Source organism: Cyprinus carpio, chromosome A2 (assembly GCF_018340385.1).
Source record: "Cyprinus carpio isolate SPL01 chromosome A2, ASM1834038v1, whole genome shotgun sequence".
Taxonomy (NCBI): Eukaryota; Metazoa; Chordata; class Actinopteri; order Cypriniformes; family Cyprinidae; genus Cyprinus; species Cyprinus carpio.
In genome coordinates, this window is record NC_056573.1 from 23,721,594 (window position 1) to 23,793,682 (window position 72,089).

Genomic DNA, 72,089 nt, shown 5'->3' on the forward strand with positions numbered 1-72,089 from the left:
TCGTGCTCTGCATTTAACCCAGCAGTGAACACACACACACCATGAACACACACCCGGAGCAGTGGGCAGCCATTTATGCTGCGGCGCCCGGGGAGCAGTTGGGGGTTTGGTGCCTTGCTTAAGGGCACCTCAGACCTGAGACTCAAGGCCATTGACTCGAACCCACAACCTTAGGGTTAGGAGTTAAACTCTCTAACCACTAGTCCACGACTTCCCCTAGTAGTACTATTTTAGTTGTATTTTTATTTTCCATACTATGGAAGTTAATCGGGACCAGCAGCTGTCTGGTTACCCACATTTCTGAAAATGTCTTCTTTTGTGTTCTTCTTCTTCAAAAAAAAAAAAAAAAAAACTCATACAGGTTTGGAACAACATGAGGGTGAGTAAATGATGACAGCTTTCATTTTCGGGTGAACTATCCCTTTGTAGGGGAATTTACAGTTAAAACCCAAGGACCAGATGTGCCGCAATGAAGACCAGGAGTCAGAGATGCGTTCAATTAAAGAAAAATTTACTGAAGAACATGGTTTGCAGTTTCATCAGCAGAAGTCAGCTTCAGTACTCTCGATGGAGTTCGTAGGCCGCTCTGCGTACAACTCAAAATCACTAACAATTATACTCTTGACAGAGAACTAATTGCGTCAATGCATAAGTCAGCAAAATTCTGATTGGTTCCAAAACCTAGATAAACTCTGTAAAGACGTATATATCTGATAAGCTGGACATTGGCAGCTGATCTTTCGTCCTAGGACTGTCTGAGCTTCTCCCTGTACAGACAGATACTAACACATACGCAGAAAACATATCAGAACTTCAAGGCCGTCTAGCCCTAGCTAGAATTTTATCAGTATGGTTTGTTACACACACACTATGAAGTCATCATCTTAGAGAGTAGAAGTACAGCATAAAGCAGGATTCTTTAATATCTCATAAGCGCACATAAGGTTACACATTTTACTCTTGCCATAACTTGATTAATAGTCAAACAAGAAATAATGTAATTATATAATTAATATCAATATGAAGGATATAGCAACTCGGCATCCACTCCTTCACCTTCAAGTGTACAGATCCCTACATACTGTATATTGCCATAATATGTGTAGTTTCCAGAGTAGTATTTGTTTTCCCCTAAATCAAATGTTATGAGGATATTCCTAATGAGGGAATATTCTATCCTAAAGGACAGAGTTTTTTTTTCATCATGTATTTTGCATATTTTTTTCACCATTGCAAAAATTAATAGCCAAAATGTGCTTTTTACTGTGAAATGCTAGTGAAATAGTAAATTCACACATACTGTGGGGTAGAAAGTGTTTTTACTGGAGTCTCAACTGACTCCATTCTGCTCATGTTTCTACCACAGACCAAGCTGAACTGAAACGGTTTCATATCATTTCAATGTTTTCAAGCAACTTGGCAGTTTCCTCTTTTTAAGGATGCACTGAAATGAATATTCTTGGTCGAAGCCAAACAAAATGAAACTGGGCTGAAGGCCGAATACCAAACACGTTTTTCCAAGGTTTTTTTCAACATGTATTTTGCCATCCAGAATCCCTAGTGACTCCACTGCCTGTAGGACATTCTTTAGCCCACAAAACCCACTTTTCCAAGTCAAACCACAAATGTTTGATTGGGTGAATTAGCATGGGGTCCCGGCTTGGTCGTTGGGTACACAGACCCATGCACAGAAGGCTGAATTAGCTGATAAAATGTATGAAACATGATGTATACATGGCATCCTACATGATGGACTGCTCCCTTTGAAGACAAGCTGACAGGTTGACAAGTGCAAAACCTTCTAGGATCTGCACATACTCACTATTGGTTAGTAAAAAAAAGTGGTTAACTCTATAGCATCTTCCTTTGCTCTGAGATCTCTTTTCAGAGTGGGACTGTGATTTCTTTTAATTTGAAAACAATCAACTTCCTCTTCTTGTAACAGTAAAATATCACCACAGCAGGACAGACTCCATCTGTCTACTGCAATGGAATTTGGTCACATTCTCATGTTCTTCATGATCTCTAGCACAGGTGACAAAACCCATTCATTTTATCTCTGATTTTTTGACTAATAGTTTTATTAATTATGTGCAATACATGACTGTAGGCCATTCAAGTGATGTTTCATTTCCATAACCATACCTGCGAAGATGTATGTTGTTTGTATACAGTATTCAAAACCTTCACTTCTGTTAATATGATTAAGAGATGACATTATGTATTTTGCTATAGAAGGCTTCATGTTATCATCAAAACAAACAACAACAAAAAAAATCTAGCTTTTTTAATGAATGTTAAAATAAATAAAAAAAATAAAAAATAAAAAATAAAATCACTATTTCAGCAGGCTACCACTGCTTGATAATAAAAGTCATTTATTGATATTTGTTAAAATGGCATATTCACAGCTGAAGTTGTTTTATGGTCTTTTTATGGTTTTCAGTATTTCACAGGACAGAAACACATTTTCAATCAATCAATCAATCAATCAATCAATCAATCAAAAGAAATAATGTGTCAAGAGAGGAATATGCTATTTGTCTAACTAAAATATCAGCTCCACTTAGAGGAAATGTTATGCATAATAAATACATACTATAAATAAAAACAGGTAAAGGTCAAAAGTGGTTGTGTGGTTAAAAGGTACCAAGTAGCAAATATGAATAAGGATAAGCAAAGGGAGCAGTCCATCATGCAGGGTGCCATGTATAATGTTTTAGTACATTCGATCAGCTTTTTTTTTCAGTTTCACATGCAATAAAACGTGGGATATACATTATAAACATGTATATACCTCGTAGAAAAGGAATTTAACTTGGGAAAAGAAAGAAATATATATGAATCTGGTGAATTCACTACTCCCACAGTACGTTTATCTTTCTCTCTCCTCAGGGTTCAGTGCTGAGATCTCTTTGTTTGTTCAGACGGGAGATTCTGTTCAACTGGATATACAGACACAAGAACTACCAGAGTTTGATGATTTATCCTGGAGAAATAATAAATCAGAGAATATGGTTAAATATTTTCATAAAACTAAAGAAGTAAGACTTCACTCTTCCTACAAGGACAGAGTGGATTTCAATAATAAAACCTTATCTCTGACACTGAAGAACATGCAGAAGACAGACAGTGGACTCTACACAGCAAGAACAAGTGGAGAATCAGACAATAATATTGTTACATACAGAGTATCTGTTATAGGTGAGGGTCATTTTGTTTGCTGTGTTCAAGTCAAAAGATTAATTTATGCTCAGTCTTTAATTCTGTGCAATGTTAGAATGCATAAGTACTAAAATAAAATGTTTATGCATTTAAAAAGGATATACAATTGTTGTCATGATGTACATTCCATAACAGTTAGAGAATGTATTATTTGGCAATTTAAACACAAGGTCACCTCTTTTATAGTTCATCAACAAATGTGTCTTTGTGTTACATTAAAAAAGAAATGTGTGTGTGTTTCAGATGCTGTGGAGGCTCCTGTGCTGACTGTGAACTCAAACTGGTCCAGCAGTGACTCCTGTACTGTGAACTTCACATGCAGAGCTCATGAGCTCATGATTGACTCTAGCTATCAGAACAACAGATGCTTTCCTGAAAAAGAAACATCACAGATCAACACTCTCATCCTGGACTGCAGTGAGGAATCCATCATCTGTAACCACAGCAACCCTGTCAGCTGGAAAAAAGACAGAATAAACATCACACAGCTTTGTTTTAATAAAGGTATCTAGCCAAACACACAGAGACACTCAATCATTCAGAATATAAACCAACATCTTTCAAATCAAACAGCTCATTTTGGTTACTAAATCTAGTCTAACTGCTAAACTGAACTGTCAGCTGTAGTTCTTAATGATATACATCTCATTTTCCAGAGAACGACTCAAAGAATATCCAGACTGGTTCATCTCTCCTGGGGCCAGTAGTTGGTTTGGTGGCAGTGTGCATTTTGATATGTCTTTCAGTCTTTCTGTACTGCAAGTATAAAAAAGGTATGTCCATGTTGCCTCACATATATTCTCTATAAAAAACTGCTTTTGTAAAGTAATTAAAAATAATGATGAAAATAGATTTATGCTATCTTTTTCTCTTTTAATCAATTAATAGTTCTTGTCTCAACTGAATATCCTCTGATCAGACTAAGTTAGTAACCAACTAGTAAAGATCTTTGAGAACAACTATTCAGTACAATACATTCTAGTTTTTCCAATTTAGAGCTTAATTTTCAGTTCCCATATTCACCTCAACACAACACAACCTGAAATGCACATAACTACAATGAGGACAGCGCTTAGCTGGTGCTAAGCAATAATTCAAGTACATTCACAAAGAAAGCAAGGAAGAACAAATGCAATACAAAGGATTACTACTTAAGACTAATGTAATCATTATCTTTGTTAAGTTTACACTACACTGGTTGTACATGAGAAAACCCTGAGATACAGAAGTTCCACATTTTAGAGCCGTTTGGAATTAACAGCCAGTATATGAGATTAAATGAATATATTATTTTTTATAATTCTTGATGTTGATACTGTATATTGTAGGGGTGGGATGGTTCGCAAAAAAAAAAAATCGAACCGTTCGGTTATCCACACACGGTTCGGCACACGGCAAGCCCAAAGGGTCAGAATTACGCTATAGATTAATCACGTTTGCAGCCAAACGCTGTTAAATACGTCGTTTTAAACCATATTTGCACCGCAAAAAACGCAGTTGTGATTGCAAACGGCATAAAAAACGTGCAAAAATACGTCAATGACCCTGTATCTGAGGGCGTTTTAGTGTACATGAAAAACGCATTTTTTTACGCAGTTCATGTTGCCATATGATGACGTAAAAAACGCAGTTTTGGTTGCACAGAGCGCGCGTCATTTACGGCGTTTTGCTAATAGTACAATGAGCCACACGCCAGGGGTCAGCAACCTGTGGCATTCGAACCAACATCACCAAACCAATGGTAAACTAAAACAGACCAGACTAATTGAGCACAGATCATTTTAGCCAAATAAATTAATAGGATATATTTACGTACAATAGCCCATAACATTTTGGATATTTTCATCTCTACTAACATTAAACATATTAATTAAAGATTGCACCTCTTCATCATAGTTTAAGGTAGGCTTATTGCTAAGATTTCATGCTCAGCAATTATCCTACCTTCCCCATTTTATGTATTCAACTTATTACACAAATACCTTTTACTACTGCGTTAGTAAATAACTGGACACAGCTTTGAGTATTGTTCGCACAACGAGAAAACGTCCCTAGTAAGCAAGATTAAAGTGTTTAAAAGTTGCGCATCATATCAGCCTGTTGATAGCCTACTTGTTAAAGTGCCCGACTCGCTCCAGTCTCTGGTTCGTGTTCGGCTCTTAGCAGGTCTAGCCGGAATTTCAACGTTGATTAACCGGTGGATCAACATCGGGTTCCATGGTCGAATCAACATTGGATTATGTTTAGATTTTGCAAATTGGATTAGCATTGATACTGTGACATTGTTTCACCATAGTACCTTTCAACATGGTTGAATACACAACTGTACGTTCAGTTAGAACCTAGTTTGCATTTAGATTAACCCTGTACATTCATAAAGGTTAAAAATCAAAGCACTGGCAGCAATGGGATTACAACCAACTTCAATAAACTACCACATGCTCAATTTTTTAAAACAAGTGTTATTTTGGAAACATTCTGTAGAAAACAAATGAATATAATCCCAAAATTTAGCTTGCAGTGTTTATGCATGGATGTTTTGTTAAAAACATGTAGAAAAACGATCCAAATACAATATTTAAAGACTAAAAAAAGGTTTTTGTAAAAAAAAAAAAAAAAAAAAAAAAGAAAAACTTGCATATTTTGCCCTGCACTTGCAAGAGAATCCCTTGTACTTAGAAACCTTTGATCTTTTTATTTTGGTGAAAAACTATAGTTTTTGTGAAAACATTTTTTACTAATGTGTCTCATTACAAGAGATTTGTACATTTGTGCAGAGAAAATGTTGAACAGTTTGAGAATGGAACCTGCAACAGAAACCGTGTCAGTGGTAAAGGGGTATAGGAGCATGTGACCCATCTTGATTTTTGTCGACAGCCAGAGGTAGCACCAAATTTGACGAGACAGTCGCCTTGAAATTCTTTACGCAAGAAAAACCCTGCCTTGAATGAAATGCATTTAATATTTTAAGTAGAAATGTTTCTTCAAATTCTGATAAAATGTTAGAACCTTGTTTATATAGCACGGTTGTGCTTCGGGTGATCCTTGAATGTGTCCCAGCTCTAGGTCCTCTCTGATGCCATCCCCTCCACTCTCTCCCACTTGTGCGCTTTCTGTATGGTCCTGTACTAAATACTCATAAAATATCAACTTTGAAATATTTTTAACTAAAAATTGAATGCAAAACAAATCACATACAACAATTTTGCTTTACAGTTCAATAACAGTGGGGTTGGAAACAAAGTGCACAACACTATTCATTAAACACTTATATTTAATGTATTCAGATGAAAGTTTGCAATATTAGCAAATTATTCACAAGCATTGTTTTCAGAGCCCCAGTTACACTGTTTTAATCAGAATCCTAACTATACAGTGTATTTGGTAAAACAAGTAAAATCAAATTAAGTACATTTTTATTAAACCAAGTAAAATCAGAACCTATCACAAAAGGTCAATGAATCTCTAACAGAAGTGACAGTGCAATGTAGCAGATGAACAATTCCTTATAGCAATTTGCCAATAATAAGCTGGATCCTTGATGACTCTACAAGGGGAAAGAAGAAATGGTTTACTGAAACGTTCTTAAAAAGCAGGAATTCATTTTATACCATTTCTTTAAACCAGTGGTTCTCCAACTTTTTACACCAACCAATTCAGAAAATATTTGGCTCTCTAAGTACCACCATAATGACCAACATTAAATTTCAGCAGCGTAGTAGGCCTAACTATTCAGCTACAGCTCTGCATAGTTTTACACGAGGCAGTTTTATTCCTAATAAGAATATTTATTGTTGTCAGCCACTTCAACATTATAAATACACAGTTTAAACATTAACACTGTATTGTGCTTACATACAGGTAAATGAAAAAAATTTATGATTGAATTAAAATGTGTTGTACCAAAAGTGAAATAAAAACTGTACTGTACTTAAATGTAAAACAACAACACCACCAAAAAAAAACTTTACTCAAATAAAGATCAAATTAAAATGTATTAACATTAATTTATATTTAATTTAGTGATTCCTCTGCATACTACTAGAGGGAGCCTGAGCACCACTAGTGCTACATGTACCACACTTTGAGAACCACTGCTTTAAACAGTCTTTAATTCATTTGAATTGTACTGACATTTACGATTATCCAGAAAACACTAACAGAGTATCTTTGAGACTATTGTACGATTAACAATATAACACACCTAATGCATGGCATTCACATCAGAAAAATGTGAAAAATCTCTAAAAGACAGACATTAACAAATTACCAACATCACACAACATCAGATGAGCATCTAACTTTAGCATCTGTGATACAGAATACAAATATACACACAAACATATTTATCTTCTGCAGGTTACATGTCCTTTACCCATTTATAAACTCTGGTAACGTTATTGTAACAATATAAAAACTCCATAATAACGGGAAGAAGGAGGCGGGAACCGGCGAACACTCAACTATAACTTTAATAATAAAATAAACATAAAATAGCGCGACAGCCCCTCACGGGCGACTGCCGCGCACAAATAAAACCCAAACCACAAAATAAAACCCAGGTTTGGTCCTCTCTCGTCCTTCACTGTCGTCGCTCCTCTTTTGTATCCTCCCAATCTCCTCCGTGGGACTCGAGACCGGTGAGTGGAGCAGGTGTCGCTCATTTCCCAATCACTCCTCCGGCCTCGCTCCGTTCCCACGGCTCTCGGCCCCACCCCACTCGTCACATACCCCCATCGCCCCTCGCAGGGTACCCACGAGAGGAGCGATGACAGAGAAGGACGAGATTTTATGTTTTTTTTATTATTAAATTTATATTTGAATTTATTTGTGCGCGGCAATCGCACAGTTATAGTTGAATGTTTGCCGGTTCCCGCCTCCTTCTTCCCGTGACTATGGAGTTTTTTTATTGTTACACTGGTGCCGAAACCCAGGAGGAAGGAGGGATGCGCTGCCGAAGATCCGCTCACGGTGGCTGCACCTACCTGTAGGAAAGACAGACAAACCAAGAGAAAAAAAAATGAAATGAAAAGAAGAGAAACAAACGAGAGAGGGGAGAGAGGAAAAAAAAATAAAAAAAAAAAAATCCGGTTCCCAGACACGCTGCCGCTCGGCCCTCCACCAGCTGGGTGAACTCTTCCGCGGTGCCTGGCGGCGGCACTGGATGGCCCTCGGTGGACGGCACGACACTCCTCCGCCGCCCGGTGGACGGCGACGGCTCCTCGCTTTCGGGCAGCCAGCAGGAGTCCCCCGTTCCCTGCTCCTCCCCATTCCGGCGGATGGCAGCAGGCTCCGGCCACCTGGCGAACGGCGGCGACTCCTCTTCTCCCTCAAGGACGGCAGCCGCCCGTCCACATCGCGGGCGGCCGGCAGCGAGTTCGTCCATCCCCGGCAACTCACTCCAGCCCACCGCCTCCAGCGTCCACGGCGCCAGACTGCTACGCCCAGCTCGATGGCACCGCGGATTCACCCCAGCGGCGAGGGATCTTCTTCAGCACCACCCTCCTTCCTCCCGGGTTTCGGCACCAGTGTAACAATAAAAAAACTCCATAGTCACGGGAAGAAGGAGGCGGGAACCGGCGAACATTCAACTATAACTTTAATAATAAAATAAAAATAAAATAGCGCGACAGCCCCTCACGGGCGACTGCCGCGCACAAATAAAACCCAAACCACAAAATAAAACCCAGGCCTGGTCCTCTCTCGTCCTTCACTGTCGTCGCTCCTCTTTTGTATCCTCCCAACCTCCTCCATGGGACTCGAGACCGGTGAGTGGAGCAGGTGTCGCTCATTTCCCAATCACTCCACAGCCCCACTCGTCACAGTTATACTTTACTATTTTTGAAAGGTAATAAAGATAGTGATTTTCTTACCTGATTTTGCCCATTTGTTTGCAGGACCTGGATCACATCTGACCCTGTGTTCACATTCCAGTTTTTGTTCTCCGTTGACATGTCACAACTCAAATTTGCTCAAAATAAAAATTTAACAGGCAAATATAAAATAATTCGGGACCAGCCGAGCGGTTTTAATGAGCAGCATTTAACGCACAGTTCAAACGTACTGGCTGCGGGAATCAGTGGGCGTGGCTCATTATACTATTAGCAAAATGCAGTAAATGATGTGCACTCTGAGCAACCAAAACGGGGTTTTTTTACGCTGTCATATGGCAACATGAACGGCGTAAAAAACAGCGTTTTTCATGCACACTAAAACGCCATCAGATACGGCGTCATTGACGTATTTTTGCACGTTTTTTTATGGCGTTTGTAATCACAACGGCGTATTTGGCAGCGCAAATACTGCTTAAAACTCTGTATTTGACAAAATATTTCTTTTTTTGTAGTTTAGAACTTAATTTAGTTATTTAAGTAATTTAACTTATTTATTTTTTGTCGAGGCAGCATCTTTATTTTCAGTTTAAGTTTTTCGTCTAATAAATTTTATTTTTATTTTTATTTTATTTTAGCCTTTAAAAAGTTTTAGCTAACAATAGCAGCACTGACATACACATGCAATTGTATTACGTCACCCACATGCACTTCTCTCTGCTGTAAAAAAATGTGTTTTTTAAATTTTATTTATTTGAGTGACGAACAACAAATCAAAATACAAACAAAAAGTAATAAAGAGACAAAAAATACAAAAAATATAGCTTAATTTTCGTTTTTCCGTTCTTCAGACAGAACGAAATAATAATAATAGTGATGATAATAATAATAATAATTAAATCAAACTGTCATTTCTCTTTATTTCTTTTTGTTCGTATTTAGATTTGTTGTTAAATCAAACTTGAGTTACTCAAATAAAGAAATATTCCTAGCCCAGAGTCGGTACTGTTAAAAAAATAACTGGTTTGATTTGATCATGAGTCATATCCTCTGGGTCTGAGTGCAGTTATTGGATAGCATATTGTAGTAAGATTGGAGATTAATCCTAATAAATATGACGTTACAGTAAAAATATTACAAAACATTTAAAACAGTGTATTTTTATCATTTCAGCAGCGTGCAGATGAAATATATATGGGTTTATAATTGTTAAATAATTAACAATTACATTAAAGTAGGATAAAGATGTGGTATCGGCCTATGTTCAATGTTTGTAGAGATGAAAATATACAAAAAGTTACTTAACATTTCCTATCAGTTCACAGGCACTTCTTCTGCTTAAACGATCTGTGGTAAAATAGTCTGGTCTGGTTCTGTTCGTCATTGATTGGGTGAGAACAGTTCAATATTACTGGCTGTGGAAATCAGCAGGCGTGGCTCATTATACTACAAGGAAAATGCTGTAAATAACATGCGCTTTTGTGCAATCAGAAAAGCGTTTTTTACAACGTCCTGTGGCAAGTCTAACGGCATTAAAAGTGGCACTTTTTACAAACACTAAAATGCCGTTTCTTACTGCATTTTTTACGGTTTACGGACATTTTTTTTTTACGGTGTCTGCTATCAGGACGGCGTATTTGACGCTGCTAACACGCAAATAATGTAAACGTAAAAAATGTAAACGCGATAAATCTATAGAGTAATTCTGAACCTTTCGGCTTGCCATAGTTCAACTTAAATCTGACAGTGCACCTGTAATAGGCTATGGTTTCTTATAAATAACACGTAAAAGAAAAACAGGGTTTGGCTAATGTATGTTTCTGTTGATGGATGCGTATTCTGGCTTCCCAGAACATTACAACAGCGATGAGAAAAAAGACAAAAAAAAAAAAAAAACACCCCGTTGACAAACCATTCACTCTTATTCAATGCGAATGCTGTGTGCTGGAACATGAGCAGTCATTTATTGCGTCATCACCCGGGTGTTGAGGCGCGCGCACAGGTGAGACCTGAACAGCACACGTTGATATCTGTCTTTAAACTAAATTCATATAAGTTTTGCCAGTTTAAACATTTAAGAGCCAGAGGACTCACTGCTCTTGATTGAATAGCATTTGTTTCTTTAATAAATATTAATCTTTAATTTATACAGTCAAATATGCAATGCTGTATAACATTTGATTACTTTATTCATTTTCTGTACATTAAAACTAATGCTAGACCTACCTAAAAAAACCCTGAAAAATCACTGTTTATTTTATTTGTATCTTTACTCTTTTGCATTATTTGTGCTGTTGCTTGTAGTTAGATAGAATATTCTTTTTTTCTTTATTTTTAATTGAAAGTATAGTTTTTCCATAAACATAGCACATACCGAACCATACCGAAACCGTGACTATCAAACCGTGATACAAACCGAACCTTGAAAGATTGAACCGTTCCATCCCTAATATATTGCTGTAAAATCTAAACCTCACAGATGCCCAAGATGACGGAGAAGGTAGTTCAGTCTATGCTCAAGTTGAGGTAAGCTTCAAATTACTGTTCATCATTAAGCTCACAGACATCACTGATATTATTTCATGCTATTTAGCTCTTTTTAATCATGTTAAACATCAAAAATATTTTGGGAAGATGTATCATGTACATCTATTTCTGCAATATTTGGTTATTTGTCTTAATGCTTCAATCGACACAAATCAGTAGTTCCCAGCCTATTCAAAACATCTACTTGCTATCTTTAATTGTATCGCAAATGTAAACATATTATCTAAACAAAAGCCATAAGCACATTAAACTTAAAGGCAATATCTGACTTGGCATATACTCTTATAAATAAGGTTCCAAAATGGGGTTACCATTGAAGAACCATAGTGTGAAGAACAACGTATGCATCTAAAGAACCTTTTTTCCCCTCACTTCAATAAACATTAAGCACAATGGAAAGGTTGTGTGGATGTTAAAGATTCTTCATGAAACCATAGATGTCAATAAAGAAAGAGTGTAGCAGAAAGCATTGAGACACATTTATTATGTCCTTGGACATACTACTATACATTTGTTGTGTGTTACATCTGTGGGTGAAACTGTTGATGTGCCTGTGTGTAACTGTGCAGTGTTTTGTACTTTTGTAGTCTCTCTTGATTTCCTTTCTCAATTTCACAAGCAATTAAAAAGAAATGGCAAGTAACACACTGAATTAAACATGAAATTGTATTTTCTTGTAAAGTGTACTCCAATAATCCTTTATCAGAACAAATATTTTTACAGTGAGGGATGCAACTAAAAAACACACACAAAAAAAAACCTTTTCCCTATGCATTTGATTAGGCTGAAGCCCAGACAGAAGAGGAAGCGGGAGGCAATGGACCCAACACAGTCTACTGCACAGTAGGACAACACCAAAAAGCCACAATCCCCCCTGCAACAGACCGTACAATTTATTCAGTGGTGTACAAACAACCAAACGAGGAACCATCCGCCATTACTTCCGATGACACTTAAAATGAAACTGTGGCTATTTGTCATGCATGGGGAAGCTGTCACAATGCCTGATCACAAAAAGGCATCCTTTGTTACATTTCTCATGTTTTGTATTCCTTGTGCTTTACTTTACTGGTGTGCTTTATATGGACTTACTTTGCATTTTGCCCTGTTCTGTTCCTGTTTCTTGTGTCATGTTTGTAGTTCCTTTGTAGAAGTCTCCATCATATTACAGATAATTGCTATTCTCTGCACTATCTTTATATATGGTTAAATGCTTTATATGCTGTTCTGATATTCAGCCAAAGTTGTTTGTCCAATTAAGTTGTATTCTCTAGCAATGGTTTAATATATTGATTTCAAACATCCACATCCAAACTGTCTTAATATTGTGTAAATTCTTAATTTGATTTTGTTATACAGAATGTATAGCTTCTAAAAAATAACCCCAAAGTGAGCAATATTAGCAGAAGTGAAAAATAGTGTGAGCACTAAATAGTGTGACAACTAACGGTCTGCCCCGCATGCAAATCAGCAGATGGGTATAATATTGACCTCACCTCTCATGATATATATATATATTTAACAAGTATGCATTTCAATTCAAACAGGTGTGAAGCCAGAGAAGCTAATGCAGTATGTAAATCCAGTACAAACATTACATTTACTAATATGATTGTATATAAACTTGCCAAATCACAAGAATCTTTTCAGTGCATTTTGATTGAAAACCACTAGATGGCGACATTAAATCTTATTTCTGCCCATATGTTTCTCAACCAGTACAAAACAAAACACAGTAAAAACATTCATTCATTTATTCATACATACATATCTTATTTAAATTGTGCTTTTGTTGATTCTTGGCTTAGTTTTGGAGATATCTTTACCAGAGAAAACACTGATGAAGCTTATGGATAGGCCTACCTGCACATCATGCAGAAAAAATATACTTATTCACAAATTAAGAATGAATTCCCACAAAGTAAGAATTTGTTACCTTGTTTTTTCAAAATTAATTTCTTATTTCAGTTAAATCGTGCCCACAAATTAAGAATATGTACCCACTAATTAATTTGTTTCCTTGTATTGATTTATTAAAAAAAAGGGAACAAATAAGTGTAATATAACCAACCATAAATCATGACTTATTGTACAAACTAAAAGACGTTTAACAACTTAAAAAACAAAGTAATAATAATAAAAAACATTGCACTAGTTCAAGTCAGGAACTGAAATCAGGAAGTCAGATATAGACTTCTGTAAGCAGCCATGTTATAGACAGCAGAGCAAACCACTGTTAAAAATAGCATCACACAACTGCACTGATGTGTCTGCCATTTCACAGAAGCTGTTAGATTGCCATCTAATGGAGACCTCTTCATCAACTCCCAGTGCAGGGATGCAACTGTTATGTGTAAGACGAAAATATTTAGGTTTGAATGAACATTGAAGTTGCCTCTTACAGTCATGATTTTTCATATGAACTGGCACTAAAGCTAAGCGGAAGCAATACAACGATTCTTCCGTGTTTATGAGGCTGAAGTCACACTACATCTCACACGTATTCAACTTCCTTCACTGAAATACTTGCAGAGAATCATTGTTTGTTTGAAAGTCTTTGTTTGCCACAATGAAATTTAGGCTGCTCCTGTCATTTGTTCTTCTTACATACAACAAAGGTACAAAATCCTGTAATTTTACTGTCTTTAATTAATTATTTCTTCTGGTAACAATCACTGAAGTGAAGGGCAATTTTAAAATTCTCTCTATTTTTTTAATTCTTAAGTTTTAGTAAAGTCTCTTTTTTCATGTTAGAATTGTTTTTTGTTTCAATTCAAAATTGTCCATTAAACAAATTAAAATGCAATTAAAATTTTAGCTTGTGTCAACTGTATGATTACTGTCCATGAAAACAGCAAGCAAACAGCTACTGTTTGTATTTTAATAAAAGGCTTATTTTCTCTCTCCTCAGGGTTCAGTGCTGAGATCTCTGTGTTTGTTGAGACAGGAGATTCTGTTCAACTGGATATACAGACACAAGAACTACCAGAGTTTGATCTTTTATACTGGAGTAATGATAAATCAGAGAGTATAGTTAAATATTTTTATAAAACTAAAGTGGTAAGACTTCACTCTTCCTACAAGGACAGAGTGGATTTCAATAATAAAACCTTCTCTCTGACACTTAAGAACATGCAGAAGACACACAGTGGACTCTACACAGCAAGAACAAGTGGAGAATCAGACAAGAATATTGTTACATACAGAGTATCTGTTATAGGTGAGTCTCATTTCTTTGTGAGATTATAAATATTTAAACCAGCTTGTGGCATTTTTTTTTCTTGAATTCTTCAGGTATTTTTTGTAACTTCAATTAAAGCAAAAACAAAAGTTGGAGTCCTTCTCCCGGCGATTTTAACCTTTCACATAGAGAATGCAGATAAATAATATGGTTAAAGTAATATTTTTGGATCATGTTCATACTTTGCGTTGTGTTTAGATTTGAATGTACAGTATACAGCATCTCTGTTGTCTTAATTTAACAAAATAAATAAAAAAAAATGTTAAATCACTGTGCTGTGAAACTGTGAATGTGTTTCTGATTTTGGTTTAAATGTGTGTGTTTCAGATGCTGTGGAGGCTCCTGTCCTGACTGTGAACTCAAGCGGGTCTAGTGATTCCTGTACTTTCAATTTTACATGTAGAGGTCATGTCTTCACACTCAGCTCCACTTTTGTATATGACAGCTGCTCACGAGAGGAAGTGACATCACAGATCAACACCCTCATCCTGGACTGCAGTGAGGAATCCATCATCTGTAACCATAGCAACCCTGTCAGCTGGAAAGAAGACAGAATAAACATCACACAGCTCTGTGAAGGTAAATATCTGTTTCAACATCAATAACTAGTCTTTATCTCACAACTCAAATCTCTGTTCTTGGTTTACACACTGCAAGCTGCATTTTCTCTAATGATATTTTACAGCGATAATTGTTATATGACTAAAGTTAAACATGAATAGACTGATTATTGCAGTTCTTCATATTTTACTTCCAGAGAATGAAAGACGACAAATGACGACAATCTTCTATGTTTCATCTTACAAGATTGGGCTCATTATTGTGTGTGTTGTTGTGGGAGTGATAGTATTTGCTGGTTTGGTTCTTTACTGTTTCTGCAAAAATAAAAAAGGTATGTCCATCTCATTAATACTAAAAAACTGATCTCGTATTTCTACCTAAAACAGTTTCTTTAGTACTTTTTTAGTACTTTAGTATGTTGGAATATGAAAATTAATGTGGGGTAAAATTAGCTACAAGGTTTATATTCAAAAACAACACACGATAACGTAACAGCCTCAAATTTAATTAGTCAATGTGATATTAAACCCAGATACATAATAATTGATCAAGTTTTGTCTAGTTTTATCTAATTTTCCTTCTAAGCACAACATAAAGACTCCTTGCTATTCCCCTAAATCGTTTCGAAAGAGATTTATTTTTTTAATCTTTGCTTGTGTTCTGATTGCACTAAATCTTAGTTGTTGGCAACAAATACAGTCTGTGTTACATGAGAAAAATCTCACCTTCTTGAGTCTTAAATATAACAGAAATCAAACACAAACAAACATGTTTCCACACAACCTGTAATCTGTGCAGTAAACTTACATTCTGATCTCTCAGGTGTCAAACCGGCTGATGATACAGACTACGATGATGCTGAGGTGAGATTCAAATGACCGTTCATCTCCATTCCTGCAGATGTCAGATAATAAATGTCATGTCAAACTCAATACTGAATATTTACTGTGTTTCACTTGACAGTCTGTGATGGTTTGTTTTATTTCTTTTCAGACCCAGAAGATGACAGGAGATACATGGACCACCGTCACCTACTGTACAGTAGGAGGACACCAAACACCTTCATCTGCTCATGACTGCTGAAGCTCAGACTGAACTGAGTTAAAAACACTCTGATGATTAACTGGACTCAGAAACGGAGCTTCAAGTCTGAATCTAACTAGCTGACTTAATGACTCGTGTTGGAAATTTACAGGCGCTCTTCAGTCAGTTACTGCAGAATGCTTTTGGAATGTAGTCATGCACATTGTGTTTTTATGCTATTTGAATTTGCCTTTCTTGGCCAGGATTTTCTTGAATAAGAAACTTTAAATGCAGTATTAAATAAATCTCCCCTGGATGAGTACAAGTTATATTTTATAATACTTTACAATAAACGTGTTCTCTTGTGAGCTCTGTGATACCTGAAGAATTCATGCCATCTTTACTACCTTGTTCACTAGTTTCTTTGAATGGCAGTCAACCGTTTTTTGTTTGTTTGTTTGTTTGTTTGTTTTTTCAGTCAGATATAGCATAGTTACATCATCTACCAGCAGGGGCTCGCTAACCAGATGAACATAGAGCCATTGGTGTGAACCTTTAAAAATGAATCCCATCCGTGCTCTTTATTTTACTAGCATTACTAGAACCAGTTCTTTGCTTGTACATGTTGTATTTTTCCAGTCTGTGTAGTTTATTGTTGGGTGCTGGGATGTTTTCTGTGACAGGTTCATAATAATATCTGACCATGATGAACACTGAACTGATCTGTGTGTGGTTGGACAGTCATGGCACAGATATTTCTGTTTCAAGAATACAACATCAGCCGTCTTGATGTTTGTTACAATAGTAATAGATCGTCTTCTTGCATCCTTCATTCTGCTCCTCATCAGTAACACAGGTAATGAACTAATTGAACGTCTATGTTTTGTTAATTTCTAGTGCTTTATAATGAGTTTTGTATAAAGCCTTCAATCTGCCATAGTTCTACATCTCATGCAGAGCATCTCCTGATCAGAAATCAAAAGCTAGAGTGGTTAGAAAGGGTTTTCTGTATGTAATCAAGTGAGGAATTATACTGCACTGTCTTACTGTACAGTGAGCGGCTTCATCTGTCAGTTTCACACATGTAATTGTGATCTGTTTTAGTCTAACTTTGTCTAATTTAAGTCTAATTACAAATGATTTCATAATATTACTGCTGGCTGCAGAAGAAGCTTTCCGAGTGTAACCGAAAGTGAAACAGAGAGAAATCTTCGTCAGAGTGAAACTGATTCTCTGACTGATGTGAACAGACACTGAACTGAGCTGTTTGCGCTGGGACATTTACTTGAGTGTCACTGCACAGATATTCAACTTCCTGTTTCAAGAATTCAACATCAGCCGTCTTGATTTTTGCTACAATGGAAGTAGATATGCTTGGATCCTTCATTCTTCTCCTTATCTCTAACACAGGTAAAATCAAATTCAAATGTTTATACAATAATTGACATTTTGTTATCCCTTACGAAAAAGAAGTTTATTCAAGTGTGCTATTAGTATACTTATTTTAAACTAAAAATAGGAAAGTAAACCTTTATGTACTTCTCAGAAATGGGCTTTATGTACTTCTAAGATATATACTTATAATGACAATTAAGTATACTTGACTTATACTTACAAAAACTCAAAATATACTTGAACTTTACTTAAGTATACTTAATAAAATAAACTTGAAGTATACTACTTTTTGTTAAGGGAAGGTCTTTTTGTAGTATTTAAACTCACCAGTCATAGTTTTTAGATGACATGCGACGCGAGGTAACTGAAAACAGATGAGGACACATACAGCTCCCGATCGAGGCGAAGTTCGCTGGATTTTGTCCACAAGTCATACAGCGCCTGTGTTCTGACCAATAATGCTACCAACACTGCATTTATCCTACTGTAAGGGTATGTTTAGGGTTGGGGTAGGTGTATATGTTAATAAAGCCTCACACCATATTAATATAATGCTGGAAGCGAAATCTGACAGGTAGCACTTTTGGCTATCGAATTATGCTACCGTTTGTTTTAATGGGAGGTAGCAAAATCGGTGTTTTGCCGAATTCTGTACCCCTGCCAGATAATGCACCCCCCTTCTTGAAGTCACTATCTGATCGCCTAATCCCCTCCCCACACCTACTCTAAACCTACCAATACTAGGTGGGATGCATAATCTGGCAGGGGTGCAGAATTCGGCACACGCGACAGATTTGCTGGTATGCAAACACAGGAATTCCTAATCACCCCCATGTCATCCAAGATGTTCATGTCTTTCTGTCTTCGGTCGCAAAGAAATTAAAAGGGTCATATAATGCTGCTAAAAATAACATTATTTGGTGTAATGAAATGTGTTTATGCAGTTTAAGGTTAAAAAACACATTATTTTCCACATACTGTACATTATTGTTTCTCCTTTATGCCCCGCCTTCTGAAACACGTCGATTTTCACAAGGCTCATCGCTCTAAAAAGCGAGGTGTGCTCTGATTGGCCAGCTATCCAGTGCATTGATTGGCCGAATACCTCAGGCGTGTGACGGAAATATAACTCCCCTTAACATATGCCTTAACAGCGACGAGACATAAACATAAAACCCACTATAAACGTGATATAAGCATGATTTCTAGTCGTGTCTTCCATAGGTACTGTAAGAATGTATTTGCATATTTTATAGACCTAGCTATAATTTATTTATGTGTGAGTGAATTAATATATTTTATAGAATTTATTAAAATGTTGAAAATGTTTTTCAAGACATCTTCCTTTTGAAAAGCAGGGTGAAGCACATGTGCATTATATATTGCAGTAGGTCTACATTACAGGTTATAAGTAAACATGACATACTTTAAGATTAAAATATGTATGTTTTCTGTAAATACACTTAAATTACACAAAAAGTATACTTGTGTTTTAACATAAAGCGTAACTAGCTTATATTTATTATCAACATACTTATAGAATACTTTTCAAAAATATATTAAAATTCAATTTAATACATTTTAATGCACTTCAAGTAAGTATGTTAGGAGTACAATTGTATTATAAATATACTGTGTGAATTTCAAGTACATTTTAATACATTTAAGAGTACTTTTTATTCACCTGGATTTTCTAGTGTTTTATCTATAATGATGTTTGTAAAAAAGCCATAACATTTAGTCTGCTGTAGATCTTATTCAACATGTCTACATAACATGAACTAAAGTGAGATGTAGGTGTAAAATGTTGTGAACTGTGTGTTTCTCTCTCCTCAGGGTTCAGTGCTGAGATCTCTGTGTTTGTTCAGACGGGAGATTCTGTTCAGCTGGATATACAGACACAACAACTACCAGAGTTTGATCTTTTATCCTGGAGTAATGATAAATCAGAGAATATAGTTAAATATTTGCATGAAACTAAAGAAGTAAAACTTCACTCTTCCTACAAGGACAGAGTGGATTTCAATAATAAAACCTTCTCTCTAAAACTGAAGAACATGCAGAAGACAGACAGTGGACTCTACACAGCAAGAACAAGTGGAGAATCAGACAAGAATATTGGTACATACAGAGTATCTGTTATAGGTGAGTGTGATGTGTACTGCTTATTATTCTTTGATGTAAATGTATATATGACACTTATAATTTTATTTGAAAACAATATACATTTTTCAGAAACAAAAACTTTTTTCAGACACTAAGTGTGTTTTTACGGTGGCTGAGAGAGCTCAACATGCTGCAAATGAAAAAACACCAGCAAATTAAGAAAACATCTTTGTCAGTTTGACAACACATGCGCTGCAAAGACTCACAATGTGGCCAAATACAGAAACGTGCTGCAAAGACTCACAACAAAATTAAAAACAGAAACAGCTGCAAATACCCAGACCACATTGGAAATGTATAAGGGAACCGCAACAAGTGATGAACCTGGGACAAGCTTCAGCGTCTATTCTGAAAGGTGCGATTTTTATTCATCTTGATCATATGAATTTTATTTTTTTTTTAGCCTAAATAAGCTGTCAAAATACACAATTACTGTGACTATGAAACGTTACGTAAGCTGGCTAACTTACTGTACTTTTACAAATTCCCTTACGAATATTAACCATGGTTTTACTGTATATATATAAAAAAACATGGTTACTAAAGTTAAACCATGGTAATCACAAATTACACTAACCATAGTTTAAGGTATTTGTGTAGTTACAAAAATGGTAATCACCAAAAAAAAAAAAAAAAAAAAGAAAAAAAATGGTAATGGTAAATTGGTAAATGCCGAAAACATCATTACTACACTTTTGCTATAATAAAACCATGGATAATTGTGACGGGACAGATTATGCTCCGTCACGGCACGACATTTCTGCCAATGGACAATGGATCAATATTGTCATGAATTAAAACATGAATTAAAACTCATGAACTTTATTGTACTCGGACATTTATCTTTACTTTGTAGGGACAGTTGTTATTTGAAACGCATGTATACACAATGTATTACGTAATGCTCATGCAGTTATGCCTTGGTTTGATTGTGTGCACCGATTAAATGGAGTGAGCTGCATGGAGAACAAAATGTTAAAAACTATCTATGAATTACGTGTGCTAATCAGTAGAAGTGTAAAGGTTCATCTGTCCAAACAACCACTCATCAAACCTTTTTCTATTTTGTAAAGTTTCATTTATTTGATATGCATTTGTTAACATGATTACATCGTCTTACCATGATCTCTTCTTCGCGGTTGGCTGTTCTTGGGTCTCACTGCGGAAGCGCGCCCCTAGTGAGTATTTGTGTTATGAATTTACTGATTGCTGTTGTTTGTTCTTTGCTTAATTTGTAAGTCTCACTATGTGTGGTTTAAACCCTCAGATTGTGGTAATTTGCTATCTTTAGTATTTTTTCAGATTTTATTAATTTGTATAACCCCCTGATGATGATGTTGTAATGGTTTAGGCCAATTTGAGTGGCGGGAATTGATGCTATTTAAGCAGTCTGTTCAGTATTAAATGAGGAGGGTATGTAAACGGACATCTGTAACTTGTCTTTGTCACCTGAGTGACTTTGTACCGGCTAGAAAGAAGCCAACTTTGTATATTATATTTTTGGAAGATTTTTTTTTTTTTTTTGACTCATGTCAGTTTGTTTTCGGTTTATCCAGTTTAGTCATTTATTATGTCTTATTATGGATTTTTGCTCTGCTTTTGGCCTTATTTGGGAAAATAAAGATCCCATCATCTTTGAATTTCAATTCTTCTCGTTCTTGAATGTGCTGAAACATCTACCTCTTGACTCCTAAATTTGACCATCCTACAACAATAATTTTCATTAGGGGTTCCCTTGAAGCATTTACGTTGTGGTCTGAGCTATGTACATGCCACTCTTTTCTGTATTTGGTTATGTTGTGCATATTTGCAGCACCTGCTGTCAAACTGATGAAGATGTTTTGTCAATTTGCTGGTGCTTTTTCAGTTTGTATGTGTTTCTTAAGTTGCAGCATGTTGAGCTCTAGGCCACCGTATGTTTTCACATATAGGTCATTTTAAAAGAACCAAACCCAGGTCACTACAGTGAACCAGAAAGGGAACCTGCCAAAAGTGACCTCCGTCCTTTTGGTGTTCACAATATAGCCTAGTGGCCTCCAAAGAGAAGGTTTTTTTTTTTTTTTTTTCTTTTGGTCCTCTTTGGCACTGAACTGATCTCATACCCTTTCTTTGTCACCACAACTTCATAAGAACGCAGACCCCAGCTTTCTGTGCAGTAATGGAATGCTGGAATCTGACCTGGAAAATGAGGAAGATGAAGTGGACAGGGAAGGGGGTGAGGAAGAGCTGGCAATCCCTGATCATGTCACCTGTCAAGACATTTGCAGAGCTTTAACAACGCATTTCAGTCAAATTTAAATTTAAAAGGGAGTTTTTTTAAATACAAAAGTAGTTAATTTAAAAAAAATAAAAAATTTAAAGAACAGTTTGATTGACAGCAAAGTTGGTTCAGAATGAGGAGATCTATCATATTATATGAAGATGTAGTGGATGTGTGAAGATATGATTTTTTTTTTTTGCAATTTACCAGAAATATAATGTTTTTGAAGCCTTTTTAACTGTTACAGCGCCACCTATGGTCCAATCATCATGAAACTTTGCATGCTTGTTGAGAATCAACTGTCGCACGTTCTCACTTAGTTTCATGAAATTTTGAGTTTTTGTTTAGGATCTATAGGCTTTTGGGCATATTTGGCCACACCTCTTTTCTAAATGAACCAGTTATAGCTCCCCAAAGGGTAAAATTCAACATTTTGTGATACTTATTGATCTAGAGAGTCCAAAGAATTGTACTGCAACGGTTTTATTGCGGTTGAGCAAAAACCTAGGACTAGTTTAATGCATATTAAAGTTAATAAGTTCAGTGCTGCTTCGTTTACAGCGGAAAACAAGAAAACACTTTAAACGCCACCTGTTGACAGAGAGAGAATCTGCATCACATTCAGCTCGTCTGCTGTTTCATGCAGATATTTTTATGTATAGTTTCACAAAACTGAAGTCAAACCATTCTGTTTTTGCTTCAAAATTTCTAAATTATACAATATAATTTAAATTAAAAACTGCTCATGTTGCAAGTATGCAGCATCTTTGTTTGGATCATGATTAAAATGCAGTAGTTGCCTCTAATTTTAAATGGAAAAAGCACAGACAAAACCTTATTTTTTTATATGAAGAGATTTATTTTATTTGTTTTACTTATTTATTTGATTTGGGGCTTGTTTTAAATTTTCAATTTAGTTTTGTTATTTACATTTACATTCTATTTAAATTTGATTTATTCAACAAATGCTTTTATCCAAAGCTACTTACAAATGAGGACAACAGAAGCAATGAAAATCAACAAAAGAGCAATAATATGCAAGAGCTATATTAGTATATTATTATAGTTATATTTCCGTTTCACAAAGAAATGTACAGCATTTTGTCCAAGCAATAATAAAAGGACACATTTAATTCACAATTTGTCTTAAATATCATTTTGTTTAAACAAACACAAAAAATAAAAATCGTGAATCGAATCAAATCGTGAAATCAAAATCGTCATTTGAATCGTATCGTGAGTTGAGTGAATGATTACATCCCTAACTGGGGGCTCGGTCCCTTGCTTAAGGGACTCACCTCAGTCGTGGTATTGAAGGTGGAAGAGAGCGCCGTACTTTCAGCTTCCCCACCTACAATCCCTGCCAGTACCGAGACTCTAACCCACAACCTTTGGGTAACAAGTCCGACTCTCTAACCATTAAGGCATAGGGTACTACTACTACTAAAAGGTTACTACAAAATGACTTATAATTTCAGTCTAAACAAAATAGTATGAATAAATTCATATTTAAATAAATGTCAAATAAAATAATAAATAAGTGTTTGGTCCGGGTTTACACAAGTTTTAAATTGGCAAGTTCTGGCATCCCTGAATCTGTGTATGTGACCTTTAATTTTAATATGTGTTTCAGATGCAGTGGAAGCTCCTGTCCTGACTGTAAACTCAAACTTATCCAGTCCTGACCCCTGTAACTATACATGTAATGGAAGTAACATTATCATCAGCTTCATCTATAATAGTAGCAGCTGTTCTCCAGAGGAAGTGACATCTGATCACTACACTCTAAGACTGAGCTGCATTGGTGACTCCATCATGTGTAACTACAGCAACCCAGTGAGCTGGAAGACTGACACAAAGAAGGTTAATGAACTCTGTACTGTTAATCAAAGTACATACTGTATCCACTCTGACCTGTAAATACACTCACAAATGAAGAAACAGTGTCACTCACAAGCTGCTCTAGTACATTTTGTAGAACAACTTTGTAGAATGTGCTAGAAAGTGTCAGAAAGTGTATTTTGAGGAATTGAAGTGGTTTATTCCAGCACTGTTGCTGTGAGAAAGGCAGGATGTGGTGCAAAGTTGAAGCATAGTAAATTGTTGCATGCAAAACTGTCTTTGTGTAAAAGTTTAAAAATCTTTGTGTAAATATCTATTAAACACCTTTTTGTGTAATTTACATAATACATACAAACACACATACATATGGCATATAATAATGAGATGGAGAGATGTTTGTTGAAATGTGTTTCTACACTTAACTTGAGTTTCCATCATTTTGTTTTTTGATGTTTATTGCTCTTTTGTTCTATTTCTGATTAAAACCCAGAACCTCTGAGGCTCAGCAGGAACTTGTTTTGTTTTTTCCTTGTCAGTGTGTCACTGAACTTCCGCATCTACTACGAATATGACAACGGACGGCAATTTGATTTTTCTTTCTTTTTTGGTTTTTAATCTTTATAATTTTTTACAATGGAGGCAAATCACCTACTTGTATCACTTTTTTTTTTAAATCTTACCTTCAAAACAGGTAAAATGACAGTGACCACATCACAGTTTAGTTTAGGAGTGACAGCAAGTGGAGAATATTGTGTAAATTCTTAATTTGATTTTGTTATACAGAATGTATAGCTTCTAAAAAATAACCCCAAAGTCAGCAATATTAGCAGAAGTGAAAAATAGTGTGAGCACTAAATAGTGTGACAACTAACGGTCTGCCCCACATGCGAATCAGCAGATGGGTATAATATTGACCTCACCTCTCATGATATATTTAACAAGTATGCATTTCAATTCAAACAGGTGTGAAGCCAGACAAGCTAATGCAGTATGTAAATCCAGTACAAACATTACATTTACCAATATGATTGTATATAAACTTGCCAAATCACAAGAATCTTTTCAGTGCATTTTGATTGAAAACCACTAGATGGCGACGTTAAATCTTATTTCTGGCCATATGTTTCTCAACCAGTACAAAACAAAACACAATAAAAACATTCATTCATTTATTCATACATACATATCTTTTTTAAATTGTGCTTTTGTTGATTCTTGGCTTAGTTTTGGAGATATCTTTACCAGAGGAAACACTGATGAAGCTTATGGATAGGCCTACCTGCATATCATGCAGAAAAAATATACTTATTCACAAATTAAGAATTTGTTCCCTTGTTTTTTCAAACTTAATCTCTTATTTCAGTTAAATCGTGCCCACAAATTAAGAATATGTACCCACTAATTAATTTGTTTCCTTGTATTGATTTATTAAAAAAAAGGGAACAAATAAGTGTAATATAACCAACCATAAATCATGACTTATTGTACAAACTAAAAGACGTTTAACAACTTAAAAAAAAAATAAAAAAATAAAAAAAAAAACATTGCACTAGTTCAAGTCAGGAACTGAAATCAGGAAGTCAGATATAGACTTCTGTAAGCAGCCATGTTTTAGACAGCAGAGCAAACCACTGTTAAAAATAGCATCACACAACTGCACTGATGTGACTGCCATTTCACAGAAGCTGTTAGATTGCCATCTAATGGAGACCTCTTCATCAACTCCCACTGCAGGGATTGTTTTTGGTTTCACTTCAAAATTGTCCATTAAACAAATTAAAATTCAACTAAAACTTTAGCTTGTGGCAACTGTGTTATTACTGTGTGATTAAAAACAGATATAAGCAAATAGCTACTATACTTTGTCCTTTAAATAAAGGCTTATTTTCTCTCTCCTCAGGGTTCAGTGCTGAGATCTCTGTGTTTGTTCGGACAGGAGCTTCTGTTCAGCTGGATATACAGACACAACAACTACCAGAGTTTGATATTTTATCCTGGAGAAATGAAAAAAATTAGAATATAGTTAAATATTTTCATAAAACTAAAGTGGTAAGACTTCACTCTTCCTACAAGGACAGAGTGGATTTCAATAATAAAACCTTCTCTCTGACACTGAAGAACATTCAGAAGACAGACAGTGGACTCTACACAGCAAGAACTAGTGGAGAATCAGAGAACAACATTGTTACATACAGAGCACCTGTTATAGATTAGTGTCATTTTATTTGCTGTGTTCATAAGATTCATTTAAGGTGCTATGAGGAACTCATCATCTGTAACCACAGCAACCCTGTCAGCTGGAAAGAAGACAGAATAAACATCACACAGCTTTGTTTTAATAAAGGTATCTGGCCTAACACAGAGACACTCAATCATTCAGAATATAAACCAACATCTTTCAAATCAAACAGCTCATTTTGGTTATTAAATCTAGTCTAACTGCTAAACTGAGCTGTCAGCTGTAGTTCTTAATGATATACATCTCATTTTCCAGAGAACGACTCAAAGAATATCCAGACTGGTTCATCTCTCCTGGGGCCAGTAGTTGGTTTGGTGGCAGTGTGCATTTTGATATCTCTTTCAGTCTTTCTGTACTGCAAGTATAAAAAAGGTATGTCCATGTTGCCTCACATACATTCTCTATGAAAAACTGATCTCTGTTTATCAGTTTGATCAATTAAGTATTTTAATTCTTTTGTAAAGTAATTAATTAAAAAGAGTGATGAACATAGTTTTATGCAATTATTTGCCTTTTGGGGCTCCCACTTTCAATAGTTGTTTCTGTTGATAATGAATATCATTTGATTGCATCATCAGATTTACTAAATTAGTGACTAACTAGAAAAAAAAAAAACCTGCTGTTTATTTTAAACTAAATTTTAGTGTTTCCAGTTTATAGTTTAATTTTTAGATAGCATATTCACCTGAACTCAACCTTCTTGTTCAGGCTTAAATGTCAAAATGTTTTGCACATACCTAGGATAAAAAAAAAACAAAATCAGAACAAATCCAATACCAAACAATAATTCAAAAATTATTTGAACCTTTAAAATATAATGTATCTTCTGCTTTATTCTGTGATAAAATTGGGAAAATAATTTGTAATTTACAGTATAAACAAATCATAAAACTGTCATTACAGGAAAACAATTATAGGATACAAATTATTGGTTATTTTCCAGCAATGTATTTGATTTCTGAGTCAATTAAAAGTAAGAGATAAGAGATAATAATAATAATAATATATCCTGTCAATTAGACAAAAAAGGGTATTATAGTTGACATTTAGGCTATGTCCCCCTCACTTCTGAAATGATGGCTACACCCCTGTCTCAGGGCTCGAAATTTCCATTACTGTCCCACGGAAGAAACAGTCAGTCACACACAGGAGTAGAGCTGCACAATTCTGGATAAATAAAGAATCACAATTTTTTGTTTCAAATAGAGATCATGATTCTCCCACAATTCTGAACAGACAACTAAATAAAATAGCATGTAATTTACTAGAGGTTCTGACAAAATGTTAATTGCAGCAGTCGTTTTTTTTTATTATTTATTGCAAAATCTGCACCTCTTCTATGGCTAACTTTAATAATCCTTACTCTGTGAAATCAAGCAGCAGAAGTTAAGTGACAGTGAAAATATTATTGGCCTATTTTGGGGTGAACTAAATATGCAAGACTAGTCTTACATCTTACTGTTTATAACACAGGGCATTCATTCTTTGCTGGGCCGTTTAAAAAAAAAAATATTGGGGGGCATAAATTAAGAGTACTGTATACCCACTTCTCTGGGCACCACTACACCACTGGCAAAATGTCAAAAATATATCACGCTTCACGATTTTATCACTATTCTTTGTCATGTTGGTTTTACTATTTTTGCAAGTTATCTGAGCAGTACAGCCAAACTTATTTCCATATTTTAAAAACAAAGCCTTACAATATAACAAAATATAAAGTAAAAAAGAAAGTCAGATATTTAGGCCAAAGTGGGCAAAGATAAAAAATATTTGTCATTATTTTATCTTTGTTATTAAAAATAAGAACAAAGATACACATTACAAATACACATAATATACAAATAAAACATAATATACAAATAATATATACAAATAAAATAAAACAGTTACTTTTCCGGTAAAGTAGGTGTATTTAGCAGTAACATTCAAGAAACTGAATGAAGAAATATAAAAATAAAAAACTATTTACACTTCACTCTATAAATTATACATTGATTCTTATAAAAACAACTGTATAAAAGTTCTTCAGTCAAGAGCAGTGAGCAATTTTTCACTTTCACAAAGGAATAGTTCACCCAAAAATGAAAATTCTGTCATCATTTACTCACTCTCAAATTGTTTTAAACCTGAATGAGTTTCTTTCTTCTGTGAACATAAATTTTTTTTTGAATAATGTGGGTAAACAAACAGCTGCTGGTCCCCAGTGACTTCCATAGTTCCAAGTCAAGACCAGCAACTGTTTGGTTAACCACATTCTTCAAATTATCTTCTTTTGTGTTCAGCACAAGAAAGAAATGAATACATTATTAGAACAACACCACAAATAACAAACAACAACATAATTTTCATTTTTGGATAAACTATCGCTTTAATGACAGAGGCAGCATGTTTAGTACTATTAGTCTGCTGTCACTTTAAGACCTGCACGCATCTAATATACAGGCATGCATTACTTTCACTTTAGACATAACCAACTGCGTTTATGTAAACCTTGTGTGTTTTTGATGGTATTTGCACAATTAGATGCGAAACATAACTTAGTCCAGTGATCAGATGCTGTTTCACAGGCTTTTTATGTGCGCACGCTTCAGGTGTACACCCTCAGAAAAGGCCCATGTCAGAACAGCACGCAAATGAAATGTTTTACTGTCAAGGCTTTAAAGCACATGCAAATAATGTACTTTTGTGACCTCAAATAAGTGCAGTTTCCCGTGAGTGTAACTCTACCGCTGAGTTAACATTTGATGTGCATGTATGTGGCGTTGTACAGAATATAGAGACGGACGCACCAGAAATACAACGGACAGAATGTGCGCTGTATGCGATACTACGATATTTCTTCAAAAGCAGATCATGGAGACATTTTAATCGTTCACGATCAAAAACTGTGATATCGCACACCCCTATGCCAAATATATTTGTTTGTCTTGATGTTTTGGTTGCAGTCACATAATGCTTCCATCTACAAAAATCAGTGGTTCCAGCCTTTTCAGAGGCATACTGTCTATCTCCTTATCTTTGATGCCAAAATTGTATATCAAATGTAAACATGTATTATCCAAACAAGTGGCATATTATAACTTATCTAAAGGCAATATTTGACTTTACATAGCAGAAAGCATTTAAGAAAATTTCAGTTAAACCTGAAAAAAAAAAAAAAAAAACTGATATGCCAGTCTTGAATGAATCCTTCTGCAACTAAAAAAAATAATCTGAATCAATTAAAATTTATTTTCTGGCCCCTTAAAAGGATGATCAGTTAGTTTATTTTGCTAATGCAAGTTCATACAGGTTCACAGTAAAAAAAAATAAAAAATGTTAAAAAAAAATCAGCATGTACAAAGGCTTTTGTTTTTAAAGAGTGTATGCAAACACTTTTTATTAATATTATTTATTTATTTATTTATTTATTATTTCAGGCTCAAGAAATGCAGAAAATCAACAGTGACTGTCATAAATATGATATTCCAGACAGTGTGAGAATAACCTAAAAAGTTAACAAGCTAAGATAATGGAAAAGGCATTTATAAAATGCTTGTTGTAAATATTGTAGTTTAGTGAATGTTTTATTATGGGGTGATTCAATTCAATTCAATTCAAGTTTATTTGTATAGCGCTTTTTACGATACAAATCATTACAAAGCAACTTTACAGAAAATTAAGTTTCTACAATATTTAGTAGTAGCTTATCAGTGATGACTGTCAGTTCATGTGCATATGGCAGAAATGTTCAGAAAAATCAATAAAAGACGTAAACAAACAGACGATTAACACTATTAACAGCAATTATGCAATCAAACTTATAGCAAAATGTGGTAGTTCTGTATGTTGTCTCTGGGTTAGCATCATCTGAGGAACTCTGAGGGGTTGGCATCATCTCTTCTCAGGTGTTCTGGATCCAGACTGGAGCTTGTGTAAATCCTAGTTACCACGGGATGTAAATCCCGTGGCAAAGCAGAGAAACAAATAGAGACATAATTAGCGTAGCTGCTGTTCCAGCCAAGTAAAATTAATTAGATTAACCCAAGCTAAAGAATAATAATGCACATTTTGATCAGATATAACTGCAGTCCAAAATTATGAGATGCATTATTTGAATGGCTGGCCAAAGAGGTGTGTTTTTAATCTAGATTTAAACAGAAGAAGTGTGTCTGAACCCCGAACATTATCAGGAAGGCTATTCCAGAGTTTGGGAGCCAAATGCAAAAAAGCTCTACCTCCTTTAGTGGACTTTGCTATCCTAGGTACTATCAAAATTCCAGCGTTTTGTGACCTTAGGGAGCGTGATGGGTTGTAGCGTGGTAGAAGACTAGTTAGGTACGCAGGAGCTAAGCCATTAAGGGCCTTATAAGTAAGTAATAATATTTTGTAACTGATACGGAACTTAATAGGTAGCCAGTGCAGAGACTGTAGTATTGGGGTAATATGATCATATTTTCTTGACCTGGTAAGGACTCTAGCCGCTGCATTTTGGACTGTAGCTTGTTTATTGAGGATGCAGGACAACCACCTAGCAGTGCATTACAATAGTCCAGTCTAGAGGTCATGAATGCATGAACTAGCTTTTCTGCATCAGGAACAGGTAACATGTTTCGTAGCTTGGCAATGTTTCTAAGATGGAAGAATGCTGTTTTTGTAACATGGGAAATATGATTTTCAAAAGACAAGTTACTGTCTAATATAACACCCAGATTTTTGACAGTATAGGAAGTAACAGTACATCCGTCTAATTGCAAATTGTAATCTACGAGATTCTGTGTAATGTTTTCTGGTCCAATAAGTAATATCTCTGTCTTAACTGAATTTAATAGGAGAAAATTATTGGTCATCCAATCTTTTACATTTTTAACACACTCTGTTAGCTTAGATAATTTTGAAGTTTCACCTTGGTCTTGTTGAGATATATAGTTGAGTATCATCAGCATAACAGTGGAAACTAATCTTGTATTTTCTAATGATATTACCAAGGGGCAACATGTATATTGAAAATAGCAGAGGACCTAGGACAGATCCTTGTGGCACTCCATATTTTACCTGTTGATATATGAGATGACTCCCCATTTAAATAAACAAAGTGGTAGCGATCGGACAGGTAGGATCTAAACCATCTTAAAGCCTGCCCTTGGATACCTGTATAGTTTTGTAATCTATCTATGAGTATGTTGTGATCTATAATGTGTAAGAACGCAGCACTAAGATCAAGTAAAACTAGCAATGAGATGGGGTGATCAACTTCAGACCTTGATAAGCTTGTTCAAGTGTGTTTGATTAGGATTGGAGCAAACCTCTGCAGGACTGGCTCTCTAGGACCGAAATTGGCCACCGCTGTCTTATTAAAGGGGCAGTTGACTTTTTTTTTCTAAGCTTGGTTGTGTTTATGGGGTGCAGTCTAACGTGTTCATGCTTCGTTTTAAAAAAAAACACATTATTTTTCACATAATTTACCTTTATTCCACAACGACCTGTCCCTTCCCTGACAAAAGCCTCGATTATTTCCTGTTTTTATGAAGCCCCTCCCTCAGAAATAGCAATGGGCTGAGATTGGTCAGCTGGCTCAGTGTGTTGTGATTCGCTAAACCGCCTCTAGAGCGTGCCTGAACATCCTGCCCCTCAAGCTCAGAATGTACTCTGGTTGTATCATCTATATTGTTTTTTTTTATTATTATTTATTATTGTTTTTTTGCACAAGATTAACATAGGGGTAGATCTGTTAGTGTTTAATGTTCTGTTATGTTTTGTTTAAAAAGGGTTTCTATGCATTTTTGAGCAGGTTATCATTGTGCTGAAGAGTAGAGTCTGTGGTTAGGTCGAGCATAGGTCCAAAGATGTTAAGATTATATACACTATAGAGCTTTGTTTGAAAAGCAGTAACTGCAGTTGTTGATATAGTAGTAGACTCTCTGTTGGTTATGATAACACGTGTATACGTGCTGTTGCTAGCTGGACAATTGAAGCACTTAATTTATTGGATTAACACTTAATGGTCTTTTTAAGGCAATCTGTTTGTACTGTATGGTTTTAACAAGTTCCTGTAAATTAGATTGCTGTTCAGCTAAATACAACTAAGAAATTGCAAGTTGCAGTAAATGTAACATTAGTTAGCTCAACTTAAATGAGCTGTTTGTAATACACACTTAGTATTTGATGAATTAGTTGTTGAAACTAAAAACTGTAGAATCAAGTTCAGTTCAGGTAAGCTTCAAATTACTGTCATTTATATCATATTAATATTATCAATAATTTATATGATATTTATATTCTGTATATTAATATAATATAGTCATTTATATTATATTACTTTTCTTATATTATTTTTTTCCATTGTAGCTTAGTCTTATGATTGTGTGGTTTCGAGGGCCATTCATGAGTAAGAGATATGAGAATGTAAGAGAATGTCTCCATTTCAAAGTTTTTAACTCACATGATGATGTGAAGAAGTAATTTTCCATTGCTGTTGCTTGTGGAATAATAACACTTGTTGGATTTGTGCTGGTCAGATGAAGTCTGAACATTGATATGCAACTAAGATTATTCAATAAACTCTGCTCCTTTTTTTCATCATCATCGATTTGTCTTCTGCTTCTGCTATGCACTGGCTTTTCGCAGTCAACGTCTTGGCTAATAGAAGACTGTTAATACAGTTTTAGGTACAAGACAAGACTTGCTGTTAACAGGTTTTGGATATTAGACAACTTTGTTGACGAATTGTTGTTTTACCAGACAAAACAGCTATTTTCTGACAGGATCTGGCATCTGGGCTGGATCTGATATTTCTGGTATGGAGGGATGATCTAACAGCACTACACTAACAAAAAAAGTGACCACACAAAGAGTCCATCATGGACTATTTTCAGTACTTAAATCTAAACAGCATAAATGAACGTAATTTACACATTTTAATTTACACATTTTAATTGAACCATTTCAAGGTACTATTTGGAGATACCAGATGATTAACAAAATTAGCAGAACACTAATCCACATACAAACTCTCTTAAATTTTCTTCTGCATTTCCAAAAAATAACTGAAAAATTAACTAAAATGAAAAACAGTGTAACAATTCAGCCCCACCTGAAAATCAGTAGATGGGTATAATATTGACTTTACTTCCCATGTTATATTTAACAAGCATGCATATGAATTCAAACAGGTATGAAGCCAGACAAGCTCATGCAGTATGCAAATATAGTACATGCATTACTTATACCCCTTTCTTCATCTCCTCGTTTGGCTGCTCCCATTATTCGCAAGTATTTCCTATACCTGCAGGGAAGTCGTGGCCTAGAAGTTAGAAAGTTTAACTCCTAACCCTAAGGTTGTGGGTTTGAGCCTCGGGCCGGCAATACCACGACTGAGGTGCCCTTGAGCAAGGCACCGAGTATGGGTCACCATACTTGGCTGTATGTCACGTCATTTTCACTTTCACTTTTTACCTACAGTTGCCAAATCACAAGTATTTTCAGTGCATTTTGACTGATAACCACTAGATGGCGACACTGCCTCTTATTTCTGGCCATATCTGTCTCTATTTATGTTTTTAAATTACATTTTTGTTGATCCTTGACTTAGTCTTGGAGATGTCTTTACCTGAGATAACATTCTAAACAAAGCCTGGCTCACCACACTGGATATGGAGATGGTGAAGCTGCATTGTGGCCTGCACGTATTTCAATCAGAAAGAAATGATGTTCCTCACATCTCCCAGATGACAAAAAGTATTCCCAAAAATATATTTATCATGGCCACAAATTAAGAATGTATTCTCATGAAGTAAGAATTAGTTTCCTCTGTTTTTAAACTTTAGTTTAAATTTGGTATAAAGAACTAAGAAATTCTAAATTTTAAAGACAGTGAAGAATATTAAGATGTTTGGAACATGACTTATGAATATGTCTTTGTATTTGAGACTTTAGTCTTTGCAACTTCACAGATCTTTTGTTATGCACCAACAACTCAAAGAGAAACAAAAAATTTAAACTGCATCATATGACCCCTTTAATTAACAGATATGGTTGTCATGCCTTAACATATTTTTAATATGACTGTTTATATTTAATGTGAATTTAACATCGAAAGTTAATGTGAATAAAAACATTGCAAGTTAGGCTACTAATCATCACAGGGGGACTTAACCATTAGGCAAAGGTAGGCGACCGCCTAAAAAAGCCAAGGGCCCCCTAAAATTCTTTTTATACATGAGATGCGCATTCAGCAAGGAAGCACAAGTGATTGCTGTGGTGTTTATTACCGTCTGCGTTGAACATGCTTCTTGTAGCAAAAATAGGGCCCTATGATTTCTGCCATGCAGAAAACACTGACAAAATTCCGAATCCATTCATAAAAAATTTATTTACCGTGTAACCGTGGATGGTCATATGTTTTTGATCAAACCATTAAAATGCAATGCAGAAAAAAAATAATAGAAAGCACAGAATTTGGGCCCTAATAATGTTTTTTTTTTTTTGTTACACTTTAACAAGTTTCATGATTTCAATTAATTAGACATGCTTTTTGATTAAAATTTTATATAACCATCCAGAAAAATTTAAACGAAAAAAAAAAATGAATTCAGAAAAATTAAAACTGCAAAAAAGGGATTTTGTAACTTAACTTTGGAACAATTAAAACGGATTTCATAGGGCCCTACAAATGAAAATAGCATGCATCTGAAGCTGTATTTTAATACTAAACAACAGTGTGTATGTTTATTGTTTTAAATGGTGCTCACTCATTTCTGTGAAGGACCCAAGTAGTGAACGCATGCGCACTTACTTTCCACACAGGTACACTTCATGTTTGGTTGAAATAATCCTCAAGCATGTACATGTATAATTTCCTTCAGTTCAGTTTAAATTTGTAATTAAAATAAATAAAATAAATGTATTTTAAAGTTTAGAATTTAAACAACCTTGCATTGTGTAGACAACTGCTTAGTGTATAGGGCCCCATTCCTGTATTTTGCCTGGTGCCCCAATTCACTAAATCTGCCCCTGACTAATCATATCACTTTCATTGTACAGAAAGAGAGCAAAGAACATTTACATTATCATAGAACATTGTCACAGACTGTCTTGTTCGAGCACTCTCAAAAACTCCCATTGAAATCAATGAATCTGTTTACACTATGAAATTATTATTTTACAAATTCGTACACTGATACACACATTTGCACTTTGTTGTTTCTGACGAAAGAATTCGCCATAAAGAGGTATTCAGTCAGCGAGCGAGTGAAGAAAACACCGGCATTTTAGCGATGGCTCATCTGAACACCTCTGATTGGTCATTGCATCCATAAGCTCAACAGCATCGTGTGTGATTGGTTATAATGCGTCTCTGGCTCAGTGCCAGTCAGCGAACGCAGATTTGATAACATCTACGTATGTAGTTAGAGCTCGCCAAGCAACATTAGAGCGCCACCCTCAGGCTAAACTCATGCAGAAACAATAGACCTCTGCATCACCTAAATATATGGTCAGGACCAAATGCATTAATGTAAATATACTCTTCAAAATCTAAAATAAAATGTTGTGACACTTGTGGTCATGGTTAACTAACAGCCAACAGTGAAAACAACCACTAATTAAAGAAAAAAAAGTTAGTTGAGAAAAGATCAAACATCTTTTGTTTGTAGATGCCATCAGGTGTGACATTGTGTTATTTTGTGTGGTTTCAGTATGCAGATCATTACATGGTTTATATGACAATAACATACCACGTGTTTAGTTTCCAGAGTAGTTTCTGTTTTGTTTTCATCTAAATAAGTTTGAGGATATTCCTATTTCTCATCCTTCATTCATTCTGATCAGCCTTCGTTTCATTAGTGAAGTAGTGAACTCACATACTGCTGAGTAGAAGTAGGAAGTCTCACAACACTGACTGAACGCCGGAAAGTTTTGTTCTTATTTTAATGCTCATGTTTCCGCAACAGATGGAGCTAAGATAAAACTGATTCTTGTGACATCTCACTGTTTCCAAGCAATATAGCAGAGTTTCCTCTGTTGCCTTTTGTAACTTGTGGTTCTTGAAGTCAGTGTCAAAATGTGCAGAGTGTAAAAAGCGTCAGAAAGTATATTTAGCCGAATTCAGAAGTGCTTTATTCCAGCAGAGTAGACGTGATGAAGAGAGGATGTGGTGCAAAGATGAAGTGTGAAATTGTTGTTTGCAAAACTGTCTTTCTTTATAAGTTGTGTAAAAATTGTTACAGATCTTTTGAGTAATAGTCATGGTACATGCAAACACCCATACATTAATGAGATGGAGAGATGTTTGTTGAAATGTGTTTCTACACTTGATTTTCCATTATTTTGTCTTTTTATGTTTATTGGTCTTTTGTATTATTTCTGATTAAAACTCAGAACCTCTGAGGTTTAGCAGGAACTTGTTTTTTTCCCCATCAGTGTGACACTGAACTTCCGTTTCTATAAGGAAGTCACAGCGGCCGCTGGCATTTTGAGTTCTGTTTCTTTTTAAGTTTTTAATCTTTTTAATTAAGGAGAATGTCATTAAATTACCTACTCTTATTACTTCTTTTTCCTCTGACCTTCAAAACAGGTAAATAAAAATGTGTTTATTATACAACTGAATGATTATTAATGGTTATTGTGACAGTGACCGCCAAAAGCATGGTTCAGATATCACTGAGCATTTACTGGAATATTCTGTATAGTATACTACTTTACAACTATACAGTCTGTTCTAGTCTAGTTTCTAATGTGACAGGATTTGATCTCAAGTTTTTATTTTGACCTCTGTTGCAAGCAGAATAAAAAAAAAAGAATTATAAATCATAGGTGTGGTGAGTTTTGTGTAAGTGTGTGATGGTCTTAATCAATCTTTTTGGCAGTTCTGATCACAGACTTCATTATCACATTAAAGCATGTATTTACAGCATGGCTGGTTACTGTGATGTATCTCATCATATCAGTTACACTCTATTAACTCAACTAAAGACAACAGGGTCATTCTGTGACTAATCAACCAAATTTTGAGAAACTTCCCTGGCTCAAATTTTTGATTTTGTTAATATTTTTTACTATAGGAAGACAATCAAAATAGAAAAAAATGGCATTTAAAAAATTTAAAATTTAAAAGAAAAAACTATCAGCTCTATGCAAAGTGACCCACTTTGGTTTTTGTCCACTGAAAATGTGAACAATTTACCAGTTTACTCATGGAGCCGCATTAAGGTCTCCATATCTTTGAAATACCCATATCTATAAAAATGAATTATATGGGGCCTTGAAAATTAAGATTTTAAAAGGAAAGTTTATTAAGAATTAGAATCTAGAAGGATATTACAATCTCTTGAATACTATAGGCATGCAAACTCTGAAAAAAGAATATTTATGGAACTCCTATACTCAGGTATGTTCTACTTCTACGCAACTGTGTTGATAGAAAATCATGAGATTCATTTCTAGATTCAACATTATTTGTTCCTTAGATATTCCTCTTTAATAGAAAAATGTATCAGTAAAATGCCAAATGCCTCAAATTTTATTTCTGAGTATTGAAAATGTGTAAAATTGTTGTTTACTCATGGAGCAGCATGAAGATCTCCATATCTCTGGGATTAAACCATCAAGGGCCATTAAAATGAAGATACCAAAAGGAACGCTTGATTAGAACCAGAATCTAAAAGGGTATTAAGATATCTTTAATGCCTTTTGAGTTTCAGGCATGCAAACTTGAGGCACAAACACACTAAGTGCTTTTTGATGTTTTTGAACTGTCACCATTAGCATATATTGAAACAAAATGGTTTAAGTGAACAGATTTTACTAACAGACCTATCAATCTCTGTAAAAATAAAATAATTATGCTGCCAGCTTTCTAAAGTCATTTTTACACCTGTAAACTGGCTCCAAATCTCAGGTGAAAATTGACATTTTGACCCCCCTTTACAAAATAGTGGATTACACAGTAAATATACATCTGTGACATTAAATATTTATATGTCTGCCTTTCTAAAGAAAAAAAAAACAGCAAAATAAAAAATTTGAGCCAGGAACCTCTGGTTGAGTTGACACGGAATGACCCAATAATTCTTTGTGATCAGTAGAACCATTTTATTACAACAGTTATTTACACAACTCCTTACCACAGTGGATTGAAGTTTCCAATAAAATGATATCTGATCTGATCTAAAACAGACCTTAGGGGCAGGTTGTTCAAAAAGTTTAATCTGGATCAGAATGATCTGGATTTGGAAATGCCATGTTTTGCTATCCAGGACCAGGTCATCCATCTTACTTTTCTGCAGTTTTTTCAAATCAAAATTGGATTAGATCACAGTGATCCAGATATACATCAGCATCCACCGCCATTCATGAGAGTAGCATGATGCATGCGTGTGGTGCTGCGGACATAGAACACGCACCTGCACCTTGTTTACAAGCAGAGGAATGCACACGCTTGTATCGTGTTTCTCTCGTGAATGGCGGTGGACGCCAACAATGATGAAAAAATATATTATTTTACAAACACACAAAAAGTATTCTCGTAGGTTCATACAATTATGGTTGAACCACTGATATCACATGGACTATTTTAACGATGTCCATATATTATGTGTGGATATTGAATGTTACAAATGTTGTATTTTCGGACCAGACCTAAAGTTTCATTACATTTTTGTTTGTGAAATCCACCCTTCTGCTGGGATCAGTATAATCGTCATTTTTGGGATCAAAAGTATCCCAGTCTTACTAAATCTTACTGATAAACATAAAACAGACATTACTTTAACATTTTGTTTGTAGTTTAGTTTGCATTATAAAATGTAAACAAGACCCATTTATTTTTTTTGCTGCATCTGAGTTTTTTTTTTTTTTACTACATCCAAACAGTGAAAATAACAGATTTTGTACATATTAAGAAACTTGTGTTTAATTAAAGTTCTTTGAAATTGAAAATTTGTATTTTCACTCCTTTTGCAGACTGCGTGTTAAACGATACATTTTGAATACTTTATCATTAAAACCTAAACTTTTGACATGTTATTTTGATAAGTGCATTAAAGCTGATACATACTGTATATATCATTTTAAAAATTCTTCATACTTCGAGAGTATAGTTTAAAAAAAATATCAATTAAAAACTTTCTAATTTTTTAAACAAAATATTATAGGCCTTTTTTCACAAATCAGCAGATTTTTTATTTATTTAATTATTTAAGTGTAATGCAGGGGTATTTTATTTATTTTTCATAAATACAATATCTGCATTAATATTAATATCAAAATCTCAAACATTAATATATTTGATCATTCCCATTTCAGAAAAGAAGTGTACAACGGGTCTAGTGAATAAGCATCTTTCTCTCTCTTCAGGGTTCAGTGCTGAGATCTCTGTGTTTGTTCAGACGGGAGATTCTGTTCAGCTGGATATACAGACACAAGAACTATCAGCGTTTGATCTTTTATCCTGGAGTAATGAAAAATCAAAGAGTATAGTTAGATATACAAGTGAAACTAAAAGAGTAAATCTTCACTCTTCCTACAAGGACAGAGTGGATTTCAATGATAAAACCTTCTCTCTGACACTGAAGAACATGCAGAAGACAGACAGTGGACTCTACACAGCAAAAACAATTGGAGAATCAGAGAACAATATTGTTAAATACAGAGTATCTGTTATAGGTGAGTCTGATTTTGCTTGATATGTTCCGGACATATGGCTCATTTATGCTTGGTCTTTATTTTGTGCAATGTTTTAGTACAGGTCAGGTAGTTAAATTAAATGTTTTTTTTATAAAAAAAAAAAAATGTTAAATATGAATTTGATTTTATTCAGTTTATCTGCCACTAGTGCAGATTTAAATTTTACACCAGAAGGTGAATGCTGAAGGCGAATTTAATTCTTTGACTGGAAAAATAAACCAACTGAAAAAATCCCTAAACACAAACACAACTCACAAATGGTTAGAGAATTATTAATAACACAACTAATTCTTTAACTGGGCAAATCAACTGTTAACAGCCGTTAACAGAAGCTGAATGCTGAAGACGAACACAAAGAGGAGAAAATACTGTAGCAGGCAAAGCAAGATCACTGTTCACGATGCGTGAAATATTGGAAGAAAATCCTTAATACTGAATTGGGGGTTTATATGAATGCATCTATGAGGGTAACTCACTCCCTTTAGAAAGCTTTAAATTGTATTTCCTTTTCAACATTAATCCATAAAATAAAAACTAATCAAGCATTCAAAAACCAAGCAAACCTTTAACCAAACAATAAAACATTAATCAGTAATACACTTCATTATTTAATTTTCTGTTTTTCTTATAATAGTGTTATATTTCATCTCTACTGGGCAATTCCTATGTATGTTTGCACTATGTCTGTACTTCTGCACTGGAAGCTCCTGTCGCTAAGAAGACAAATTCCTTGTGTGTGTAAACATATTGGCAGTAAAGCTCTTTCTGAAACACTATATTGCCGCTGTTCCATAAGCCCCTCCTGCTGTCAGAGAGTGAATTTGCATTCTCATTCAGCCCATTTCTGTTTCGTACAGATATGTTTTATGTAGCATAATAACACAAAAAAAATTAAATAACATTCAAAAACTGCTCAAAATATTAAAATGAACAAAAAAACCTAAAAAAACTTATCATAAAACATGAAGCATGTTTGTTTGGGTTGTGATTAAACACAGTGGTTCTGCAACTGTTTCATGCATTCTCAATCATATAAAGGCACAGTAAGGGAACAAAACGCGAATAACCGTTAAACCACCAGAAAAAAAAAAAAAAATTATAAAAAAACTTGATACAGATTTGTGGTCAAACCGCCCAGTACTATCTGCTATAAAGTTTGAGTGGACTGTCAGACATGCATATGCAGTTATGATGCACATTCTGTAAACAGCTATTAAAGGGATAGTTCACCCAAAAATGAAAATTATGTCATTAATGACTCACCCTCATGCCGTTCCAAACCTGTGAGACCTCCGTTCATCTTCGGAACACAGTTTAAGATATTTTAGATTTAGTCCGAGAGCTTTCTGTTCCTCCATTAAGAATGTATGTACGGTATACTGTCCACGTCCAGAAAGGTAATAAAAACATCATCAAAGTAGTCCATGTGACATCAGAGGGTCCGTTAGAATTTTTTGAAGCATCGAAAATACATTTTGGTCCAAAAATATCAAAAACTACGACTTTATTCAGCCTTGTCTTCTCTCCCGGGTCTGTTATAAGCGCGTTCACAACACTGCAGTTTTAGTGATATCCGGTTCGCGAACGAATCACTCGATGTAACCGGATCTTCTTGAACCAGTTCCCCAAATCGAACTGAATCGTTTGAAACGATTCGCGTCAACTATAAGCAAAAGAAAGAAAGAAAGACAGACAGACAAACATATAAACACCGATGACACTCCCTCTGAGTTCAAATAAACCAATATCCCGGAGTAATTCATTTACTCAAACAGTACACTGACTGAACTGCTGTGAAGAGAGAACTGAAGATGAACACCGAGCCGAGCCAGATAACGAATGAAACATTGACTCGTTCTCGAGTCAAGAACCGGTTGCATCGGTTTTCGGATCACCAGTAGTGATGGGAAGTTCTGCTCTTTTCCACGAACCAGTTCTTTCGGACAGTTCGATTCAATAAACCGGTTGCCGAAAACGGTTCACCAGTTCTTTTGCACTCGACGTAATGACTTCATTGGCGATGATTGCCCTTGATTCAAGCCTTCGGTTTACCCGCGCTCATAACATTAGCACAGAATCAGTTCAGAATCAATCACCAAAAGAACCAGCTCGGTTCAGACGCGCTGTGTGTCAGTCTGAATCACGCATGCGCAGTATCATCAGCTCCTCACTTCTCGAACCGGACGCGTCCGACAGAAACGGTTCTTGACTCGAGAACGAGTCAATGTTTCGTTCGTTATCTGGCTCGGCTCGGTGTTCATCTTCAGTTCTCTCTTCACAGCAGTTCAGTCAGTGTACTGTTTGAGTAAATGAATTACTCCGGGATATTGGTTTATTTGAACTCCGAGGGAGTGTCAGCCATGTTAAAAAAGTTAACAGCTTAAGTCATTTGTGGATTAATGCTTATTGTTGACGCGAACCATTTCAAATGATTCAGTTCGATTTGGGGAACTGGTTCAAGAAGATCCGGTTACATCGAGTGATTCGTTCGCGAACCGGATATCACTAAACTGCAGTGCTGTGAACGCGCTTATAACAGACCCGGGAGAGAAGTCAATGCTGAATAAAGTCGTAGTTTTTGATATTTTTGGACCAAAATGTATTTTCGATGCTTCAAAAAATTCTAACCGACCCTCTGATGTCACATGGACTACTTTGATGATGTTTTTATTACCTTTCTGGACCTGGACAGTATACCGTACATACATTTTCAATGGAGGGACAGAAAGCTCTCGGACTAAATCTAAAATATCTTAAACTGTGTTCCGAAGATGAACGGAGGTCTTACAGGTTTGGAACGCCATGAGGGTGAGTCATTAATGACATAATTTTCATTTTTGGGTGAACTATCCCTTTAAAATGTCATCTTACAACTGTTTCAGGATGTATTAGTAACCCATTTTAAACTCAATGTTGCTTGTTTTACAGTTGATCAACTAATGTAACTTTGAGATACCCGAGTTTCTTTTTTTTTCCCCATTTTTTTTCAAATGTGTGTTTCAGATGCTGTGGAGGCTCCTGTGCTGACTGTGAACTCAAAATGGCTCAGCGGTAACTTCTGTACTGTGAACTTCACATGCAGAGCTCATGAGCTCATGATTGACTCTAGCTATCAGAACAACAGCTGCTCTCCAGAGAAAGTGACATCACAGATCAACACTCTCATCCTGGACTGCTATGAGGGATTCATCATCTGTAACCACAGCAACCCTGTCAGCTGGAAAAAAGAGAGAATAAACATCACACAGCTCTGTGACGATAATAAAAGTAGCTGACCAAACACACACACACACACACACACACACACACACAAAAGTATCTAATTTTGGTTTACCAAATCTAGTCTAGTGAACTCAGAAAACATGAGCTGTCAACTGTAATTCTTAATGATAAACATCTAATTTTCCAGAGAACGACTCAAAGAATGACCAGACTGGTTCATCTCTCCTGTGGCCAGTAGTTGCTTCGGTGGCAGTGGCAGTGATCATTTTGATAATAATATGTCTTTCAGTCTTTCTGTACTGCAGACGTAAAAAAGGTATGTCCATGTTGCCTCGCATACATTCTCTATGAAAAACGTCTCAGGTTATGAATGTAACCATGGTTCCCTGAGTAGGGAACAAGACACTGCCTCCTCTGGGGGTCACTATGGGGAACACCTCGTCGTGACCCGTGTCTGAAGCATACATTGAAAAAACACCAACGAGTTGGCCGGCGACAGCCTCTGACGTCACTACCGGCGCGACTATAAACAGGCACCGGGAGAACACGTCATTCACTTCTTCGTCTGAAGCTGGCGTCCGAAGCATGGCAGGGAGCTAGAGGACGCAGTGTCTCATTCCCTACTCAGGGAACCATGGTTACATTCGTAACCTGAGACGTTCCCTTTCAAGGGAACTTCGAACTGCGTCCTCTAGGGGTCGCTATGGGGAACAGTATACCCACGCCGCCATGCTGAGGGGATTGCAGGCCAGAATCATGGCGAACACTAAGTATCAACTCTACCACTTCCATGGGAGTTGCCCCTGGGATGTTTAAACAGCTGTCTGTGACAGTACCCCTTATGGCCAAAGGCCTAAGCTACATACCCAACTTAATTGTTAGGGCCTCGGCCCGGGGTAGAGCTGAAGGCTTGGAATCAGGAAAGATTCCTTTAAAGGGATACTGCAAAGAACCTAGCATTTTATACTAAGTCTTGCCTGTCACACAGGGGCTACCGCTTGCTCTCGCAAAAGCTTGCTGAAGGAGCTGTCTCAACAGATCTCCAGTAGCAACACCCTGTTTAGATAGGTATCCAAGGATACATAGGTGGAGTGGCGCCCAAGATGAACAGGGCTTTTACCAACTCAAGAAAGGGCACGAAGCAACCGCTCGAAGCCCTCACCATATAGGATTTGGGTCCTGAACTGCGGGAAGCAGATGGCTGCCTTTTTTTCTCGGAAAGAGAGACGAACGAGAGCGGAGCTTTTTCCTTGAAAAAACACTCACAATGCACGTAGATTGCCTCCTCAAAGACATCGCATGCGTGCTCTTTACCCAAACAAATAACGCAAAGATCGTGTGTGTCATCGGGTGTCAAATAACGCCGACAGGGATTCACACATTGTCTAAACGCTTGCTAGTAGTCGCCATGATAGACAGAGAAAGAGCACTCTTACCGGTTCTTTCAGATGCACGCTTCAAACAAAACAGTCAGTTTTGAAGACGAAGAAGAGAATGACGTGTGCTCCCGGTGCCTGTTTATAGTAGCGCCGGTAGTGACGTCAGAGGCTGTCGCCGGCCAACTCGTTGGTTTTTTTTCAATGTATGCTTCAGACACGGGTCACGACGAGGTGTTCCCCATAGCGACCCCTAGAGGACGCAGTTCGAAGTTCCCTTGAAAGGGGACTGATCGCTGTTCATCAGTTTGATCAATTAAGTACTTTACTGTTTTGTAGACTAATTAAAAAGGATAATGAAAATGATTTATGCCATTTCTTCTCTTTTAGTCAGTATTAATACACAGTCTTAATTCTAATAGTGATTTTTCTGGTTAAAATTGCAATTTGCTATTTAAAACACATTAATATTTTTTTTAAAACAAATTAACAATAAAATAACAATATAATAAGTAGATTGAAAGTTAATGACAAGATAATAACAACACAAATCCTATAACACAACAAAATACTATACTACAAAAAAAAAAACCTTTAACAGTAAACACTCATTTAGCCTATAACTGTACATCATATGATATTATGATAAAATTCTTTGACAGTAATTTCTTTTTTTTCAGTAATTTTTTATCAGGAGGTACGTAAATTAAAAAAAAGAATGCATGGGGGGGGGGTCCCTAATATGGACAAAGACATCCAGCTGTTGCTGTGACTGAATAAAAAGATATGCTGTGTTCCCAGTGCCATACCAAGGCTCCAAACAAAAAAATCAAATAAGGAGCCATAAGCTCCTTCAAACAAACTTTGGCGCCAAATAATTTTTTTAGGTGCCACGGAATAAATGTGTTTTTTTGTTGTTTGTTTTTACTCATACTGTCATGTGTTTATGTCTCATCTTCTCTTGTCTTTATCAGCATTTTAATCCAACTTGTAGATGTCCTGGGAACTAAGGTTCATTTAAATCGGGAACTAAATGTCTTTTCCAACTAGAAAACTATACAGTCGCAAAGAATTGTTAATTTTACATAATCTGTGCCTATGTCGCAGACCATAATTATTTCAGCATCACTTGGCCATCACTTGAGTGTAGTTTGGGCTCCCCCTCAATGCATCCTATAAATGCTGTTATATGCATGCACACATCCAGTCTGTTTTTCTTCATTAGTAACATGCAATTATAAAGGAGGTGTTGAATTTTACCATTAGCTCCTTGCATTCTTTCTTATGTAACTGAACAAGTTTAGTAAAACTATGAATATGCAATATAGCAGATAAATTTAGCAAAATTCTCCTATTTCTGGTTGTTTTTTTCTAGCTGATTGATGAGCTTATGCTGAATGGTTATTTGAAGGTAAATATTGTTACATGGCATTGTTTACAAGCTTTACACATTTTCCACAGTTTGAAACACTTTATTTATTGAAAGATTTATTTCAAACATTCGGCTGACGTTAATAAGTGAGTTTGGAGTAAAAACATGTTATTAAATGTGGTATTTTCATGTGCTTTCAGATGGAGTAGCATTTACTACACAGAGCTGTAGTTCACTGAGAAGCTAAGCAAACAACTGTCATTATCACAAACGATTTCTTCGATTTCATAATCGTACAATTATATCATCCGCAATTTTTTGCATAACTTTACAGTGAACTATGGCTCTGTGTAGTAAATGCTGCTCCATCTGAAAGCACATGATGGAGATTTACTACTGATTACAGAACCGGCTTACTGACAAGATGTGCATGATAAATCGCATTCAATTAATTGTGCAGCCCTAATAGTATGCAAATTTTCTGTACTAAATGAATACCAGAACCACCTACTATACTTGCCAGAATCTGCTAAATATAACTCAAGTTCACTGAAATCAGTACAGAAGTTGTGTTTGGAATGGCATACCGTACAACTCCTACTATAGTGCAGTATGCATGTAATTCCCGGATTACTTGCTAAATTTGCTGAAATCTGATATATGCATCTGAAGACATTGCATGGGATACTGTTTCTCACAATGCAATGCGCTACACGTGATGTTTCATCTTCAGATGCGTGAGTGAACTGGAGGCGGGGGATAGTAATTATAAATGTAACACTTTTATATGTACTAATATACATGTTAGTGTAAACTACAAACTAATGTTCTGTACAGTATCTTAAACAATATCATTAGTAGGACATAAATTGTACCTTAATCTCTATGCCACATTTCCAATCAAGGCAAATGGCGCCACCTTTTTCCTCTATATCACTTAACAGGGCTGTCCATTTTTTTTTTTATTTAATTTTTTTTTTTATTAATTTCGATTTTCGTTTAATTTAAAATAAAAATTTAATTTTAGGTGTGCGTCAGGCTGCCTTATCAGAGGCAAACAAGATGCGATGATGATGTAAGTGTTGTTGCATTTTAATGTTTTTCTTAGGTTATCTAGTTGAACCCACTAGATGCAGTGCTGCTAAGTAACGCATTCAAAATATTGCGGAAAAAGAGAACATTAATGCGGAGATTTTGTTGTTTACGTCAAAACTGAAACCAAACTGTTCACACAAGCCGAATGCATATACGTGCATTTGTAATATTTTGCTCGATGCGCTCTCTTGTGGCCTCAGGAAAGAAGCCAAAAGCTTTTTTCCCCCTAACTGAAATTATGCCTTTTAAATTTGAATATAATTTGAATATTGATAATATTTAAGTACAAAATTCGTGATAGCCCTAGTCAGCACTATTATTTCAAAGATATTAAATAATTAATAATAATATTTAAATAAAAATAATATTTAAATTATGCAAACAGAATTCAATTCTGCTGTAAAGCTGCTCTAAATAAAAACGGAGTGTCTATTTACTCAAAGTACAAAAAGTCCAATTTGTTGGCAGAGTACAGTAACTCCACCCACCAATGCCTGGCTGCAATAACAAGACATATTCGCTTCGTTTAGTGTGAACACACCATAAGAAGGGCTTCAATGTCCCAATAATGTGGAATTCATTTAATAATATTAATGAATATGATCACTTACTCTCAATATGTTATTACATACTAGGGCTGCACAATTAATCGAATTTCGAATTGCGATTACAATTATGGATGCCACAATTACGTAATCGTTCAAAGTGGCAATTAATCTTTCAAAGTCCACTTATTATATTCTGCACGCTTAAGATATGTTTTTTTTTTTCCTTTCTACATGTTATCTTAAGGGTTTTTCCATTGTTTTAGTTTTAGTATAACATTATAATACCATTCATATTTTTTATATATATTTAAAGAAGAAACCATTTCGATGTATATTTGACATTTGAGGCTTAATAGTATTGAAAAGCACTAAAGGTTTTTCAGTTAGAGTGTTTTCAGCTTTATTTTCATATAAAAATACGGCATGCAGTTGCATCAAACAATGGTATAAACATCAATCAATGTAAATTGTCATAATTGTAATTAATAATTGCAATTACAATTTCAATGGAATAATCGACAATTATAATTTTTGTAGGGCTGCAACAACTAATCGATAAAATCAATTATTATCGATTATGAAAATCATCGACAACAATTCTCATTATCGATTAGTCGGGTCTGCCCACAGTGCACTTCCAACTTCAGCCAGTCGCGTCAAATTAATTAAAGCACTGTATTAGCATTTCTATGGACAAAATGCATATATATAAAATAGTGGAGGAAACATAACAAGATGCTGCAGGAGAGTTATGTGATCCAAGCTGCCCAAAACATGAGAATTCTTTATTTTAAGCTTTAAGCTAATGCATTAGCGCAGGGGTGGCGAACTCCGGTCCTGGAGAGCCGCAGCCCTGCAGAGTTCAGCTACAACCCTAAATAAAACTCACCTGCCTGTAGATTTCTAGTAAACCTTCAGACTTGATTAGCTTGCTCAGGTGTGTTTGATTAGGGTTGAAGCAAAACTCTGCAGGGCTGCGGTTCTCTAGGTCCGACGTTCGCCACCCCTGCATTAGCATAATGGCTTGCCCTGTCAGGTGCTTTGACTGATGCGTGTGCGTCCTCAGCGCAAAAAACAAACAAACATGTGAAATGCGTGAAATGCTGTAAACTGCGAAAATCCAAATGAACTGAACAAGATCGACTCCAACTACTAGATGTCAATTAATGCACGCATGACACCTGCTCTACTTATGCACTGATTCCATTTTGTATGAGCAATTTATGATATATTAATGCAGAACAGAACATTTTTATTCGCAAACATGTCTGTATTTGTACAAATCGCTGGGTCCGGGTCTGTTGTGAGCGCGTTCACGATGCTGCAGTGACGCCGCTGACGTATGAAAGAAAGAAACTTAAAGAAAATTAAAGACCAGATTATCAGAGCATAAAAATGCGATTAGAGTCTGCAATCCGTTATACCCCATGGTCCTACATTATAGAGATATGAATCATGGTAGTCCAAGTACATTAAAAATTATAGGCATTGAACATATTCCAAAATCTATAAGGGGAGGAGATAGGGCTAATAGGCTGTTACAGAGAGAGTCTTTCTGGATTTATACATTGAAAGCAACTACATTACCAGGCTTAAATGGAGAACTAGATTTTGTACCATTTTTGTAATGTGTTTAAATTTGTTTTATTTATTTTTTTATTCTATTTTATTGTGTGAGACATGCTCTTTGAAATGTGTTTCTTTCTTCAAGCTGCTTTACATAGAGCGACCAGGTGTTTCTAATTTGAATAATTAGCTGCTGTTAAATTAACCCTGATGATGTTGGTTACGCACACCCTGATGAAGGCATGTAGCCGCAACGCGTAGATGTACATCTCACCAAAAGAGTTTTAACGTATAAAGCCAGTGATGTAATAAAGGCTTTTTAACTTTTCACTACAATTCGAGTGCCTTGGAGTTCTTGTCCTTAAATAAAATATAATCCGTTTTGGGTAAATCTAACAGGTAATCTTTGGTCTTTATTCAATTAATCTATTAATATGTTAAAATGAAAATAAAAAGAGGCAATACTGTTTGATATAATATTTAGTTTCATATAGGCCTACATTTCCCTGAACTACATTCCTGCGGCTATTATTATTTTTAAATGAAAACGAAAGGAGGCGGTGGTGTTTTTTGTTCAAGTTTGATTGTTATAGTTTTCTTGTTTTCAAATGATAAATGGAGCTAGCCTCCAAAAGGAATCACTGTCTCGTTGCTGCATTCTCATGACACTATAACACAACACAACACTGGTCCAATCACAAATGACAATTTTTTACGATACTGTTGAGAGTGTATTTGCAATAAGGGGATAACAGTGTGTAATTGTCTGAATATAAATATCAGACGCTTCATAACCGCCTTGTACAGGATAAAGAAATGACACTGTGGTCAAATTGAACGTGTGTTCCTGCAGACCATTACTCTTACCTATTGGTTACCACTCAGTTTGTGATTTTATTCATATTAATCATCTTTATCATTTTAATTTTTTAATGCAGAGATTTAATTTATATTCACTCCATACAATGCATAACAAATTTATGTAAGGTTTTTTTTAACAAATTATGGTTTGTGCCACTGCTGCTCTAAACTAACAGTACTGGTGAATACCAAAAATAATTTTTTAGTTTTCTGTATGGGTTAGTCCTCCAATATGCGTAAGCTCTTTAGTAACAGTAGTAGGTCGTTTCTAATTCTATTATATAATTATTGCTGTTATCTATGAAAGAAAGGCAGAGAGCTTTATAGTTTTTTTTTCGATACTCAATTAGTCAAAAAGTACTTAAATAATGCCAGCAAGAATGCAAGCTGTTTTGAAGGCCATTTTTGTTATGTGAATAAATACTTTTAATTTGTAAGTTTATAAGTTTATTTGCCCAATAAATGACAATTACATTTTTTGATTTAAACAATTTTTTTGACAGATTCCTAAAATTCCTAAAATGTGTTCTCTCTTTATTATGGCAGGTGGTCTAATAAATTGTTAAGCACTGTATGTTTTCATAGCATTTAATTGGAACTTTAGTTTGAAGGACACTGGACAGAATGTGGAATAGTATGTTTTTTGGGGGATAAATAAATAAAAAAAATTTAGTGTAAAAAGAATTTATAATTTTTTACACTTAGTGTAACTCGAATATATCACTTTTCCACTTAGTGTAACTGCCAAAAATAAAATAATATCATTGATCAGTTAAAGACAGCTCAGTATTGATTGATTTCAGTTCAATATGTAAAGTTAATTAATTATGAAATGAGTTCAATTGGGCAATATAGCATTGTTTACTAGTATGAACCCTTATTAACAAGCCTTTGTAAAAATAATGGTTAGCATTAAAATAATTAAAATAATGGTTATTTATTTGTAAAGTAACAGCCTCGACAGCTGTGCTGAATTAGTGTTCAGTGTTTGTCATGTGACAACACTAGCATACATACAAACATGTTGTTGCATATTGTATACTGTTTCACACACTATTCTTAAAAAAATTGTAGGCAGTATGCACTACTGGGCAGTAAGCAGTAAGCTAGTGTGCCATTTCAAACACAGCCATAGAAATGCTTGAACTGATTAAACGTGAAGACAATAAATACACGACTGTGACAATATATGGTTTATCTGTGTTCTTTAAGCCATCTTGGGCATTTTCATTATAATAAAGTAAATTTATAATCAATTGCTAAACAACATAGCCTTTATTACAGTATATAATATATTTTCTGCCTCATTCAAACACCCGACTGATGTTGTGGAGTAAAATCATGTTATTAAATGTTCTCTTTTGTTGGACAAAAGATTTATAAATGCTTCTCATTAAGTTTGGGAAGATGTTTGATGTTTTGCTTTTTCAGGTGCACGTTATAAGTGACTCAACCTCACAGCGCTTGCAGAGATCGAGCAGCATTTACTACTGACACTGTGCAGATGTTTTTTAATTCACAAAACAATTGCAACTAAACAAAATCACCAATCCAAATCAATATCATTAATTCATTCAAACCAAACAAACACCACAAAAAAAAACTATATAACAAAACTTTAATAGTTCGTTTTAATAGTTTTTGTCTCTACTGAATATCCTCTGATCAGATCAGTTAAACTTCTAGTAACCAACTAGTAAAGATCTTTAAAAACAACTCTTTTTTTATTTGCTTTTAGAACAAGACAAATAGGACATACAGCAACTATTCATTACTCATTCAGCAACTAACAACTATTTATCTTTAACTACAGTACATTCTAGTTTTTCTAGTTGTTCCAGTTTAGAGCTTAATTTTTAGATTCCATATTCACCTCAACACAACACAACCTGTTCAGGTTTAAATGTCAATGTTTTGCACATAACTAAAGAGGACAGAAGCATATTTGTTCTTTGCTGGTGCCAAAAAAACAAGGAATAGCAAACAATCATTCAAGAAAATCCAGAATAAGTAGCAGAAGCAAACAAATGCAATGGATTACTAAAGAATAATGTAATCGTTATTGTTATATTCATTTATAACTGAAATGGTTTACAAGATACAGTACCTGTTGTTTCAACCTTCGGATGCATAAGTTCCACAACACAATGAAACTGAATTTAGAGCAGTTTAGAATTAACAGCCAATATACACATCTTCTGTTCTTACTAAAATGCATGCTACATTTAATTTAATAAAATACCATGAGTATTCTTTATTATTTGAACTCTTGATGTTAATATATTGCTGTAAATTCTAAACCTTATAGGTGCCCAGGACGAGGTAGTAGAAGGTAATACAGTCTATGCTCAAATTGAGGTAAGCTTCAGATTACTTTTCATCGTTAAGCTCAAAGACATCACTGATGTCATGTGGTACAGTTCTATTTATTCATATCAGACTTAAAAAATATACAGTCGTGGCCAAAAGTTTTGAGAATTACAAAAATATTAGTTTTCAAAAAGTTTGCTGCTAAACTGCTTTTAGATCTTTGTTTCAGTTGTTTCTGTGATGTACTGAAATATAATTACAAGCACTTCATACGTTTCAAAGGCTTTTATCGACAATTACATGACATTTATGCATAGAGTCAGTATTTGCAGTGTTGGCCCTTCTTTTTCAGGACCTCTGCAATTCGACTGGGCATGCTCTCAATCAACTTCTGGGCCAAATCCTGACTGACAGCAACCCATTCTTTCATAATAACTTCTTGGAGTTTGTCAGAATTAGTGGGTTTTTGTTTGTCCACCCGCCTCTTGAGGATTGACCACAAATTCTCAATGGGATTAAGATCTGGGGAGTTTACAGGCCATGGACCCAAAATTTCAACATTCTGGTCCCCGAGCCACTTAGTTATCACTTTTGCCTTATGGCACGGTGCTCCATCGTTCTGGAAAATGCATTGTTCTTCACCAAACTGGGTTGTTGGAAGAAGTTGCTGTTGGAGGGTGTTTTGGTACCATTCTTTATTCATGTCTGTGTTTTTGGGCAGAATTGTGAGTGAGCCCACTCCTTTGGATGAGAAGCAACCCCACACATGAATGGTGTCAGGATGCTTTACTGTTGGCATGACACAGGACTGATGGTAGCGCTCACCTTTTCTTCTCCGGACAAGCCTTTTTCCAGATGCCCCAAACAAGGGCGGAAAGGGGCTTCATCGGAGAATATGACTTTGCCCCAGTCCTCAGCAGTCCATTCACTATACTTTCTGCAGAAGATCAATCTGTCCCTGATGTTTTATTTGGAGAGAAGTGGCTTCTTTGCTGCCCTTCTTGACACCAGGCCATCTTCCAAAAGTCTTCGCCTCACTGTTGTGTGCAGATGCGCTCACACCTGCCTGCTGCCATTCCTGAGCAAGCTCTGCACTGGTGGCACTTAGGAGACGATCCTGGCGCTTGCTGGACTTTCTTGGATGCCCTGAAGCCTTCTTTACAAGAATTGAACCTCTTTCCTTGAAGTTCTTGATGAACCTATAAATTGTTGATTTAGGTGCAATCTTAGTAGCCACAATATCCTTGCCTGTGAAGCCATTTTTATGCAACGCAATGATGGCTGCACGCGTTTCTTTGCAGGTCACCAATGGTTAACAATGGAAGAACAATGATTTCAAGCATCACCCTCCTTTTAACATGTCAAGTCTGCCATTCTAACCCAATCAGCCTGACATAATGATCTCCAGCCTTGTGCTCGTCAACATTCTCACCTGAGTTAACAAGATGATTACTGAAATGATCTCAGCAGGTCCTTTAATGACAGCAATGAAATGCAGTGGAAAGGTTTTTTGGGATTAAGTTAATTTTCATGGCAAAGAAGGACTATGCAATTCATCTGATCACTCTTCAAAACATTCTGGAGTATATGCTAATTGCTATTATAAAAAACTTAAGCAGCAACTTTTCCAATTTCCAATATTTATGTAATTCTATGTCATGTAATACTGAAAAATTACAACACACAAATCAGTGGCACCCAAAATGTTTAAAACACGTATCTGCCTTTTATCTTTGTCAACATTGTATAGCAAAATTATCACCAAATATCACCCAAACAAGAGACATAACTATATTATTTAACGGCAATATTTGACTTTGCATAGCAGAAAGCATTTAAACATTTCGGTTATAAACAGAAGAAATTACTCAAGAAAACACTTGAAAAAACAGAATATGCCCAAACCTGAATAAATCCTTCAGCAACTAAAACAATTATCTGGATTGATTATTAAAATTTACTTTTTGTCATCAGCAAAGATTATCAATGTTTATGTCACTAATGTGAAAAGAGTCATGCAGGTTCACAGTGAAAATAATTAATATACTGTAATAGTTGTTAAAAAACAAACAAACAAACAAAAAACAATAAAGTAGCACAATGTAGCATTTCGAATTATAAAAACAAAGTAAAATTGACTTTAGTAAAAAGTCATTGTTGATTAATTCAGCAGGGCCCGTATTCACAAAACATTTTATCTTACCACTAAGAGTTCTCCTAAATAGAAGTAAAAGTTTTTAGCTTTAGCTTTTGTTTTTAAAGTATATGCACACACTATTACTCCTTGATAGAACATTATACTATACTATACATTATACTATACTATACTATACTATACTATACTATACTATACTATATGTTTTGTTTAAAAATTTCAGGCTCAGGAAATGCAGAAACTTAACAGTGACGGCCATATATATGATACTCCAGACCGGGTGAGAATAATCTAAAAAAAATGAACATGCTATGATTTTATAAAATGCTTGTTGTATATGTTGTATATACATGAATGTTTTATTCAATTGTTTAGTTTAGTACATGTTCAGCTAAACATAATTATTCAGGAATGCATTTTAAATATACTATTTTTATATTCCATTAGGTTGAAGCCCAGACACAAAAGGAAACTGGAGATAATCTTCCCTAAACAACCTACAGCACAGTAGGACAGCAACAAAAAAACAAAATCACCTCTGAAACAGACCTTACAATTTATTCAGAGGTGAACAAACCATTAAACAAAAAACCACCCACTGATGATGCTTAAAATAAAACCGTGGCTAATTGTCACATGATGAAGCTGTCACAAGGCTTGTTCTCAAAATGGCATCCCACCCTTACTATCTCAGCCATATCTTTATATGGTAGAAATAATGAGAACAGTATACTAGTATGCTACTCTGAAATTAAGCCAAAGCTGTTCAATTAAGGTATGCTTTCTCTAGCAGTGGTTTAGTATATTGGATTCAAGCATTCAGTTCCAAATGGTCTAATTTTTATTTTTATTTTTATTTTTTTGTGTGTGCGTGAATTTGAATTATACCATAAATTAGATTTTCCACGCAGAACTTTATAATTTTCACAAATAATCCAAAAGTGAATTAACTGGAGTGTACTGTGACAAAAAACCTCACATGGGAATTCAGTATAGTTTAGTACAGTAGTTGGATATATTTACCTCATTTACCATGATCTCATGTTATATTGAACATTTCAATTCAAGTAGTATGAAGCCAGACCATCTAATGAAGCACAAATGCAAATACCGTATTAGTTATACCTACAGTTTAAAAGCCAAATCATGAGGTTTTTTTTTTTTTTTTTTTTGTGCATTTTGATAGACAACCACTAGGTGGAGACATGTCTTATTTCTGGCCATATGTTTCTCATTTATTTATTACTTTATATCATATTTAAATTGTACTTTTGTTGATTCTTGGATTAGTCTTGGAGATATTTCCTGAGATAACCTTTTAAACAAACTCTGGCTCTCAACCATATGCTCAGCATTATGCGGTGAATATTATTGAGAAGGGACCCAATTTTCCTGATGAACATGACTGTAGATCCATCGAAATGCAAGTGTGCAACTTTAAATGAACCAGCTATATAAAAAACAAAGAACAAAAAAACCAAAAATAAAAACATACATATGATAACAAATAATGAACAAATTAGCGTACACAGGTATAATATGAGATAAAACAAACAACAGTAGTCCATGTACAGTATAAAAACACACACAAACAAAACATGCCAAAAACAAAAAGTAGAAGCTATTATGTCAGGAGTAGGATCACTGCTGATTTCAGATATATACCCAGCTAATATACATTACATAAATGTGTGTTCAGGTGACCCTACCTTCCGAAGCGATGTCGTTCTTTTGAGTAGGAGCATTTCTATTAGTGGAATGAACTATTCAGAAGGATTTTTCCCCCATAAATTGCAGCAATAGCCGATGAGAGTGAAATGATAGTATTGGGACTGAAGCAAAAGTTTGGTTTATAAGTCACTTTAATAGCCGAATAGAATAAATATAAAAAAAAAAAATGCACTTGAAATGTTGGCTATTTATGACTTGATTGTTTGACACTTATCAACATAAAATATGGTTGTTTTAATATAATTTTATTATGAATATTTTACATTTTTATTAAGCCACACAATTTTTAAACAAAAAACAATTTTTTAAATAAACAGCAGTAGTATATTTGCTTAAATATGGCTTTAATGTATGTTTTTATGTAATTTGCCTAATTTTGCAGTAAGTAGCAATAAACAAAAATCAAATATTTCTTCTAAAATATGAAAACTAAAAAAAAGGTTAAAATAATTACAACAAAAACCATAAACCAAATTATGACAATATTCAATTTGCAATATCAAGCAGCATCATGAGCTGTTTTGTAGATAAAAATAACTAGAAGCGAATGACACCAGAAGCCTTGCACATATAAGGTGGCTGCGCCCAATCTTACATAAAAAAACTAAATAATAATTAAAAAAATTGTGTCATATATACTACACTGGAATAATAGGGATCATGTAATGGATTTACATGATGACAAGGTGAATTGTTTGTGTTTGCGGAAATGAGTAGTTGTACTTCACATACCTCCTTGGGTGCTTCGGTATCCTGCAGATTATTGAAATAATAAACGCGGACTTAGGTGAGAACAGGGGAGTATTCCAGAAAGCAAGGTTAACGTTCCGTGACATATACCCTGAACTCTCAGCTGATTAACCCAAATCTGGCTTATTTGAGGTATGCTGGTTCCATAAACGTGTCTGGGAGTAAATTCAGTCAGCTTAGAGTATGTTCCCATTTAACACACAAGACAATCTCAACAGAGCGATGAATCACCATGGAAACCATGCTGCTTCTTTCTTCTTCTTTTGTTCAATTGTCATTTATTTACATACTTACTGATGGTAATGGTAACAAAATCTATGAGAGTAAAAAAAAAACATGTACAAACAAATCCAAATTAAACCCTGCGGCTGGTGACAACACATTGATGTCCTAAGACATGAAACGATTGGTTTGTACGAAAAACCGAACAGTATTTATTTAATTTTTTACTTCTAATACACCACTATGTCCAACTGCCTTGAGCGTGTGCACAGCATCCGTCAATTCCGGCGCTTGCATAAACTACGCCAGAGTGCGTACACAACTCACGCATGCTGTGCGCGAGCTCAAGGTAGTTGGACATAGTGGTGTATTAGAGGTAAAAAATTATATAAATACTGTTCGGTTTCTTGCACAAATCGATCGTTTCTTAGGACATCAATGTGTAAACCACAGGGTTTAATTAGGATTTGTCTGTGCATGATTTAATAAATTTTGTTACCATTGCCATGCATTATATGACTGACAGACTGCTATGGTTGGAGTAAAAAATCATCATTTGTGTTCTACTGAAGAAACAAAGTCACCTACATCTTGGATGCCCTGGGGGTAAGCAGATAAACATCAAATTTTCATTTTTGGGTGAACGATCCCTTTAAACATAGCCGGGTATGTCACATAACCTGCTTTCTGGAATAGCCCCTAGTTTATCTCTTTTTTATTTAACAAATCATCACAAATAACCTACTACAGTAATAAAATAAAGTATGTATGTCATCTATAGCACTTTTTAAAACCAGAGTTTCTTACGTGCTATTGCAGAGAACATAATGATATAGCTTTACACAGCATGCTTTTAATAAGACACAAGCGAAAATATATTCAGTTTATAGCTTAAGTGTGCAGTAAGCGATTTCTGAGAAACCCAGACATTAAACACACCCCTACCCAAAAGAGAAACACCCCTTCCCTTCATTGCAGGCAAGTGTGGCTGTGTCTTTATCATAGATAGCTGCCAAGCAAAATAATAATGCAAATGAACAAACAAGCAAGTTTGATCTAAGTCGCCAGCGCACCCGCTCCAGACAAACAATAACAACCAAACCTGTTCTGGCACTTCAGCTAATTACAATAATTTTTAATAGCAGCAGCATATCTTGGTTCTGTGTAACACAGCAAAACCAATGTTACTCACGTGTCGAGCAGAACCAGAGCAACTCCTCGTCTGTTTTTAAAGAGGTCATATGATGCGATTTCTATTTTTCCTTTCTCTTTGGAGTGTTACAAGCTCTTGGTGCATAAAGAAGATCTGTAAAGTTGCAATGACTGAAGTCTCAAATCCAAAGAGATATTCTTTATAAAAGTTAAGAGTCAACCACACCCCCCTAAAAACAGCTCATTCTAACACGCCCTCACATCTCTACGTCACTATGTGGGAAGATTTCCATAACGCCACCCAATTGTTCACGCAAAGAAAGAAGGTGTAACTTTTATTCTCTCTGTTGCCGCAGCTGCCATGTTGTGGAGTCACTGTGTGTTTTTGTTGTGAAAGCAAAACTACATTGTTTGGCCTTCCAAAAGAGGACATGACTAGAAATCTGTGGTTAAGTTGTATTTCAACACTGTTCCAGAACAGTTCAACCCAAATATTCAGATGTGTGCTGTGCATTTTATGGAGGATGAGGACTGTTTCCTGAACCAGTGGTCTGCTGTGTCTGTTGCACAATGGCTGTTTCTATAAAGTTGGGCAATTCAAACTTTGCAATGACAGTCTGGCGCTTCTGACTCACAGCCTGCGAGTACGTTTTTTATATTTAAATAATTTTCTGATGATTCAAACACGAATTTTGAGCAGTAGAGTAGGCTTGTTGTTTCTCAGATCACAAATGGTTTTCTGTTTACGCAGCGCAATACGCAACACAACTAATCCACAAATAACTTAAGTTATTTGGTTTATAAACGTGCCTTACACTCCCTCTGACACGAAATAAACCAATATCCAGAGTTATTCAGTTACTCCTAACAGTACATTGACTGAACTGCTAAAAGAAAACCGATGATGGGATGTGCACGAGCAGAGCAGATGGACTGAGACGGCATAGTATGTTAAGGGGGGTAACATTTCCGTCACACGCTTGAGGCATTCGGCCAATCCCAACGCACTGAATAGCTGTCCAATCAGAGCACCCCTTGCTTTTCAGACCGATCAACGCGTTTCAGAAGGCGGGGCATAGGGGAGAAACTATAATGTCCATTATATGGAAAATAATGTGTTTTTTGAACCTTAAACCGCATAAACACATTTCATTACACCAAATACACAAAATAATGTTCTTTTTAGCAGCATCATATGAACCCTTTAAGGTCTTCCTTAAAACGTCACTCCAGTGCTGGAAAGCTTTTCCAGTATTAACAAGTTATTCAGTTACTCCTAACAGTACATTGACTAAACTGCTAGAGAGAACTGATGATGGGATGTGCACGACCAGAGCAGCTGGACTGAGACGGCATAGTATGTTAAGGGGGGTAACATTTCCGTCACACGCTTAGCTCTTATCTGATCATAACCCTTCTTTTTCCAGTGACAGTCCTCTGTTCTTTTCCTCTTTGGTAATGTCTTTCTCTATGTCATTTTACAAATCTCCCGCTCGCTTACTCTCTCTCCTCCTCATCATGAGCGTAAACACCCTCTATTTCTGATTGGCTACAAGTGTGTCGTGGTGCTCAGTATGATTGGTCCGATCCACTTTGTTTTCCCCCTCTTTACACATCCAGGACTATGTACAAACACGATAGTTTTTCCAGCAAACACACAGAACAGAAAGCAAGCAAATATTCACGAAACTGTTTGTCTGGATGTTGATTTCAATTTTCAACAGTGTTTCTCAGAAATCGCTTTACAGTAATTCAGTAGCCAAACTACAAGCGTCTTTAGTGCATTTTAACTGATTAACATTTTAACTTATTTTTATTCAATTTTTCTCATTCAGTTAAACAGTTATTCATTTTTAATCTTATTCAAAAAGCACTTTTGTTGATTCTTGGCTTAGACTTGGAGATTTACCTGAGATAACCTTTTAAACAAAGTTTGGCTCTGAACACTGGATATGCTCAACATTCTCAGGTGAAGTTTAAATAGAATTGAGATGGGACCAAATTGTAGGCTACTATTTCCCTAAAGAACATAGATCTGTCACAATGCATGTGCAGTGTGAAGGCATATAAATGAACCAGTTTTTTCAAGACCAGCCAAGAATAAACAAAAGTGGAATTTAAATATGTTAACAAATAATGAACAAATTACACACAGGTTTAAAACATTGAGACTAAACAAGAGTATTAGACTGTACATCCACATTTCAAGTATAGTAAACTCCCTGTTGAAAAAAAAAATAAATAATAACGCATATGCTGGTTAGGTATGTTTTGAAGCATGGCTGCTGCTTTGAGCTGGTTTAAGATAGTCCTTAGCAACTAGCTCCTGCTCAGGACCAGCAAACAACCAGCTTAAACCAGCTCAAACCTCAAACCATGCTTCAAACATACCTAACCAGCATAAGGTTTTTTTCATTTTTTTTTTCAACAAGGTCGAGCCATTATCAAGCCAACAGCACATGGACTCTTTGAAACATTTCCGATTTATTGCTGATGAAATGATAATGAAGCAAGAGTTTAGTTGATGAGTCACTTTAATAGCTGAATAGCAGAAATATTACAAATAAAATTCACTGGAACTTGAATCTTTGACAGTTATCAACATAAACAAAATAGTTGATTTTTTTTATAGAATTTTATCGTGAAATGTTTATATAATATTTAAGTTATTCATACAGTTTTTAGTTTACAACGTATTTGTTTAAATATGGCTTTTGTTAATGCTTTGAAGTAGCCTATGTAATCCAGCTTGCAAGTGAACTTTCTTTGAATGTGCAAGAATTCCCAATAAATCCTACTAAATCAAAAAAATATTAGTAAAAAAAACCAATTTGAAATAGCAAATACATTAAAATAATATGAGGACAAAATACCAGTTTGCAATATCAAACAGCTTCATGAGCTGTAGAGTTTAAATATAGCTATATATAACTGGCAGCTGATGACACCGCCAAGCCTCGCACATTAATTATGTGATGAAAAGCTGAATCTTTTTTAACTGTTTCTTCGAAACAAACTGTTCATGTCATGAAAAGGAGTAGTTGTACTTTCCATGGGTGATTTTTAGAAGTCTACTTTGAATAATAATCTCTGATTTAGAAGAGAACCATTGATCCCTTTTTTTATTTAACAAAATATTAACAGATAGCCTAAAATAAAAATGTGTCATGTATAGTCTATAGCACGTTTTAAAACCAGTATTTATAAAATACTTTGCAGAGAACATAAGCTACACACTGTATGATGCAACAAGACACAAGCCATTAATAATAATGTTTAATCCGTTTATATTCAATTTATAGTGTAATGACCTCCAATAAATTGTAAAGCGTAAGCTTGTTTATCCTAATGTGCTGTTATTATCATGTCATTTTTTATATAACTGTTAGAATAATGTATTTTCTGTATTCAAAAAATCAATACTCAAAATAAAAACATGTTAAAAATTAAAAAAAACAATATAAATAAATTCACAATAATTAAAAAAACTAATTCTGTATATATGTTTTTGGCTTTTTTTCATGAATTAAAAAGACTAGTTCTGTGTCATATGTGGGTTTCATCTGCTGTCTTTATCAATAAAACTTTTTTTTTTTTTTTTTTTTTGCCACTGGAAACCATAACTTAATGTGCAAACCAGGTTTAACTTCATAGAAAACAAATCTGGAACCAGTCATGAGTCAGATTATAAGCATATTCTTATTACTTTGTTGTGAATGTAGTAATGTGAAAATATTTAGGTCTGATATCATTGTTGTGAATGAACACTGAAGCTGCTCACTGTAATGTACTGTTTCATTACATATTCATAAACTGTGCTGAATAGGTTATGATTTTAAAGCTGTGTACACGTTGTGTGCATCTGGGGTCCTTAACCAGTGGAGGGTGTTTTGAGACGTGACTGACAAGCAGGATGTGGGTAGGTGTTAAAGAAGTGAGACGGGGTGAACAGTGAAGTGGAACACTACATATAGACCCTGTGGAACAAAAACATGTTCATTACCTAGTACAATGATACAGTAATTTCATTTGGTTTGACTTTGTGATTCTTTAGGACAGAATTTCACATGAGCTCAAAAGACAAGTTTTAGCCAAAAAGTCAGAAGTGTTAATTTAACTCCTAAAAAGTTGAATTTGACTCTGTTTCAGATAACATTTGGTCCCACTCGAAATCAGTGTAAAATTTACTCTTTGGTCAGTGTTAAGTTTTTAGAGTTAATTCTACTCAATATTGTGTAAAAAACAATGAAATGTGTAAAAGTATAAAAGTATAACTCTGTTAAGAGTAATATAATTACACAGTATAGAGTTAATTCATCTACAATTTTACTTTTAAAAAATGACACTTTGTGTAATATTTACTTTTCATCTCTCTACAGTGTTTTAAAAAAATCAAAAGATGCAGTGTTACTGAATTATAGAACTATCAACTACTATCCAAATAAAAACAAGCAGGATAACACTAGATCACAGAACTCACAATTTATTGTAAAAAACAAAATAAAGCATTTCAATGTCATTGAATTTACTTTGCAAACCCATTGCCTCGTCTCTGACAGAAACATGTATAACATCATAAAAATGTTTACCAAAGAAAGCAATATGGCATGACAAGGAGAGTTGTGTCATTCCCTCCATATGACATTTGTATGTCAAAAGGCCTAGGGTAATGCAGGTTGTCGACATGAAAAACAAAACAAAATCCTGCTTTGATCTGATCACCTCATATGCATGGAAATGTTCTTGAAAAGTTGCTGTACCTAAAGGCACTGTGTGAGTAGCAACAGTTTTTCACATATTATCAGAACTGACTCGATCTGATAAAACACGGGCACTTCAGATTCAACTTTGCCACAGATAAACAAACAAACCCAATAAACAAACCCATTATGTTTAGCCCAATTAACCTTCATAACCTGAATGCTACTGGGCACTTGCATTGCCATAGCAATTTCAGAACCTCCTTTTACCATATTTAAAAGACACCATTTTTCTTGGACCAATGTCTAACCGACTGAAAGTTGTTGAACTTCGCCAACTATATGCCATATGATTCTGATGCTTTTTTTGCCAGCGTTTTGGTAATATTTTTTAAATGATTTAAGCTGTTTTTGGAAAAAATTATGCTTGCCTTCATACCTCATACACCAACTATGAAGGACAGGCCCAATTTTCTGGATGCAGCGGGGATAGTGGATAAGAAAATGGTGCTTTGGTAAAAGGTTTTTCTGAGGATACAACTTCTTAAACAGTGTGTGGTGATCCACAATTAAATGTTTTAAATATACACATAAACCTTGAGATAACATGGGCGAGAATATAATGTTTATTATTGAAGTAGTAAAAGAAGCAGGCCCCAGTGTTGGTCAGTAGAAATAAATAAATCTCCAAAGATAAGAGGAACATTCCGAAGTAAGCACCAGGACTGAACTGCATTCAGTCCCAGATCATTAGATCCTTCACATAAATTAACAGCTACATGCCTGTTGTTTCTCTCCATGAAACCATAATCAAAACTTTGTATTCTTTGTATTCAATCCATCACTCTCTAACACTTTAATGTCTTGAACAATGGGAGCAAAAATTTCACTAAAACCATACCATTTAACATCTCGAGTGTGAAATAAGGCGCACAGGTGTATCTTAGCCAAGAAAGAATTCCATTTTGGAGAGAAGTTTCTGCAACATACTGACTTTTAAATATTGACTGCAGTGTAGATAAAATTGGAATATACATGAATTTATCTTGAACTACTACCTGATCATATGTACCAGTCTTTTTATTTCATCTTGTGTCAAATCTTGAACCAATCACACATTCAACTGGTTCTACTATTTCCCACTTCTCAGTCATACATTTTGATCACTTGTATTCCGAATTTAGAATTGTGAAAGGATTCTCGAACCCCTCAAAACACGCCTCAACTTTCTTGCACATTTCCGTTTCTCTTTCATTACTAAATACATGCTTTATCTTTGTCTCTTTAGCATGCTGATGGATATCTTGAACAATCTCTTCCATGGAAATCACTACAGAATTCAGTGTACTTTGACCAACACCTGCTGCCTTTAGATCAGAAATTATAGCTGAACAACTATTTACAATGTATGGCAAAGATAACTCTGACTCAGCCTCTAAATATTCAGTCGACTCTTCAACATGAGAAACATTACTTGTATTGACGGTACTTTGAGGATATGAAAGATCATATTCTACAGAATCAACTAAACTGCTTCCATGGCACTTATTAAGATGCTTTCTTAAACCAGAAAAACTACCAAAAGAATGTGAGCAGCGTGTACATAGCCCATGAAGTGCTTAACAAGGTTGTTTGGACTTCCATGGTCACTTTTGCAAAGAAAACACTTCATAGTTTTATCTCAACTAACGCACCATTCTTGCTCGCAATTCTGCAACTCTAGGAGTCTCCTTTGTTTCCCCCATGTCGATGTTACAGATGGTTGTTTGCACAAAAGTGAAAAAGCTGCTCAGGGAAGAACTGTATGACGTACCAAAGACGTAATGGGCTTTAAAGAGTTCGTCAAAAGCTCCAACTGAACCTGTTGCCTTGCATGGAAGTGCATGCTTGTCAACCACAATGAAGTAGGAGTGAATGGTGCTCTGTGTGAATCCCTGGGCGAGAAGGTAGGGCTGACTGCTTTTGGGTGATGTTGTCTAGATGCTGCTGCACCTACAACAAAACACATTCAACAGAATTGTTTTGGTGACTAACTTCTGACAATAGATCAGATCACCTCCAACTGTGCACAAGACTGAGGTGATTGAAGATATATTTTAAACAACTGTTAAAGTATTAGTTCACTTTGAAAAATGTTTTTGCTGATAATTTACTCACCCCCATGCCACATAAAAAAAAAAACAAAAAAAAAAAAAATCACATTTACAATTAATCTGAGAATATTTTAATTTAATTGAACAGTTTTATTGATAAAGACAGCAGATAAATATAAACGGATTAAACATTATTATTAATGGCTTGTGTCTTGTTGCATCATACAGTGTGTAGCTTATGTTCTCTGCAAAGTATTTTATAAATACTGGTTTTAAAACGTGCTATAGACTATACATGACACATTTTTATTTTAGGCTATCTGTTAATATTTTGTTAAATAAAAAAGGGATCAATGGTTCTCTTCTAAATCAGAGATTATTATTCCAAGTAGACTTCTAAAAATCACCCATGGAAAGTACAACTACTCCTTTTCATGACATGAACAGTTTGTTTCGAAGAAACAGTTAAAAAAAGATTCAGCTTTTCATCACATAATTAATGTGTGAGGCTTGGCGGTGTCATCAGCTGCCAGTTATATATAGCTATATTTAAACTCTACAGCAAATAAAGCAAATTCAAATAAAAAACACTTAAAAAATAATCATAATAATAGGCTACATTGTCACAAACACATTGGATTGCATTACAAAAAGTTAACAGTTTACTACCCTTGAATCGGAAGTCTTGCACATTCAAAGAAAGTTCACTTGCAAGCTGGATTACATAGGCTACTTCAAAGCATTAACAAAAGCCATATTTAAACAAATACGTTGTAAACTAAAAACTGTATGAATAACTTAAATATTATATAAACATTTCACGATAAAATTCTATAAAAAAAAATCAACTATTTTGTTTATGTTGATAACTGTCAAAGATTCAAGTTCCAGTGAATTTTATTTGTAATATTTCTGCTATTCAGCTATTAAAGTGACTCATCAACTAAACTCTTGCTTCATTATCATTTCATCAGCTATAAATCGGAAATGTTTTAAAGAGTCCATGTGCTGTTGGCTTGATAATGGCTCGACCCTATTGAATAAAAAAATAAAAAAATATATATATATCTTTTGCTGTTTGGTATGTTTGAAGCATGGTTTGAGGTTTGAGCTGGTCATTTGCTGGTCCTGAGCAGGAGCTAGTTGCTAAGGACTATCTTAAACCAGCTCAAAGCAGCAACATGCTTCAAAACATACCTAACCAGCATATGCGTTTTTTTTTTTTTTTTTCAACATGGAGTTTACTATACTTGAATTGTGGATGTACAGTCTAATACTGTTGTGTAGTCTCAATGTTTTAAACCTGTGTGTAATTTGTTCATTATTTGTTAATATATTTAAATTCCACTTTTGTTTATTCTTGGCTGGTCTTGAAAAAACTGGTTCATTCATATGCCTTCACACTGCACATGCATTGTGACAGATCTATGTTCTTTAGGGAAATAGTAGCCTACAATTTGGTCCCATCTCAATTCTATTTAAACTTCACCTGAGAATGTTGAGCATATCCAGTGTTCAGAGCCAAACTTTGTTTAAAAGGTTATCTCAGGTAAATCTCCAAGACTAAGCCAAGAATCAACAAAAGTTCTATCTGATTAAGATTAAAAATTAATAAAAGTTTAACTGAATGAGAAACATATATTGCATAAAAAGTTAAAATGTCGTCATCTAGTGGTTATCAGTTAAAATGCACTAAAGACGCTTGTAGTTTGGCTACTGAATTACTGTAAAGCGATTACTGAGAAACACTGTTGAAAATTGAAAGCAACACCCAGACAAATAGTTTTGAAAATATTTGCTTGCTTTCTGTTCTGTGTATGCTGGAAAAACTATCGTGTTTGTACATAGTCCTGCTTGTGTAAAGAGGGGGAAAACAAAGTGGATCGGACCAATCATACTGAGCACCACAACACACTTGTAACCAATCAGAAATAGAGGGCGTTTATGCTCATGATTGGGAGAAGAGAGAGTGGTATGGCAAGCCCTTCTGGCTTAAATTGTTCCCATTGCATTTTTACATGTAAGAATTCAATTAGAAAGCTCTATATTTCGATTCTTACTAGTAACAATTATGATTAGAGAGCGCTATAATTCAGTTATTACCAGTAACAAATATTATTATATATATCTCTCTAATTCATTTCTTACTAGTAATAATTCCAATTAGAGAGCTATACAAATGATTTTTTACTAGTCAAATGTCTCTATTGACCTCTATTCAGTTATAATTACAGAGCTCTACAACTGAATTCTTACTAGTAATAGTAAGATTACTCTAATTCAGTTTTCACTAGTAACAATTAAGATTAGAGAGCTCTGCAATTGCATTAGAGGGCTCTCTAATTAAATTCTTACTAATAACAATTATGATTGTAGTGCTTATTCATTAGGTACTAGTGCTTATTTTTTAGCTACTAGTGTTTATTCTTTAGGTACTAGTGTCTTTAGTAAAGTTACTAGTACTTATTCATTAGATACTAGTACTTAATCATTAGATACTAGTACTTAATCATTAAATAGTAGTCGCTATTGGAAGAAGTACTATTTAATTATACTCTTCTTGTTAAGAAAAAATAGAACAAATACTTATTTTTTTAGTTACTAGTAACTTTTTAGATCAGAGATATCCTAAATTTAATAGATACTAGTACTTTTTAAATTTGCATTTCTGCCCAGTATGGTAATCGTATGTTGAATATTAATGAGCCAGCAACATATGGGAGAGAGATTAAACAGGAAACTGAAACAAGGAGATGGATGGACTTTTTTGAGAAAACCAAATAGAAAAGAAACAATTATTTGTACACAAGCACATAGAAAACGTTTTTTTGTTTTTTCTCAGTTTTGTAGCTGTAATTCCGTAAACATAGTAGCCTAATGTGTTTATTGCACATCGAGTGATCTCTGGTGGCAGGATGGAGATAAGACACTAATTTTATTAGCTGTTATTTTCCTTTTTTTTTTTTTTTTTTTTTTTTTTTGCATATAGCACTGGTGCTACAGACACTGAATGTTTTTACATTAATGTTCTGTACAGGACACACTGGTGCTGCAGACACATTAATGTTCTGTACAGAGCACACTGGTGCTACAGACACATTAATGTTCTGTACAGGACACACTGGTGCTGCAGACACATTAATGTTCTGTACAGGGCACACTGGTGCTGCAAACACATTAATGTTCTGTACAGGACACACTGGTGCTGCAAACACATTAATGTTCTGTACAGGACACACTGGTGCTGCAGACACTGAATGTTTTTACATTAATGTTCTGTACAGGACACACTGGTGTTGCAGACACTGAATGTTTTTACATTAATGTTCTGTACAGGACACACTGGTGCTGCAAACACATTCATGTTCTGTACAGGACACACTGGTGCTGCAAACACATTCATGTTCTGTACAGGACACACTGGTGCTGCAAACATTAATGTTCTGTACAGGACACACTGGTGCTGCAAACATTAATGTTCTGTACAGAGCACACTGGTGTTGCAGACACTGAATGTTTTTACATTAATGTTCTGTACAGGACACACTGGTGTTGCAGACACTGAATGTTTTTACATTAATGTTCTGTACAGGACACACTGGTGCTGCAAACACATTAATGTTCTGTACAGGGCACACTGTTGCTACAGACACTGAATGTTTTTACATTAATGTTCTGTACAGAGCACACTGGTGCTGCAGACACTGAATGTTTTTACATTAATGTTCTGTACAGGACACACTGGTGCTGCAAACACATTAATGTTCTGTACAGGACACACTGGTGCTGCAGACACTGAATGTTTTTACATTAATGTTCTGTACAGGACACACTGGTGCTGCAGACACTGAATGTTTTTACATTAATGTTCTGTACAGGACACACTGGTGTTGCAAACACATTAATGTTCTGTACAGGGCACACTGGTGCTGCAGACACTGAATGTTTTTACATTAATGTTCTGTACAGGACACACTGGTGCTGCAAACACATTAATGTTCTGTACAGGGCACACTGTTGCTACAGACACTGAATGTTTTTACATTAATGTTCTGTACAGGACACACTGGTGCTGCAAACACATTAATGTTCTGTACAGAGCACACTGGTGCTGCATGTAGGAGCCATGTAATGGGAAAATCATGTGACCTAATGTTTATGGGAGTGTCATTCATTAAGTGGGGTTAAAAACACCTGTGGGGTGTGTGCGGGAGGAAGGGAAGAATGGGGGTGAGTGCTGGAGCACATATTTTGTTTGACCGTACAAGCCTGTACAAACCTGTACAAATAAAACAACAGTTAAGCTCTTAAGGAAACGCGTAAATAAAATTAATCCTCCACTCACCCACCAATATTTCTTAAAATTGTTCTTTATGTGCCGCTACATGTTAGTCAACAAAATTGTTTGTTTGAGAACGTGAAAGCGTTTACTTTGGATTCAGGAACCAGGCCCTCACGCTTAGACTGGACGGAAAGGAAGTGCAGGCTGCGCAGCACCGACTGAAGGGGATTTACACGCTTGTGTTAACAAGAAGGATCATTGCACATTGGACATCCAAAGCAACGGGACCGATGTCTTTGGATACGTTTGCTGCTAATAATCATCACACAATTGGACGTTCAAGGCAGCAGGATCGACAGCTTCGGATAGGTTTGGTTTGCCGCTGTTGAACTGGTAGGACATTGGGTTCTCACGTATTTGCTTGTGTTCGCGGATGATTTGAAATGGTTTGGCAGTTTGTTTACGATTGCTGCAGCGCTGTTGGAGTGTGTATGGTGAATCGTTGTTTAGACTGCTGGGCTTTTGCGAATCTATTGGAGTTGAAATATCCGTTGATATGCGTTGTTTTGGATTGTGTTCGCTTGTTTTAGGAAGTGTCTTATGCTGTATTTAGCCGCACTGTTGGAGTGTGTTTGGTGAATCGTTGTTTAGACTGCTGGGCTTTTGTGAGTCTATTGAAGTTGTGATGCATATCCAATGATATGTGGTGTTTGAATTGTTCGCTTGTGTGTCGTATTTAGACGCGCTGTGTGCGTGCTTCAATCATGAGTGAGATTGAAACCGGTGCAGATGTTGAACTTGAATCGGACAAATGTAGAAGAAAAGTTCAACTCACAGCAAAGGCTTTGACTTATAAACTTGAGCAACTTCAGAAAGAACGAAAAAGAAACGTAAATGTGATTAAAAGTTCTATACCAGCCATCAAAGAACTCACGCTGAAAAATGAGAATGTCTCAGCAGTACAGTCTGAACTTGAAGCTTTGGGGCAAACTTTTAAAGAGACAGTTAAGCTTCATGATTCAGTGATCCCATTATTGCCTATTGATGAGTAAATCAAACAAAATGAGTGGTTTTCAAGCATCTATAAATACAGTGATGAATTTATAAAAGAGACCAATGAATGGATACATGGAATTAAGAAAGGCCATGAGGATAACCAGGATCAACAGTTGAAAACAGTTGAATGCCCTTCGAATGATCCAAAAACCCAGAATAGGACTCAAATTTCCATGCAGAATCAAGATGATATAAACCCAAGTGACAGTATCTCTAATGTGGGAAGTAAAGGATCAAGTCAACGTAGTGCTGCCACAAGACGTTCAACCACATCAACAACTTCTTCGGCCCGCATTAAGGCAGAGGCTGACATTGCAGCCTTGCTGGTATGTCAAAATTTAATGAAGGGAAAACACGCAATTGAAGAAAAGGAACAGACCTTAAGGAAACAGAAAGAGGATTGATTGCTGCAACTGGCAAAAGTGAAAGTGCTTAAAGGTTCTAGTGTGCATCGTGTTAAAAGTGATGTGACTCATCGTTCTGATGTAATGAATCCCTATTTTGATAAAGGACAACAGGCAACGCAGCCACTCAGTGCTGATGCAAATTAATTTACTCCTAGAGCTGAGACGCAACAAATTGTTTCATCTATGGGTTGTGATGGCAGTAAAGGTGCCAAGCCAAAGGGGAACGTTTCTAACATAATTTATTCCCAGAATATGAACATCTCAAAATTAAGTAAAACCAATCCAAGTGGTTATGTGAATTCTGGTCCAGGAAATAAGGATCAAGTTCTCCATATTATGGATAAGCAAAATGAAATAACATCTTTACTGATTCAACAACAGTGTTTGTCATCTTTGCCAAAAAGGGAAATTCAAGTGTTTGATGGAAACCCTCTGCAATATCATGCCTTTATGAAATCCTTTGAAAGTTGTGTGGAGCGTAAAACTGAAAGCTCTAGTGATCGCTTATATTTTCTTGAACAATATACCAGGGGTCATCCAAAGGAGATTATAAAAAGTTGCCAGCATATGCCTGCCGACCGTGGGTATTTAAGAGCCAAGGGTTTGCTACAAGAGCATTTTGGTGACCAGTATATAATTGCATCTACTTATATGGAAAAGGCTCTTTCATGGGCAAGTATCAAAAGTGAAGATGTCAGAGCTTTACAGGATTACAGTCTGTTTCTAAGAAGCTGTTGTAACTCCATGGAAGATATTCAGTATTTTCACGAGTTGGATACACCCTCTAATATGTTGACAGTGGTGAAGAAATTACCATTCAAATTGAGGGAAAAATGGAGATCTGAAGTCTGTGAATTGCAGGAAGCTGTCCAACAAAGAGCTACCTTCAGCGACATCGTTAACTTCGTTGAAAGACAAGTAAAAATAATGACTGATCCAGTTTTTGGAGATATACAGGATGGTCCCACATTTACAGGTAGTAAATTGTTGAACAAAAGCAAGTCTCAGTCTTATCTTAAATCTAAAAGAAGCAGTTTTGCTACTACCGTCACAGAAATGGAAAAGAAGTCAGAAGTTGGAACCAACAAAAAAGAAATAGTACCCCGCAACAAGAGTTGTTTGTTTTGCAGATGTGGACATGCTCTGGAGTTGTGCCCTCTATTGGAAAAGAGGAGCCATAATGAGAAGATTGCATT

At 35.4% G+C, this 72,089-nt stretch overlaps 3 protein-coding genes across 6 annotated transcripts; all 3 read left to right on the forward strand.

The window, feature by feature from the left end:
• The first annotated feature begins 1,881 nt into the window (after nucleotides 1-1,881).
• LOC109078556 (CD48 antigen-like) lies at nucleotides 1,882-24,599 on the forward strand. Of its 3 annotated transcripts, XR_006153123.1 has the most exons (7): nucleotides 1,882-2,034; nucleotides 2,896-3,204; nucleotides 3,469-3,729; nucleotides 3,882-3,998; nucleotides 19,660-19,968; nucleotides 20,059-20,344; nucleotides 23,883-24,016. XR_006153123.1 is itself a non-coding variant. In XM_042711555.1 (6 exons), the coding sequence occupies exons 1-6, from the start codon at nucleotides 1,989-1,991 to the stop codon at nucleotides 24,167-24,169; spliced, it is 1,329 nt and encodes a 442-aa protein (XP_042567489.1). In that variant the 5' UTR covers nucleotides 1,882-1,988; the 3' UTR covers nucleotides 24,170-24,599. The 3 variants fall into 3 exon arrangements, 2 of the variants coding, with proteins under 2 accessions (XP_042567489.1, XP_042567502.1); XM_042711555.1 differs by lacking the exon at nucleotides 20,059-20,344 and having other exon boundaries at nucleotides 23,883-24,599; XM_042711568.1 differs by lacking the exons at nucleotides 19,660-19,968; nucleotides 20,059-20,344; nucleotides 23,883-24,016 and adding exons at nucleotides 11,536-11,582; nucleotides 12,387-12,905 and having other exon boundaries at nucleotides 1,883-2,034.
• LOC109058068 lies at nucleotides 13,573-16,805 on the forward strand. The gene is made up of 6 exons (XM_019075289.2): nucleotides 13,573-14,221; nucleotides 14,515-14,823; nucleotides 15,172-15,423; nucleotides 15,602-15,736; nucleotides 16,228-16,268; nucleotides 16,399-16,805. Exons 1-6 carry the CDS (start codon nucleotides 14,173-14,175, stop codon nucleotides 16,486-16,488), a joined length of 876 nt encoding a protein of 291 aa, XP_018930834.1. The 5' UTR covers nucleotides 13,573-14,172; the 3' UTR covers nucleotides 16,489-16,805.
• An 11,993-nt stretch (nucleotides 24,600-36,592) lies between the features above and the next one.
• On the forward strand, nucleotides 36,593-55,144 carry LOC109058069. 2 transcript variants are annotated; one of them, XM_042711579.1, is made up of 7 exons: nucleotides 36,593-36,885; nucleotides 39,666-39,974; nucleotides 42,999-43,262; nucleotides 43,405-43,533; nucleotides 52,344-52,393; nucleotides 54,724-54,780; nucleotides 54,948-55,144. In XM_042711579.1, the coding sequence occupies exons 1-7, from the start codon at nucleotides 36,831-36,833 to the stop codon at nucleotides 54,990-54,992; spliced, it is 909 nt and encodes a 302-aa protein (XP_042567513.1). In that variant the 5' UTR covers nucleotides 36,593-36,830; the 3' UTR covers nucleotides 54,993-55,144. The 2 variants fall into 2 exon arrangements, with proteins under 2 accessions (XP_042567513.1, XP_042567521.1); XM_042711587.1 differs by lacking the exon at nucleotides 52,344-52,393 and having other exon boundaries at nucleotides 36,596-36,885.
• Nucleotides 55,145-72,089: the final 16,945 nt, after the last annotated feature.

Excerpts from the sequence above, each read along its gene's own strand:
- LOC109078556 (XM_042711555.1), top strand. The coding sequence starts at position 1,989 with ATGGAATTTGGTCACATTCTCATGTTCTTCATGATCTCTAGCACAG. Across the intron at positions 3,730-3,881 it reads ACAGCTTTGTTTTAATAAAG|AGAACGACTCAAAGAATATC; the intron begins GTATCTAGCCAA and ends CTCATTTTCCAG. Across the intron at positions 19,969-23,882 it reads ATACAGAGTATCTGTTATAG|ATGCAGTGGAAGCTCCTGTC; the intron begins GTGAGTGTGATG and ends TATGTGTTTCAG.
- LOC109058068 (XM_019075289.2), top strand. The coding sequence starts at position 14,173 with ATGAAATTTAGGCTGCTCCTGTCATTTGTTCTTCTTACATACAACAAA. Across the intron at positions 14,222-14,514 it reads TCTTCTTACATACAACAAAG|GGTTCAGTGCTGAGATCTCT; the intron begins GTACAAAATCCT and ends CTCTCTCCTCAG. Across the intron at positions 15,737-16,227 it reads TTTCTGCAAAAATAAAAAAG|GTGTCAAACCGGCTGATGAT; the intron begins GTATGTCCATCT and ends CTGATCTCTCAG.
- LOC109058069 (XM_042711579.1), top strand. The coding sequence starts at position 36,831 with ATGTCATTAAATTACCTACTCTTATTACTTCTTTTTCCTCTGACCTTC. Across the intron at positions 36,886-39,665 it reads TCCTCTGACCTTCAAAACAG|GGTTCAGTGCTGAGATCTCT; the intron begins GTAAATAAAAAT and ends CTCTCTCTTCAG. Across the intron at positions 43,534-52,343 it reads GTACTGCAGACGTAAAAAAG|GTGCCCAGGACGAGGTAGTA; the intron begins GTATGTCCATGT and ends TAAACCTTATAG.